General features: G+C 40.8%; 3 protein-coding genes and 1 long non-coding RNA gene across 5 annotated transcripts; 1 reads left to right on the plus strand and 3 right to left on the minus strand.

The window, feature by feature from the left end:
• Positions 1 to 17,213: 17,213 nt before the first annotated feature.
• Positions 17,214 to 19,322, minus strand: LOC136764454 (uncharacterized). The gene is made up of 2 exons (XR_010821197.1): positions 19,239 to 19,322; positions 17,214 to 17,524 (listed from the first exon to the last, which is right to left on the minus strand). It is a non-coding gene; the product is annotated as an uncharacterized LOC136764454 (long non-coding RNA).
• A 23,100-nt stretch (positions 19,323 to 42,422) lies between these two features.
• Positions 42,423 to 51,015, minus strand: ccdc86 (coiled-coil domain containing 86). The gene is made up of 4 exons (XM_066718513.1): positions 50,252 to 51,015; positions 49,242 to 49,371; positions 49,063 to 49,137; positions 42,423 to 42,826 (listed from the first exon to the last, which is right to left on the minus strand). The coding sequence occupies exons 1-4, from the start codon at positions 50,815 to 50,817 to the stop codon at positions 42,605 to 42,607; spliced, it is 993 nt and encodes a 330-aa protein (XP_066574610.1). The 5' UTR covers positions 50,818 to 51,015; the 3' UTR covers positions 42,423 to 42,604.
• A 93-nt stretch (positions 51,016 to 51,108) lies between these two features.
• Positions 51,109 to 54,568, plus strand: LOC136764446 (claudin domain-containing protein 1). The gene is made up of 5 exons (XM_066718514.1): positions 51,109 to 51,318; positions 51,931 to 52,280; positions 52,437 to 52,544; positions 52,691 to 52,828; positions 53,124 to 54,568. The coding sequence occupies exons 1-5, from the start codon at positions 51,185 to 51,187 to the stop codon at positions 53,342 to 53,344; spliced, it is 951 nt and encodes a 316-aa protein (XP_066574611.1). The 5' UTR covers positions 51,109 to 51,184; the 3' UTR covers positions 53,345 to 54,568.
• Positions 54,569 to 54,658: 90 nt separating this feature from the next.
• Positions 54,659 to 59,444, minus strand: LOC136764447 (N-acyl-aromatic-L-amino acid amidohydrolase (carboxylate-forming) A). 2 transcript variants are annotated; one of them, XM_066718516.1, is made up of 8 exons: positions 59,093 to 59,444; positions 58,388 to 58,483; positions 56,476 to 56,722; positions 56,115 to 56,310; positions 55,822 to 55,915; positions 55,552 to 55,659; positions 55,297 to 55,409; positions 54,659 to 55,114 (listed from the first exon to the last, which is right to left on the minus strand). In XM_066718516.1, exons 3-8 carry the CDS (start codon positions 56,709 to 56,711, stop codon positions 54,914 to 54,916), a joined length of 948 nt encoding a protein of 315 aa, XP_066574613.1. In that variant the 5' UTR covers positions 56,712 to 56,722; positions 58,388 to 58,483; positions 59,093 to 59,444; the 3' UTR covers positions 54,659 to 54,913. The 2 variants fall into 2 exon arrangements, with proteins under 2 accessions (XP_066574613.1, XP_066574612.1); XM_066718515.1 differs by lacking the exon at positions 58,388 to 58,483 and having other exon boundaries at positions 59,093 to 59,443.
• Between the last annotated feature and the right edge of the window lie 1,504 nt (positions 59,445 to 60,948).

Genomic DNA, 60,948 nt, shown 5'->3' on the forward strand with positions numbered 1-60,948 from the left:
GACGGACTTTGAAGAGCAGGAGTTCAACACGGTGACTCATAGTGGGAGCCCAGGCAGCAGTCACTGGCGGGTCAGGCACCCACGCCGCTCTCCGCGCTGTCACGCAAGGGACCGCAGCACGGCCCGCCCGCAGCCACGCTGCTCACTCACACAGCCGTCTGCAACCGGGCTACTGCTGTTATACGAGTAGTAGACTCACGCAGCAATTTATGATTCTAATGATGAGGATGTATCTGTATTATTATTATTATTATTATTATTATTATTATTATTATTATTATTATTATTATTAAGCTTGAATAGACATATTCATAAACATTTTGTTAATTCATATAATTGAATTATAATAACGTTATATGAATTAGAAGAAGAAGAAGAAGAAGATGATGATGATGATTACGACTATGGTATGCACGCATCTCTCTACGTCACTGGATTGTAGTGTCATCTGTTGCAGCGCATTGTGTTGCGTCAGTCGGTGTGTGCCAGCTGGGGTCTCCCTCGGTGTGAACTCCTGACACCGGGTCTGAGTGGGCGCCAGACTCTGGCTCTGACTACATACCGTGACAAGAGCTCGCCTAGGGAATTCACCCAATCGCGTTGGTATATGCGTGTGTGTGTGTGTGTGTGTGTTTGTGTGTGTGTGTGTGTCTGAGAGAGAGAGAGAGAGAGAGAGAGAGAGAGAGAGAGAGAGAGAGAGAGAGAGAAATGCGTGCGTTCTTTATTTTTTCTATGTGTCGCTATGTCTTTGTCTCTCCGTCCTTTTCTATCTGGTTGTGTGTGTATGTGTGTTTGTGTGTCTGCCTGCCTCTCTGTTGTACTTAACTATATTAATACGGAAAGGGGAACAATTATACTGTGAATATGTAAAAATATAGTAATGCACAGAATTATGATATCTGAATTCCCCGAAAAGCTACAACAGAAAGTAGGCGAAATACACCCCAGTGTAATGCAAATTCGGAAATAACGCGATAAAGCAAGAATTGAGAAATGGTTTCCAAAGTTAATTCCGAAAGCCGAGTGCATTTACAGCATTTTTAACCTTACGCTTCGATCCTCATTGCATTAAAAATAGTCTTGTCTGCTAGTCTTAGTTAAAGTTTTAGGCTTGACTACTATTACTTTATCTTTTTAGCATAATTTTAGCATAATTCTCATCTCCAAAATGTTTTTAACTATCTTAGTTAGAGTTCATATTACTTAACAATGTACGTATAACATTAGCAAACTGACTAATTAAAAGCGTTTTCTGATATTGTATGTGATTTTTGCATTTTCATAAGCATTACACGCAGACCAAACGACTGATGAGAAACCTTCACATTTACCAGTGTTCCGTAGTTAATACACTGTGTTTTAAGTTTGCTTATACAATAAGTGTTTATAATTAAAGAAAGGAGATGCAATTTAAGCATCGTAGAACAGATTTATGTATTACACACACTGTGTCTAACAAAAATGATTTGCTGACTATTATACCGGAAATGCTCGAGGCCAAAGCGGATTCTGCTGTAAATCGTGTTAGACCTACAAGCACAAAGTCAATACACGAAATCTATTCTAGGCGAAGTGCGCTAAGCCAAATACAAATTGGCAGCCTACTATGTCTAATATGTATACTCACACATTGAAATACAAATAAAGCCCCCGTTTATTGTGACACATAAGCGGAGCGCTCAACTCCTGACCCTGGGGAGCGGCCACGCTGTATTAGTTATATTTATGAACAGACGTACTTTTCCAGAGATAAAACCTTTCCGTGACGTCATCATTTGAACTTTCATTTAATCTACAAATCCACTATCTCTGTGGTTCTTAACCCTGGTCCTGAGAAGCCCCTACCCTGCTGGGTTTTGTTCAGACCGAGCTCTCAATGGCTTAGTTTAACCCTTACATTGAATTAATATTTTCCTAAATCAGAGCCTTTTCATTATTTTAAACAATAAGGGGGTTAATTTAAGTATTAGTACTATTACATTATATAAAGAACATATGATCTTATTAAGCTTTGAATCAGTTACACAGTTTAAAAACATACTTTTACGACACACTTGGTTTAAGATTAAAAATTCAAAACAGCCAATTTAAATAAATAAATATATATATATATATATATATATATAGTTTTATTTTAAGTTTACTTGAACAATTAGCATTTTGCAATGCATCTTTTACCATTGATTAGCCTAGAATGTTACGATTTAAATAAACATTACATGCAGAGTATTCATGTAAGCAAACAGTTCTGAATTACAAAAGTAATTGTAAAAAACATTTTTAAAACAAAGGCATTATCACCGTAATAAACCCGGCATGATCCGTGGTTATATTTCCAGTGATAACTCGTGCATTAGGTTTAAGAAAAGACATTCGCTGCCAGCCTACTGTTAGTCCGTGTACTGTCTGGAAATTGCTCATTATCAAGGGCATTTAAAGAGAATAAAAATACACGAATACATTATAGCGGTCTTTATAGAAATGTTTAATGTAACCATTATGGTGCTAGTTATATAAAAAATAAACTGTTAATTTATATATATATATATATATATATATATATATATATATATATATATATATATATATATATATATATGCTGAACACACTGAACACGCTGTTTCTACTGTGTAGTACACGTGCAGCTGAGTACTGTAGTATTACATGCATTGCAGTGTTGTATGTGTAATAATGTAGGGCCGTATACTGCTGTGCCATCACCGTTTCTGCACACTAATCTACCAGCTTTACCAGCACCGCCACTTACTTACCGTCACACAAGATCACTTGCATGCATAATAGGCTACTACTAACTTAATTTCTACTACTACTTACTATGAAGAATAGTAGCTACTAACATACACAATAATACATGATTTATAATGTATTGTGCAAAAAAGAACTGACAAACAAAGTATCTTCATTTTATATGATATCATATTATATCAATCATATCATATAGTATCATACGATATATAGTATAGTATACTATGTACAAACCTGTTAGGAGGGTTTTGGTGATTGGATGTGAACGTACGTGAGGTGTACCTGTGAAAAGAAGAAATCAGTCAAAAAACATATTATATATAGACAGATAAACTGTGGTATAGCTGTACTAGTAATGAGTATGAACACAAATTTGTACAGCTTGCCTGAGCTTGCCAAGAGACACACAGCCCGTAGACCGCACGGTATATGCACGTATATGTTGTGGCCTGTATTTGCGATGATGATTATATTATTATTATTATTATTATTATTATTAATAATAATAATAATAATAATAATAATAATAATAATAATAATAATAATAATAATAATAATAATCAGCGGGTACAATCCTGTGTGGAAGTGAATGTGTCAGTGTGATGAAAACACTCCAGATGTCGGGCCGAAAGGCGTCAGGCGGTATACTTGCTTCAAAGAGTGTCTGAGTAATATAACACTGTCCGCTTGCTTTCTGGTCCTCTGTGTTTCTCAGTTGATTTATTCCGATCTGAGGTTTGACTCACATAACCACCGCAATCTGCAAGTCTAAGATTGTAGTTTAAATAAACCTAAATATGATGATGATGATGATTATTGTTGTTGTTGGTGGTGGTGGTGGTGGTGGTGGTGGTGGAGGAGGTGTAGTTATTATTTTTTATTATAATCATATGTATTATTAGTAGTAGACGTACTAGTAGTAGTAGTAGTATACTGAAGTTATAGGCGGGGCAGACTCAGAAAACAGCAGTGCCTAAGCGTTAGCCTGTTGACGTTTCTCTGTGAGAGGGGGTGCTTCTCCCCGCGGGGTGGTGGCCCCCACTCGCCCAGTCCGACGGTGAGGAATTGGCCCATAAGCCTGTCCTGTTGTTTTCACGCTGATGTGCGGTTAGACCTCCACCCTGTTTTTATCTGCGGGCTGGTCAACAGAAACAGCAACCACAAGGGCAACTGTGTATTGAGATCCAAGTCACATTATAATGGAGTGCATACTCTGAATATAACCGGTGATATATAGTGTAAAGGGTTATGTATTGAAAAACATAACATTGAACCAAAAACATGAAAAACGTGTAAGATGAAGATTATGATTACACTGCTACTGATGATGATGACGATAATAATAATAATTACAAAGAGATTAATTACGATATTACTACATATTAAATAATATTATACTATTTGAAAATAATATTGACATAATTACAATCATTGTAAAGTATTTATAGTATTCTAATTATTATCCTACTGATTTTAGTGTTATTATTATCATTAAGAAGACGGGTTTTTTAGACCTCAGACTATTTTTCTTTCCGGTATTTGTATTTTAATAGTTTGTCCTATCGATTGATTTGATGTATACCATTGATCTTTTTAATCGATTGACTGATTGATTGGTTATATGGCGGCTACCTTCGCCCGATTGTGTCTTTCTCAGGTATAGGGTAGCGTGGTAGTAGCGTTAGGCACCAGGATCATTATTTACGTGTCGTTCACTACAGTGTGGAGGTGAGAGGAGCCGCCCGTTTAACAGAAAGCGTTGGAAGAGAAACGCGATTCCTCTTCTGCTCCTGTCAAAACTCAAAGCGACACGTATGCAAAACAACACAAATACATAATCACATCGATATTTATGTATCTATGCTTTATTATTGTTGTTGTTGTTATTATTGTTTTTATTTAGATAACGTCCTCGTTTTCATACAGCTACTATACATATATGTTGCAGCTTGAAACTTGAAACTGCTGCAGCTTAAAATAATAAGAATAGTTACTAGTAGTAATGGTATTACTTGCACTCCTCCAGTTGCTGCTGCTCACCTGTATCACTGATCTTCTGTCCACCGACGCAAAATTATGTCACTGACACTTTTTCTTCTCTCTGTGGGTCTCTCTCTCTCTCTCTCTCTCTCTCTCTCTCTCTCTCTCTCTCTCTCTCTCTCTCTCTCTCCCACACACGCACACACACACACGCACACACACACACACACACACACACACACACACACACTCATGTTAGCTTTGTACTGGAAATTGGTTTGAACCGTTACCTTCTTTTTACAGTCTTGTAGAGATAGGGGTGTTGCATGTATACCAGGAAACATTTGATGTTCTTTCTTAATTATTTCTTATTTTTTCGTCTTCTCCGTGGTCAATAAAGGTGATTTGTCTCCGATAGCATTTTAAAGGTGTATACCAGAAATTTATTTTATTGTATTTATTGCAAGCAAAGCTAAATAGATATCTGTGAATGGATCAGGGGCTACAGTCAGAGTGGTTAAGGGGAGATCAGTTTGGAAAAAGGAGAGCGGGGTGCAGAACGGACTCCCAAGGTAGGGTGATAAATTTGATTGTTAAAAGACCTGGCAAGGGAGTCACATGTTGCATTGAGGTGTTCGCTTCCTCTTCTAATTCCCCAGTCTAACTGATTTTATTATCAAGAATCCAATTCTAAAATCTCGGCGTTGTGGAAGATTTGCAGACACTAATCTTTAACTGGCTGGCACTTGTAGCACTATTAACACATTGTTGCTTGTGGATTACTAGAGACACATCCTGTTTGATCGTGTGGAAACCTTTTCTGCTTTCATGTGTGTCTTTGCCCCACCGACTGAGACGGTTTGCATTGCGTGGGGCGAGATACCGTACAGAGCAAGACTGTAGAGGCAGAGTCTGAAAAACTGTGCTACCACTTGGGATGAGCCGATTGAAAACATTAGGAAGCTCACCCTGTCTTACAGAAAGGACCTATCGAAATGGGCTACCCTCTGATTTTCAACACTTATACTATTGTAACCCCTTCAAAATTAGATTCGGAATTAATCGGGTTTCCACTACTTACCGCAAAGTACCCCAAAGTTAAGGTTGCTGCTTATCTGACGCAGTCCATTGATGGTTTCTGTAAATTAAAAGCAAATGCAAGTTATGTGTCTATCCACTGTACACATCAGCCAAATATCTGACATTCTATAGTAATTAAAGAAGAAAATAATTTAAGGATGGTCATAAGTTAATTATGTTATATAAGGAAATACTGTTTTTAAAAAAAGGATTTATAAGCTGGTAAAAACAATGTTAACTCGGATTTAAGAGCGTGTGTGGGGCTACTGCGCATGCGCAATTTTAATACTTGGCTCATTCTGACAGTCAGCTCAGTTTGTTAGGACACACTGAAAAATTGAGCTACCCGCTCAGGATGAACTACTTTGCACATATTGCTTGTTTTGTCGAGCTGTCCTACTTCGTCAGATTATCCTACCGTAGCGTAAACCGACAATTCTCTCTATCGATCAGTGCTACCTTGTCGAAAAATACTACCGCAGTGAGCCTTTGTCGTTTTTTTATTGAGAGAAATCAGTAGTCATTATTGCGGAATTTAGTGGCAGTTAATGGTATAATAACGCATTGTATTATCATTTTATGGTTAAATTAAACCTTGTCAAAACATCCTACTAGCAGGCTTGGGTAGCACAAGTTGATAGGCCAAAACAGCTTGTTCAGGATACTATTGGATAGCACAATGTGGCAGGCCAAAATACTTTGTCAAGACATCATACCTGCAGTATAGGTTTGGGTAGCACAATTTGATAAGCAGACCAACCATAGTCTATGCAAGCTTTGAAATTTATTATTTAGCTTTTTTTTTTAATGTAATAAAAAATCTTAAAATAATAAATAAATAAATAATAAATAAATAAATAAATAAAAATAAAAATAAATAAAAGTGAAAACAACGAGAATTTTAGTTCTCTTAACTTCTTCATTCTGCAACAAGACACAAGAGAGGGCTGGAGGGAGACAGAGAGAGACGCACCGCTTCCTGCCTGACCAGACTGGCCTATAAACTGTACTGTGAGGAGAAAGAAGAAAATGGGTATTATCTGTTTCTTACTGTAATCCAGCAGAAGCTTAATATTACTTATTTTCGGTAATATAATTGAATTATATTAGTTTCCTATTTTTGTCAAAATAAATGATTATTGCACATCTGTGACTTGACCGCATCTTCCCTCTAAAAAGAATCTTAAAAGAGAAACCAATTGACCTGTGAGTTTTCAGTTCAACTATTTATTTAGATTGACTGAAAAACCCAGCATTCCAAACTCTCTTACAGATGCATGTTTGATCAAATAAAAGAACAGCATAGTTAGGTGAAAAACTTTTTTCTAACACATAAATAAAGAACTTTACACAACAGTGTGTAATTTAAATACATTTTGAACAAGTGTATGTTGCCTGGTTGTCATAATGTGCCCATCTGCTGCAAATGTCACATTGTACCTGAAAAAATAAAGTTAACCATTTTTAGTAACCTGAGCCAATACTGTATGTTTTCAGAATGATCTTACTTGACGGATCTGGTTTTGATTATGCCTGTGTGCCCACCAATCGGAGTTGAATGAAACTCATTAAAGAGTTTCCTGGCCTCCTCTCTACTCTTGATAGCCCTCCTGGTTCCAAACAGGAGTTCTCCATCTAAGTGTAAAGTGAAATCCCTTAGGTCAGAAGTACAATAATAGGACTTTGCTAAAAACTTGTATTACTGAAGATCAAATTTTGAATTTAGTGGCGTATCTTCTGAGGTTTTGCCTCTGGGCTTTATCATATCCATCAGGATATGATTCCATAGACAGCAAAGCATAAACCTCATCCCACTTCTTTTCCATAACTATTTCAATTATAGTTTGTAAATCTGGCTCGTTTAACAACGTCAAAAATTAGGACAAATCAATTCTATCATAGACATTACTGCAGCAAGTTATCAGTGTTTATATAGACCTATCGCTAGTGCCTAGCAAATAACGGTATAACTAAGACCTAAACGTGTACTGGTATGACCAAAGTTTGGCTACTTGGACAACCCGAACCAAAACAACTAAATAACAATGACATAAGTTAAATATCATGCTTTTGCAATTATAAATATATGCTTTAAAAATTAAGTTTAAGTATAGTAACCGTTTAATAAAAACAAATGCATGTAATACCTCACGTCAAACTAATGCAGTCCAGGTACCACGGATTTATGGGCGTTCTCCAAAATCCTAACAAAAATGATGCAAAGACCATGTACGCATGAGCAGTAGCATTAAGTAGGACAACTTGACGGGAAGGATGTTTCGACTGAACTCTGTGACTAGTTAAAAATAAACTGAAGGATAATAATCGCATCGTAGCAGCCGATGGAATTAATATTGAATGACAGCTGGCCGGTGTCCAGGCTGTGTGTGTGAATGTGTGCAGGACAATCCGGAGACAGTCAGTGTGAAGGAACACGATTCAGTTAACATGTGCCCATTTACAACATAAATGAATGAATAAATTAATACAGCAGATCTGGGTTTCCTCTAAAACATTAAGGACTGGTTTAATGAATGCGTCCATAAACGCCATGACTGAGACGCGCGCACTTTAGTTCAATTATAACCTGCTATATTGTATCTGGATGATTAATCGTGAAACGTGTGTGTTTTGTTTCAACTGTAACTTGCCCTGGTTTAGGACGTCTGATAAGTACATTATAAATAATACGGCAAATAGTATCGTTTGCAGCTACAAATCTGTAGTAAGAGTAATAAGTGAAGGGAGTCACGCTGTGCCGTTTAAAATACATATATACTAGCACAAATGATGACGATATAATAACTATTTAGTATTATTGTTGCACATGGAAACGTATTCTTATGGGAACATGCTTGTCTGAATATAATGTTGTCTACACTTTAGCTCGTCCTAATATCTCTGAACAGAAACGTGTATTTATTAAGCTGTCTTCAATCATGTAAAGCATAAATAATAAAACAGACACAAAGTCCTCTCCACGTCAGGCTGTCGCTCGTACTGTTGTTCTCTGTCTCTGTTTTTAACACGAACACAAACCAAACCCACAGTCGCTCACAACGGCCTGGTTTTACAATAAAGCTCTGGGACTCCGGCACGCATGGCAGGCACGACGCTTAAGCCAGTGCAACCGAGCCACGAGTGATTTCGCCAGGCGGCTCATCCTGACAGGCAGCTCGGTTTGTCAGGGTAACCTACCCGCTCAGAATGAGCTACCCGCAGATTTTGAATGGGTTCACTGCATACATTCGCTAGGTAGTATCGCAAGCCGTTGTGAAATTTAATCCGTAATAACTGATATCAAAAATACATTTATTGATATCAATAATTGGCAGTTAATTATTGATACCAGCAATTGTATTTCTGATATCAACAATGTATACTAACTAGCATCCACTTAAGTAGTAAATGTCACAACGGTGTGTCATGAATTGCTCATATCACCAAACGTATTTTTGATATCAGAAATTATGGATTAGAAGGCCCCAAAGGTAGTTCTTTCTGACAAGTACCTCAGTTTGTCAGAACAGCGCCGCACGATCCCATAGAGTGGGACACTTTCTCTGCTTCCTCCCCTCCTGCATCCATCTACCCCTCTCTTTGCCGCTATGTCTATTTCATTTTTATTTTCTCTATCTCTGTTAGGAGAACTCGAGACTCAAGCTCCTGGAAAATGAAATTGACCCAATTAGAGGCAACCACTGAATTGACGTCTCCTGGCCAGGAAGGCAGGCGGCAGCTGCAGTGTTTTTCTTTTCTTTTTTCGAATGCATATTGGATTTTAAGATGGAGTTTTAGATTTCTATGTTTGATTTTATTTATTTTTTAGGTATTAAAGGTGATGTTAATTTATTATTGGAAGAATCTTATACTTGGTGCCTGTGGTTACCTAACACAGCCGTCTTGGTGTTTTGGAGGCTTGTGCCAAAAATAAACTTTAACCTCCGTTACCTGCTGGAAAGTCTAGGGTGTGGTAAGATGCCCAGTTTCCACTGGCTGAGCGTCCGGACGCGTCCGTGTTTTGTGGCCGGTTAACAATCTGGTGCTGGACGTGTCCGTAAGCGTCCGTCCCCACACTCTTAGAAGAAATGGTTCAGTATAGATCCCCAAAAGGTTCTATGCGATGATACATATATGGCACCCTAAATGGCTCTATATAGAACCCTTTTTAGGGGTTATTTTAAAAGGACCATTAGGGGTACTTTCCACTGAACCCAAATTGTTCTGTTTGGAACCTTTTGGGATGCTATTTCTGTATCATGGCATAGAACCTTTTGGGGATTTATATCTTTATGATCCCTTTCACATTTCTGTGGTAAACCTTAAACCTTAGTGGAACTTATTTATAGAAGTGTTATAGAAGTGTGCATATGTTAGTTTTTTACATGAAATTGACCAAAACAAAATAAGATGCAAAACCAGAGTTGCCATGATGTCCTGCCCTGTGCGCGAGCTCACCATGACCCTGTATTGGATGAACCGGTTATTGAAAATGGATTACCAGACTTTTATAAACATTCAACATTGTTTTTATTTGTTAAATAGTAGCAAACATACATATATATATTTACTATAAATAAAAACTATATTTCATTACATTAACGAAAATGCTAATAAAAAACATCTGGCTCTTCATATATACATTAACATTGCTTTTATTTAATATTGTAAAAAGTTAACTACTAGCAAACAATTATACATATATTTATTAAAATAATACAAATTAGTAGATGTATTAAACCTATTCTTGAAAGTATTTACATGCATACAAAAAAACAATAAAAAACCTGACTGTTTAAATAAATTAATACATATTTGTTAAATTATATTGTTAAAAAGTTAACTACTAGCAAACAATAATGCATATATATTAAAATACAAATAAGTAGATTTATTAAAACTGCTTGAAACTATTTAATTACATGCAAACAATAACTCTTATAAAAAACACCTGACTGTCAAATAGTTAGTTCATTTTGTTAAAAAGTTAACTACTAGCAAACAATAACTTAGTATATATACACACACACATTAAAAAAAATAAAACATAAAAGTAGAATTATAAAACTATGCTGAAATATATATTACATACAACATAACACAAAAAGCTTATAAAATAAATTTGTTCATATAACACTCAACATGTCTTTAAAGTGTATGGAACCTGGATTTTCTTAAGACAACATATTACACATCCTTAATACTGGTATTGATATTTTCTTTTTGTCCTTATTTAATCTGAACAAAAATGTGTCCATAAAATGTAAAGTGTGTTGAGCCCCTCTTGGGTATTGCACCCCAAACAAATAATACACTGCCATCAAACCCATGGCTATGGAGGCATCCATGTCTGCTGAGGGCCTTATGATGGTTACTCCTTCCATTTTGATGCTAACCGTCTTAGCTTGGAGGGGGTTGTTATTTTGTGACTCAAATATAATTGTTGGCGTTGCTGCTTCTGGTTCCTGAAATACATCAACAAATTACGTATTGCAATGTTATGCATGGATAGTCTCCAGGATTATATTTTGAGGGCAATGGTATATTATATGGGAGGGGGGAACTGTTATCTGAAGGTTGCTGAATTGTGGAACGGGGGGGTGGGGTAGTATAATCATCCCAGCGGGCTCCGGCAAGGGGTGGGGGAGGCTCATGACCAAAGTGTGCCACACCTGTCCCCCCCCCTTCTGCATGTCCTTGTTTGTTTTCTGTGTACACTGTGTGAAAACAAACTCCTCAATTTGCACAACAGGCATTGCATGCTACACAGTAAATGCTCACACAAAATAAAGTCAAGATACTTAAGTTTTTACTTTATCAATTGAGGAAATGCATGTAATCCACAGACAATTACTTTTGAATATGATAGAAACAGAAATGTATTTATTAACTTCAAAAAACTCACAGAATATTAGTTTTTTATTCTCTCTAAATAATGAAGGAATGAACAACACTGCTGCATTGGCTTCTAATTCTAAAAAGACAAAAATTAATCAGATTACTGATTTAACAACAAACCACTTCACCGTGACTATCTTTACTGTAAGTGTATGGGATGGATGTTAAAACCTGCAATCAAACAAAGGGAAAACATTTTCTCTTTAAGAAACACCACAGAATAGTGCTATAAAGCTATTTTGTGGCTTTGTCTGTATAGTTGAACACCAGTTGAATATCTCAGGCCATCCAGGGAGTGAGTTGAGTAAGCTCTGTAAGAACAAGAGTAGTGAAACAAATGGAAGTAACTTGAATACAGACATGATACAAAATAATGTATGCAAAACTATTTAAATTTAAATACATTTTCCTATCATACCTCTTCTTTTGAACTCCTCTACATTATCATGAATATATCCAATCAGGAGTTTTTCAAATGCCCCACACTTTGCATTTGTTATGATTTTGGGAGCAATGGAATGGATGGCAATTTTTAAATTGCTGTTCAGATCTTCTCCAAATCTTTCCTTCACCTCATACAGCAGTTTAAGAGGAAACGCAAGGGTAATGTTAGTTATATACCATGATATATAACGATCCTATAAATCAACACTGTACTCTGCTCATTAAAATTAATTTACGGAAAGTACGGATAGAAAGTAACTTACCAGTTGAGGAATTTGAAGAAATGGAAACAATCCTATGACTTCTGCAGAAGGCCTCTGCATCAATTCTGTCCTTCCACGTACAGTGTGGTGCATTCTGTCTTTGACAGATTCCAGATTTGGCCTACATTTCTCCATCTCTAGGTGCATTGCTTTAATGTGCTCATTGAAGCTATGGTCATCCTCTCCAAAGTCCTCTAACTCTAGCACACTCTGCAGGAAATAACATATGCAGATGTAAACAAAATTCCTATAAATGCAAAGACAACCTTAAACTATTCCAACCAAAACAACTAATTAGTTACATAAGAGCAGGTGGACTAGAATTGCACACATTTTATGTAAATTGTGGTTACAACATAGGTTGAAGTTTTACAACAATTTAAAATTGCCATTTAAAATAAAAAATGCTCTAATCAATAATAAGATCTGCTGTTGTGATGTCCTTGATATTTCAGAATCTGAGACTGTTTCAAGACTTCTTTTTCTTTTGACGCCATATTTTGCCTTCATGTCATTAATGATGTTGAGGTGTAGTAATGGCTTTCTCTCCTTTTTAAATTTATTTCTGAGGCATGGTAGTAAAGTTTCCTTAAATAAAAAATAAAAGGATAATAGCATTTGGATTTAAGGACAATTTAAAATGTAACATAACCACTGTGGCTTCCATCGCCCAGAAATGTAAATTTGGTAATGACACTGCCCAGGACATCTGAATACATTTTGTGACTTGGATACCTGAAATAAAGAATATTAATATAATCGTTACTAAAATAGAATGATCAATGGTGATGAATTGTTCTGATGTCATATACATTAATATATTGCAATGAATACTGGTAAACCTGCATTTAATATCGCCATGCCTGTTCCAATAGAGAATATTTTAAATGTAGGTTACTCATATATTGGTGTATGTTACACACTAACTAATCGAGCAAACGGTTATTATAACAGTGGCCTTAACGATATATTCACTAAAGTAAAGTTAGTCTACTTTTTACTTTGAATAAACTCCTAAAACATAATGGTAATAAACGAGATGTAATACTTGGTTCAGCAATGGACCAGAACACAAACAACATTATATTAAGTACCAATATACACCAGGTGAATTCAAACAAGTGCTACCCGAGCACAAATACAGGGCAAATGTGATTTGGATTTGAAGCTTGAAGTTACTGCCAATGATCAAACTGTCAATATTTAAAAAAAAACAATGACAGCAACGGTAAGAAACCCGCACCGAGAGCACAAACGAACGAGTCAGAAAATGAGTGCGTTGGACGAGATGGGGTAAATGCATGACTGATGTCACAGATCCAGGAGATAATTGTGTTATTTCTATGTAAGTGAATTAGTTAGATTGTTTATTTTAACAGCACAAACCGGCACAAATCGAGCACAAACGAATGACACGGGTTTGGAGCGATTCGGATGACATGGGGCGGAGAGTGACGTCACAGCCCCGAATCATACTTGTTATTTCTAAGGAATGGAAATAGATAAAGTGTTCATTTTAACGGCACAAACCGGCACAAATCGAGCACAAACGAATGGCACCGGTTTGGAGCGATTTGAGCGAGATGGGATGGAGAGTGACGTCACACAGCCCAAAAAAGAATGCTTAATATCTCAAACACCAAACCAGCACAAATGTTCATTTTTGCGGCACAAATCAGCACAAACACAGCACAAATGAATATAATAGTTTTGGTGATTATTTAATTATATGGGGTGCCAACTTCACGGAGGTCTTCACAGCGGCCTGGTTTTGCAGAAAAAGCTCTGGGACGCGTCCGGCAGGGCATGGCACGACACTGACGCTTAAGCCACTGGAACCGAGGCATTAGTTCCCTACCTATTTAAAGTGGTGGGTGGAGGGGTGGTTGTGTTACTACCACCTGTGATAGGCCTATATCACGGGCGCTAGTGACCTTAAACCACAAAATATGCTACTCCATTTTTAAGATGAGGGGAATCGTGTTGAAAAATGTACATAACATGTAATTTGTACAGATGGGTGTATATTATGTGACAGGAGTGATGGTTTTGTGAAGTGAGAGAAGAAATGCAATGCAGTGGTGTGAGTATCGGTTAATGTTGTGACAGGAGGTTAGCAAAAGCAGACGGTTATAGTGGTGAAATTGGGTTTATTGTTATATTAAAATGTGTAGATTGACAAACTTATATTATAAAGGATAGGGTGTAAACAGTAGAAATGTTGTTGGGCTGGTATTGTGTGAAGTTAAAGGAAAATAGTATGTTGTTAAGGAAAGTAATGGGAACATTAAGTTCAACTGTCTATTGTATAAACATACAGGTATTCCAAAATAATAAAGGAACAAAATCTGATTAAACATTCTGAGAAAGCTTGACTGAAATCTGATAAAGCGATGGCTGCTTGCTTGTAGTGCTGCTGTCAGTGTCATGGAGGTCTATTGAATATGGATATGATTGGATATGAGGTAGGCTACTGTTATGAATCATCGTCAATGAGTGCTTCAGTGCAGAAGATATTTAAACAGTGTCATGCAATGTTAGAAAGAAAAAAGTAGGGTATAAATCAATGAAGAGTTTTTAAATATCTCCCAGTATTGAAATAAATGATCTGGTTGCAGTAATGCGTTTCCATTCATAAATGTCATCATTGCAAGAGGTTGCGATGGTATTTGCGATGTATTCCCTATATATGCATACAATTCAAATAGTTAAATCTGTGTTCAATTCGTATTATGGAATGAAAATGACACCGCTACAGAGATATAGCGAAAGTGTTAATTACATTTATATTCACATAGCCGTGAAAATCTCTAAGTTAGCATTAAACCATTATGATATAATAACTGTTACAGTTGACTTATGTAAATAAAAGTGTACAGGGGATTATCATGCTTCCAAAGTCGGTGTAATTCGATGTGTGGGGGCTATACATAAGGGTACAATAATGTAGCTGAAGTTCAAGTTCATGTCATCACAAAGGACGTTTTCAAACAGCTGGTCTAGCGCTTGTTACTGACAGCATATGCTTCTAAAGTCAGTGCACTCCGAAGTGTGAAAATTATCTATGAAAACACTTGCTCAGGCATGATATGTAACCAATTTGAGGTCCGTTGTGTACTATCTATTCAGTTAATCTGCAGACTGACAGCCCCACATTAAACCACATTGGGCCCCGAGGCTATGACGTTTTTCTAGCACCCCCTTCTAACCGCCCCCCAAACCCCGTCCTGACAGGGGCGATTCTCGTCACGCCAATTATCGGGAGAGATAAAAAACAAAAAAGTTTTAGAGCGGAATTACCACGCTTTAATGGTTTAATGTGTGTAGTTTGTATGTGTAGGTTTTAACGCTAAGTGTATAAAAAGTGACACCTCTCTGACAAGTCCACGTCACTCGAAGATGCGGCTAATTTATGCGTGACGTCACACCAGGACAAGCTCGCTCTCTCTCCGGCTGTTTTGCTGCATTAGCGCTAATGAAAACCATCACCAAACAAGAATAATAACGCACCCAGAGGAGAGATACCCTGGCATCCAGGTATGAGGTATGTAACCAAGCATTAAAAAACGAGAGACGAGCTATTTTGTATAGAATCCCGAGCTGGGAGACGCACCTCTCTCTGGGATTTAAAATTAACTGCTGAATTGAAATAAATAAATGTGTTAATTTTAGCAAAGATGTAGGGATAATTAATCCGGTTGCTGAATGACTGTGCAACAAACAAGTCTTTCTGATGATCAGCCTCGAACCGCTGAGCAATGTTACTGATTAGTAGAGAAAATGCACGTTTAATATAGTATTAACAAACAAAGTAAATTACTTTAAGTTATTCATGTCTGCATATTAACACATTAATTATTATTATGATTAATAAATGAAATCATGCAAAGTAATATATTTTATCCAATGTTATTAATCTAATGATACCATTGTTTACCGTGCATGACAGTTATGCACAATTATTAATCTGTCATTGAACGCCAGTGGTTCCTGATGTGAGGAATCAATCAAACAAATGGGCTTTTTCCATTTTATAAGCAACAGTGATGAAATTAAACTTTCCGGAAATATATAGAAAAAGTATAGGTACACCCATAAATGTAAATTATTATTATTATTATTATCATTATTATTATTATTATTATTATTAACAACACTCCGGACTCACTTCACTGTCAATCAGCCGATTAAGCTCAGCCCTGGCGGCAGGATTAACTCGGCAGCGGGGCATCTGAAATGACTAAGGGGGCTACCGTAACACATTTAAACATGAACAATTAATAACCGGATAAAAAACACTGAGGGGGCACAATATTCCAACTGAGGGGGCATTGCCCACCTTTGCCAATGATTAAACTGGATTGCAGATTCAATTCATATTCATATTCAATTCCAGCCCAGTCTGACAAGAGAAAAGTCAACGTTTTGGATTGGAGAAACGTTTTTCTATGAGCCTACCAACAAAGACACCTGATCATGTTTTATAGTGAATCTATACTGTAGCCCAGGGTTCCCCAACTGGCAACCCACAGGCCAAATCTGGCCCGCCAGTATATATATATATACACACTAAAAGTCACAAATGCAATGTCCCAAGAAGGATGTGACCCTACCTACATAATGCAAAACTTACATTTTAACTTAATCAATGATGAGTAAGAATGCAGGAGACAGTCAACTAATCAACAGAGTTGAACAGCACCTGGTTCTGAAAATATAGCTACCTTTTTATGCAAGTGGCGACCAGCAATAGATGGAGAAAAACTACACCAGTCGAGTAATTAATTTCAACAGTAATCTTCATTTTAATTAGACTTTACAAACAACAAGAGGGCTTAATTTGAGTCTATTTCTTCTGAGCCAAGGCCCATAGAACATAACTTAACTGCCTGAGGTAGGATATGTGCCTTAACAGTATCTTTCACAAGAAAATAAAAATGGCCTAATAGAAGGGTGATTTTTTTAAATTAGGCCTAATTACAATTGCAACTGTCCAAAAAGGTAGCATCCTACATAAAACAACAATTAAAAGAAAAAAAAGGCAATGTCTGTGTCTTAATGTCTGTATCTGAAGTCTCGGGATAACCTGCTCCTGTAATGACAAAACAAACAGAAAATACTGTCAGCATGAGACCTAAAATAGCCCTGGATAAGCACTAATATTATTATTATTATTATTATTAATAATCACAATAATGTTAGCAGCCAATATGACTATATATTAAATACTAAATGACTTAGTTAATGGGAAAATTTGCATTTGCCCTCGGACACGATCTTGTGAATGTAGGGTGAGAGGGATGGGCTGAAGTGCAGTAGCCTTCCAGATGACAAGTCCGAATCGAACAACTCAAGCTTCCTATTAAAGGCCTCCATTCTTCCACAATGCCCACCACTGTTCCTCTTCCTTGTAACTGCAGATTTAACCAGTTTAAGTGACAGAATATGTCAGCCAAAAAAGCAACATTAGAGAGGAATTCCTCAATTTCCAAAATAACAAGGTGTTCAGCTGCTGCCCTCCTTTTGCATTTTCTTAGAAAATCCACAACCTGGTCATGCAGCACACACTAGAGCTTTTCCTTTACTCAGCCAGCACACGTTGTTGTGAAACAGCATATCTTCGTGGGTGGCCTCCTCTGATTCTGTCACAAGCTTTCTGTGTTGGGTGCTTCATGTCCCCCTGACAAAGTTGTTTATTCACATTATTTTATCCATTACATCTTTAGCTCACCGTTTAGTCTAGCACACAGCACACTCTGATGGATGAGACAGTGCAAGCCATTAAATTTAAATAGAATTATAACATTTATGATTATTCAAAACATACATCTGAACTAATTGCTAATTGATGTTCTGAGGAGGTTCATTTATTGAGGAGACATGACACCTTTTTCGTGAGACTAGCTTGTCAATGTCCGGTGTAATGTGTTGTGCTGAAGCGATCTTCAGTATGGACATTCAGTCGTGATGTCTTCATCAGTGACACAGCTGTCCGCACAGGTCTGCGCTTCACACACTGAGGACTGTGCAGCCTGGAGGCGGTCTCTGGAACCGGCGCTGTAATAAGGGCTTAACCTCATCTTTAAGCGTGTCATTGATGCAGGACTGTATCAATTAAAAACCACTTGCACACTGCGTCCATCTCCAAAGATCTTGTTAAGAGTAAGCAAGTTCTCCTCTTGTAATTGTGCAGCGAGCAGCAATCTTAATCAAACCAAAAGAATAATCGAAAATAGGAGTTTAAACAGAACAAACTAATCACAATAAAGACCGTAAAATATAACCATAGGTGAAACCAAACACCAGTACAAATACAAGATAACGAACCAAATAGTGCAAACTAAAAAACCAATAATAAAAACAACCCAATATTGTGAAAAGAGCGATTGATGCACTCTAGAATAAAAACACATGCAATTAATAATTCAGATCTCACATGCAACTACTTAACATCACTAACACTGCTACAATGGCCACATGTCTGTGAAATATCGTCTCTCGCTTAAAATAACAGCAAGTTTAAATAGCAATAACTTGACAATAGTCAGTTAGGACACCGTTTGGAATTAGGGAACAATGCAGCCACCTGGTACACATGGTTTGCTGTAGTTTATTTCTTTAATTCAGCAACTTTGTGCAGCCCCTGCTCTCTCTTCAGACACCCAGTACTTCACTTTGTGTTTAGTCTCGTAGTGCCGATTGAATTATCTCATCCCGGCTAAACTCTCCTTACAAACGAGGCATACAGGTTTTAAACTGCTGCACAAACAGTAATTCCCACTCCCAACTTTCCTGAAATACTCTACCTTTCTTGTCGATTTTTCTTTTCTTGGACATTTTGAGGTGAGTTTATTGCAGATGACTGAAATAACAGGATAGCGGACAGTAACTCAGCCTGTGATTGGCTATTAAAACCCGACCTCGTTCGCAGTGGCTGATGGGAATTGTAGTTTTCACACGCCATTTCTGCATTCACAAGCTGTCGCCGGCCTAATTACTTAATGATAAACCACCTTTGCAGGGGCCGGATTAAAACCATTGGAGGGCGTATTTGAGTTTGACACCGCTGAATAAATGCATTACCCTGCAGAAGGAACCTACTGGAACTGCTTAATGTATACTAAACTCATGTGAATCACTACAATTTAACACCACTGAACTTGGTGTAAGATTGTGAAGGCAATTGCTGGCACCTGAGCAACTTCTGGAAACTAGGAACCAGGGGGGCAGGGAGCTCTGACAATGGGAGATGTTCCACTAAGGAAAGAAAACCAAGGGAAACTGCCAGTAGGAAAGTCCTGAAATGTTTGTACCTCAATGCCAGGAGTATAAGGAACAAGATGTTAGACTTGGAAGCCACAGTGCTAGCATGTGACAATGATGTTGTAGGACTGACAGAAACATGGCTTACAGAAAATGATGGGGATGAATACAAGTTGGAAGGATACACACAGTTTAGGAGAGACAGGCAAAATCAAAGAGGGGGTGGGGTAGCATTATATGTGAAAAATGACAATGAGGCAGAAGAACTTGTATTAGATCCCAGTAAAGGAACAGAATCTTTGTGGTTGAAACTTTTGAACAAGAGATCTGGAGGATTAGCGGTAGGAGTGTGTTACAGGCCACCAAACTCAGATATTCATAAAGATGCTGCATTTTACAGTGTAATCAGGACTGCATGTAGCAAGGATGTGGCTGTTATAATGGGGGATTTCAATTTCCCAAACTTAGACTGGGAAAGCCCAGTGGGGACTACGGAAGCAGAAATGGAAATGGTTGAGATGGTAAATGACTGCTTTCTAACTCAATTTGTCAGGGAACCGACCAGAGAGAGCGCATGTATTGACTTGATCTTTTCAAATGACCAAGATAAAGTCAGGGGGACAGTAGTTAGAGAACCAATGGCAAATTGTGATCACAATATGGTTAGCTTTAAGGCATTCTTTCAAAAAACAAGGTCCAAGTCTAAAACAATGGTCTACAATTTTAGAAAAGCAAACCTTGAAGGTATGAGACGGCACTTAGAAGAGGTAGACTGGAGCACACTGGATACAGAGTCCGTCGAAAATGGATGGGTATATTTTAAGAATATACTACTTGAGGCTCAGGAGCAATTTGTACCAAAACTTAGCAAACTGAGGAACAAAAAACACTGGCCAAAATGGTTTAATAGAGGTATGCAAAAAAATACAAAGAGGAAGAAAATGTTGAATAGCGCATACAAAAGGGATGGTGATGAAACAAAATACATAGAATATGTTGAGCTGCAAAGAGATCTTAAGAAAGGGATCAGGAAAGCAAAGAGGGAAATAGAAAGAAACATAGCTCTTGGAGCTAAAACCAATGCAAAGAGCTTTTTTCAATATTACAACAGCAAGCGGTCAATAAAGGAGGAGGTGAAACAGATAAATGGCAAAAATGAAGGTATCTTGGAAAACGAACAAGATGTGGCAAATATTCTAAATGAGTATTTCACAGAGGTTTCGACAAATAAAAAAACAGATAACATGCCACAGGTTGACAATCAGTCCAGTCAAACCCTAAGAGAGATCAGGATAAATGAGGAGGAGGTACTAAAGGGACTAGCAGAATTAAAAACAGACAAATCACCTGGGCCAGATGGGATATTTCCAACAGTACTTAAAGAAATGAGGGAAATTATTTATAGGCCGCTAACTCAATTATTCCAAATGACACTTAGAACAGGGGATGTGTCAACTGACTGGAAGACAGCAAATGTCATACCAATCCACAAGAAAGGGGACAAAACTGATCCAGGAAATTACAGACCAATCAGTCTCACCTGCATCACTTGTAAAATGTAGGAAAAAATGATTAGACAGAAAATAGAGGAGCATCTCAATGAAAACCATATTCTTGGAGATAGTCAACATGGGTTTAGACGAGGCAGATCATGTCTTACTAATTTATTTAAAAAATTTGAACATGCAACTGCAGCTGTAGATCATGTGAAAGCATATGATATGATATACTTAAATTTTCAAAAAGCTTTTGATAAGGTTCCACACCAAAGACTGATCCTGAGATTGGAAGCTGTAGGCATTCAGGGTAATGTAAGTAGATGGATTATGAACTGGTTGATGTATAGGAAACAGAGGGTGTCGATTAGAGGAGTCGCTTCTAACTGGAGTGAGGTTGTTAGTGGAGTTCCACAGGGATCAGTACTAGGGCCTTTGCTTTTTCTAATCTATATTAATCATCTGGACTCTGGGATAGTTAGCAAACTTGTCAAATTTGCAGATGATACTAAAATAGGTGGCTCAGCAGATACAATCTTGGCAGCACAGGCTATTCAGAAGGACTTAGATAATATTCAGTTGTGGGCCAACACCTGGCAAATGAAATTCAATGTGGACAAGAGCAAGGTAATACACGCAGGTAACAAAAATGTCCACTATAATTACACTATAGGAGGTACAGATCTAGATGAAGTAACACATGAGAAAGACATAGGAGTCTATGTGGACTCCTCACTTTCTCCATTCAAGCAATGTGGGGAAGCAATAAAAAAGGCAAACAGAATGTTAGGGTATATTGTCAAAAGTGTAGAATTGAGAACAAGGGCAGTGATGTTCAGACTGTACAATGCACTAGTTAGAGCTCATCTGGATACTGTGTACAGTTCTGGGCTCCAAGAAGGATATCGCTGCTCTAGAGGCAGTTCAGAGGAGAGCAACCAGACTTATTCCAGGTCTTAAGGGAAAGTCCTACTGAGAGACTGAGGAACTGAACCTTTTCACCCTGGAACAGAGGAGACTACATGGGGACTTGATCCAAGTCTTCAAAATCATGAAAGGCATCGACTACATCAAACCAGAGGAGCTTTTATAGATCAGCAGGGACACACGCACCCGGGGACACAAATGGAAATTGGGCTTCAAGGCATTCAAAACGGAAAACAGGAGACACTTCTTTACACAGAGAGTCGTCACAATCTGGAATAAACTACCCAGCGATGTGGTTGAAGCTGAAAGTTTGGGAACATTTAAAAATAGTCTGGATATTAATGAACACCAAACGAGCATGATGAGTCGAATGGCCCCCTCTCATTTGTAAACTTTCTTATGTTCTTATGTTCTTATGTTCCGGATTGCTGTTACAAGGGGGCTGGACACTTATCTGATCAAGCCATTTCAATATTTTTTATACATTTTCTACAAATTTCAAGAATGTTGCACTAGGATGTGTAGTTGAATGGAGGGAAAAAAATGTGGAATGGACAAAAATGTGAAATGGGGTGTAGTCTCTCTTCCCCCCTCCCCTAAAAAACAAAACCCTTTGCCAGGTCCACTCTGTTACACACCCTTTGTTACGTCCACTACTTGAAAGTTCCCAAGACCACCACCAGAGGCCGCCCTTGCCACAGTGTTTTCCCAGGCTCTATGCCTCCATTCACTCATTACTGATGCATTAGTCCCTGTCTCACTCTTTCCCTACTCATTATCCCCTTGTGTATACATTGCCCTTTGTTTCCAGCCTTTATTGCAAAGTCTTTTTGTCTTTCTTGGTCACAATTCTTAGCATTATTTATGCTAGTATTGTCTTTTCATGTACCAATCCCCTGCTTTTGTCCTTTGATCTCTGACCCTTGGATTCTCCAAACCAGCCTGTTCACCCAGTCTCTTGACCACCCACTAGTTCCCTTGACCTCAAGTTCTGTTTTGCCCTTATTGTTCCCATTTGCTGGCCGACGGCCACTCACTCAACCTGATTTGTCTCTTGTGCTCTGCATCTGGGTCCACCACACCTGGCGATCCCATTACACCGCTACTCACCAGCAGAAATAAGGGATCCAACTCTGACCAGGAACATGACCAACCACACTGAAAGAGGAGCTGACAAGCAGGACCGCAGGTAAGTAGCTTGCCGAGGATAAATCTCACTCTCCACAACATCAGCAGCTACAGCTAAAACAAAACAAACACACACAGAGGAGACGGCAGCCAAACCTCCAGCTAGTGTACTTTGCATTGAGTTTTATATGTGGTTTCCTCCTCCTCCCTCCCCCCACTTTTATAGAAAGGTTACACTGTTCACAGCAACTATCCTACTCAGCTCTTCTTCCATATCACAACAGCATCTCTTAGTCACAGTCCAGCAAAAGGAAAGAAAAGCCTCTCAATTTGTGCTTGAGAGAGTCCTACAAACCCTTCTCATTGTCAGGGGGACCCTGAATTCACTATCAAGCCAATACTCATGTCCCAGCTTCCTACTTTGTTCTCCTCCTGAGGCTTTTAAAGGTTGGCAGCTCATTGAACCAGAGAGAATTAAGTGCAGGTGTGTCCAAGGAGGACCCAAATACATTTGATTAAACATCAAATAAACAAACAAACTCCTAAAAGCGATGATGATGCAGAACAACCCTAACCAACCAGTATGCAATCATCAAATGCAATCTTCCCCGGTCACCTCCCCAGACAGGAACACCCTTGTTTATTGAGACAGCGTATGCTTTTGCAAAGAAAGGCATTTCATTGTTTTTTATTGTTTTTTTTTATTTTTTTATTTATTTTTTTACAGAAAGCAAATGGAAAGGCACAATATAGTATTTCAAGCAGTACACTTTTTTCTCTGATTGATGCTTTAAAAGTGTGTTGTGCGAGGTGTGTCCTGCAGGTGGTTTGTGTTGCCATTATAGCAGGATTGTAGCAGAGCAGAGGTGGCTGGTGAGATTCAGGGCCAGTGAGCAGATCACGTGGGCTGTAATGCAGAGAGACTGAGCTGCGAGCAATTGTGTTTGTCTCTTTTGCATATGACTGTTTGACTCTCTTCCTCTCTACCCCCCGTGGCAGCGCTGGTAGGTGATGAAGGTGGCGCAGTTTTTGACCCCCAGATCTCTCAGGCTCTTTTTCAGGTCCACTGACTTCCCCTGCAGCGCCAGTGCCAGCTCAGCACCCCCTGCTCCTGCCCCGCCACGGCCCCAGCCCTGCTTCTCCCGCAGCCGCCAGCACAGCTCCCCTGCGGTGTCCGAGCGCTGCATCACCAGGCTCTCCCTGCGCCCTGAGCTCCCATCTATCACCACCACTGTCACCTCAGAGCTCTCGGGCTCCGGCAGGGACACCCGCAGAGAGGTGTGGGAGAGGTTGGGGAGCAGCTGGGGGGAGGGGCTGGGGCTGGGGCTGGGGCAGGGGCAGGGGCAGGGGCAGGGGCAGGGGCAGGGGCAGGGGCAGGGGGGGCAAAGACTTGGGCGGACATCTTTCATTGACTTCATCAGGAGCTGTAAATGAGTGAAAGATGAATATTAAATTTAGTAATAGCAGTAGTTGTTGAAGCAGTAAAATGTGGTTTTGAAGTAGTAGAAGTAGGATCAGTAGTTGATGCTAGTAGTTCCAGCAGTAACAATAGTAGCAACATTCGGTTATTCAACATTTGATTTGATTGTGGAATATCAGGGTATAGTAGTAACAGTAGTAACTGCTGTATTTGCAGTATTTCAGAGATCAGACTCCGAGAACCTGAATAACTAGAGCCAAGAACATAAGAACAAAAGAAAGTTTACAAACAAGAGGAGGTCATTCAACCCATCGTGCTCGTTTGGTGTCCATTAATAACTAAGTGATCCAAGGATACTATCCATCCACTATGTCTATTTTTAATTGTTCCCAAATTTTCAGCTTCAACCACATAGCTGGGGAGTTTGTTCCAGATTGCAGGTGAAAGAAGGTTTAAGAATAACTGCTCTGTCTGTCTCTGTCCGTTTAATTCAGTTGTGGTTAGATTGGCCTTTATAAATGTTTTACTTTCATTTTTGCTTCAGATGATTCTCTGAATAAATTATTGTCAGCCACCATCCCCACCCCCGCACCATGTTTCAAATTTCGGAGCTATGTTCTGTTTTACTAATCATCTGCTTATTCTTTTTCTTCTTATTTATTATTATTATTATAAGTATCACTAATTTGATTATCATTATATAATGGTGGACTTTTACATTGGCTCAACGGGTTTACCGGAAAAAGGCACAGACAGTCAGGGAGAGCGAGAGAGACCATGGTGTGAGAGACAGACAAAGAGACAGACAGACAGACCTGAGAGACAGAGACTGATGAGAGAAGAGTTAAAGATAGAGATGCAGATTAGAAGTATAGATAGAAACTGACATAAATATTTTGAGAAACAGACGAGAGACAGACTGATGGAGACAGGCAGGCAGGATAAAGGGAGAGAAATGTGTTTTTACCCCAGGTGTAATTGCCAGTGTTGCCATTGCTGTCGGTCTTGGTTGAGTCGATTACTGCTGTCCGTATATCTCTCTCTCTCTCTAATTCAAATTGCTTTCAAATTGCTCTCCCTCTATCTCTGGGTCTGTGTTTGCCTGTGTCTGATGTTTTCTCTTTGTGTCTCTCACACTCTCTGTCTCTCAGGTCTTATACTGCTCTGTATGGAAAGCCCCTGATTGGTTATGGTAGATCAGATGCCAAAACCTCACTCTTTCTCTCTTTCTCTTTCTCTTTCAAAAAATACTGCGCCACAGTTTTACAGACTGTTCCCCAGCTCTTCCTTTCTGTCTCTTTCTTCCCCCTCTCTCACCATTCTTTTACCTGTCTCCTCTCCAACTACCTCCATCTCTCTCCTCACTTTGTCTCTGTCTCTCTCCCCCTCCCTAGCTCTTCCTTCCTCTCTTTCTCCCCTGTCTCTCTCCTCCTTTCCACTAAACACCTCAATACCACAAAACCTTAGAAAACACTCAATATCCCTCTATGATCACCAACAGAATCTTAAAGCTTGTTGCCTGGAATGTATGTTTGTCTTTCAGTATAGTGGTTGATGGGGGCAGCAGTGATACTTTCTCTCTGTGCCTATAGGAAGAATTCACCTCCTTGGACTTCACATATGGTTCTGTTACAGCCCCATACGTCAGCAATTTGAGCTACAGTAGCTCATCTGTTGAATCAGAGCACACAGGCCAGCCTTCGCTCCCCACGTGCATCGATGAGCCTTGGCCGCCCATGACCCTGTCACTGGTTCACTGCTTTTCCTTCCTTGGACCACTTTTGATAGGTACTGACCACTGCAGACTGGGAACACCCCACAAGAGCTGCAGTTTTGGAAATGCTCTGACCCAGTCATCTAGCCATCACAATTTGGCCCTTGTCAAAGTCGCTCAAATCCTTACGCTTGTCCATTTTTCCTGCTTCTAACACATCAACTTTGAGGACAAAATGTTCACTTCCTGCCAAATATATCCCACCCACTGACAGGTGCCATGATAACGAGATTATCAGTGTTATTCACTTCACCTGTCTGGTCATAATGTTATGGCTGATCGGTATATACACTCACCTAAAGGATTATTAGGAACACCATACTAATACTGTGTTTGACCCCCTTTCGCCTTCAGAACTGCCTTAATTCTACGTGGCATTGATTCAACAAGGTGCTGAAAGCATTCTTTAGAAATGTTGGCCCATATTGATAGGATAGCATCTTGCAGTTGATGGAGATTTGTGGGATGCACATCCAGGGCACGAAGCTCCCGTTCCACCACATCCCAAAGATGCTCTATTGGGTTGAGATCTGGTGACTGTGGGGGCCAGTTTAGTACAGTGAACTCATTGTCATGTTCAAGAAACCAATTTGAAATGATTCGACCTTTGTGACATGGTGCATTATCCTGCTGGAAGTAGCCATCAGAGGATGGGTACATGGTGGTCATAAAGGGATGGACATGGTCAGAAACAATGCTCAGGTAGGCCGTGGCATTTAAACGATGCCCAATTGGCACTAAGGGGCCTAAAGTGTGCCAAGAAAACATCCCCCACACCATTACACCACCACCACCAGCCTGCACAGTGGTAACAAGGCATGATGGATCCATGTTCTCATTCTGTTTACGCCAAATTCTGACTCTACCATCTGAATGTCTCAACAGAAATGGAGACTCATCAGACCAGGCAACATTTTTCCAGTCTTCAACTGTCCAATTTTGGTGAGCTTGTGCAAATTGTAGCCTCTTTTTCCTATTTGTAGTGGAGATGAGTGGTACCCGGTGGGGTCTTCTGCTGTTGTAGCCCATCCGCCTCAAGGTTGTACGTGTTGTGGCTTCACAAATGCTTTGCTGCATACCTCGGTTGTAACGAGTGGTTATTTCAGTCAAAGTTGCTCTTCTATCAGCTTGAATCAGTCGGCCCATTCTCCTCTGACCTCTAGCATCAACAAGGCATTTTCGCCCACAGGACTGCCGCATACTGGATGTTTTTCCCTTTTCACACCATTCTTTGTAAACCCTAGAAATGGTTGTGCGTGAAAATCCCAGTAACTGAGCAGATTGTGAAATACTCAGACCGGCCCGTCTGGCACCAACAACCATGCCACGCTCAAAATTGCTTAAATCACCTTTCTTTCCCATTCAGACATTGAGTTTGGAGTTCAGGAGATTGTCTTGACCAGGACCACACCCCTAAATGCATTGAAGCAACTGCCATGTGATTGGTTGGTTAGATAATTGCATTAATGAGAAATTGAACAGGTGTTCCTAATAATCCTTTAGGTGAGTGTATATACACACACAAACACACTACACGACTGGCCTCCCATGATGCAATGGCCTGCCCTTCCCTCCACATAAATTCTAAAGAAAAGTGTTGCTAATTGTGTGGAGCGAATAAATGGAATCTATTAAATCTGTTTAACTGTCATCACAATCTCAATTATGAGGTTTACACCCCCTGCTCCTCTCACTGCTTGACTGCGGTCGCGTTGGTGTAGCGCAGATTTCCGCAGTTCTGCGCGGATCTGCGCTGTTCCACCAAAGTGATCAGTGGGATTCTGCAGATCTGCGGAAAGCTTAGAAAAATTGCGGCGACAACATTCGAGAAACAAAGTTGAATGCAATACACTAATAATAACTGTAAGTGTTGTAAAGTAGGTTTAAAAGTGTTGTCACTAGTGAGAAAATATATTGGTTTAATAACTGCTAATTTAAAATCTATATTTCTTAAGTGAAACTGAAAACTGAATTACACTAACAGTATGTTTACAGATGCCGTTTATTAACAATGGTGATGTTGCTAAGTAAAATACGTTACATTTTTACATTTAACAATGTTGTAAGTAGTCAAATGTATATTCAAAGTTTTAATAGCTGCTAATATAAATTCTGTATTTCTGAAGTGAAACTGAAAATTGCACCGTTACTAACGAAAACAACCTGGCTCCCTGCCAACAACATACATGGTACAATATGAAATCATTGAGAGTATCAGTCGTGACTTTCTGGAATTGTGATTGTTTCATAGAATTACTTTGAATAATTAAACTAATTTTTAAATTTCAACATGAGTTTTGCAACTTCAAGACATGCATTAAAAAAAATATTTTAAATATACATAGAACAGCCTTATCGATGTTTTTCATTATTACAAACATGGTGAAATCATTTAGAATTTATTGAAGGCTGTACTGGAATTATTATTATTATTTGATATATCACAGCTCCGACAACATTAGGTTTGGTTTTCATAGTATGAACATTTAATTTGATGAAAATTGTGTTTTAATTATGCATTTAATGAATGTTAACTTTAGTAACGACAACGACAAAATAAGATGTTTCTTTTTTAACTTAAGAGTTTTCATAGAAAACATTCTTATAGAAAACCCTTTGTCTAGGGGGAAAAAACTTCAGAATGGTTTTTACTTTGAAAAAAGAAAAGAAAAACAAGACATGCATAGGTTATTTACTTTGAAGTATAACGACAAATATGAATTAATTTCGTATATCCTGAGTTTAAAAAAATATTTAATTGCAATGTAATTAAAAGTGACCTGTAGACTCTGTCCCACCATGTGTAATATATTACAGACGTTATATTCAAGAAGACTATTGTTACACTTGAGAACAGGATTATGACACGTAAAAACTTAATGAAGAATGCAGTGTTACATCCCAGAAATTATAAGAAACTTGTGGAGACAGGTTTTGTATTTCAGCCTGACATTCTGGAAAGTATTGCCACCATAACTAATGTTGATGTCCACGATTTGAGGAATTATTTCTGTGCAGTGAAACATATTTTAACTTTGTTATTCACCCAAGTTTCTTGTGAATGCAGCTTTTCAATTCTGAAATGAATTAAAACCAGACTGAACTCTGTGTTGAGGGGTGACCATCTTGATGCTCTTATGCTTCTGAAAGTTGACAAATATATGTTCATCATCACTCATCTGATGATTGAAATATTCATAGTCTGACTCCTAAAAGGCAGCCGTAGCAGTCATAGTCAACTCAACTCAGGATCAGGCACCTGAATTCATCAGCAGTCAGTTTAATGCAGCAGTAGCATCAGTCGGAGAAGTGAGTACTGTATTTATTATTATTATTATTATTATTATTATTATTATTATTATTATTATTATTATTATTATTGAATATTTACACTTTCAAACATGACAGAAAAAATGTTTCTGTTGACAGACAGTATGGTATATTGTGTAATACCTAAGCAAAACATTTTCTATAAAAGGCATTCTTATGTGTTTTGTTTTATGGTTGTTAAATGTCCAATAGTCTAGAGCAGGGGTAGTCAATAGGCGGACGCTTTTGACTGGACGGGAGAATATTTATTATTATTATTATTATTATTATTATTATTATTATTATTATTATTTCTTGGCAGACGCCCTTATCCAGGGCGACTTACAACATAAGTGTAAACAAAGTGAAAAAAAAACTGTGTACAAGGCATCAATTAATACAAATTTAATTTAACTAAAACATAGCAATTCAAAATAATAAATTTTACAAATTCCAATTTACAATTAAGTTTAATCATAACTTTTATGATGAAAGTAATGTTACGGAGGTTTGTTGTACTCAGTGCTGGTTATAGTGTGGAACCTAGTCGCAGCAATTCCTGGTTATTATCCAATAGGATGTTACGTATTAATATGGGATGTCCTGTATAGAGTAGCGTTCCCTTTACTTCAGGGATGTCAATGATATCCGGCCTGAGATGTGTTGGATAAAAAAACAATCAAAAAACGTTTGCTTACAGTTATTATCAACTATGTGTAATAAGAAAAGTAACAGGTTTCTATGATATGATACATTAATTAACACTAGAAGCGCAGACATTTCGTACAAGCGCCAATGGCGGTCTCTTTAACAGCTGTGGTATGATAAAGCAAACCATCGTATAAAAACTATATCAAATCCAACATTTACTTTTACATAGCACAAATGTAGTATTTAAAATGAAATATGACTATAAAACATTAATATTATTGCTATAAATAACATCAATACACTTGTTTTCGAAACGGCACACTGCAGTCAAAACATGAATAACTATATAGCCTACAATAAGCAAAAAAGATCAAAAACGTCATATATTAAGGGAATGAAAAAAAGTGCAAACGTAAATATTGGAATAATGATCAAGCAGTATTTTATAGTTCAAAAATAACTATTGCATTTATCAAACATTGTACACTAAACATTTTCAACACCGTGTAAATAATAATAATAATAATAATAATAATAATAATAATAATAATAATAATGTTTACTGTTATTATCCCGTGCAATAACGGGAAGGCATTAAGTATGTTAACCACTAAGTAACCGATATAGTTATGCCTTTAAAAACTAGAAACAAAATAACAAAGTGTTCATATGCACAATCCATGTTTATTTGCGGGTAATCACTGTATCCACTCAATCTGAGCTCAAACCAGCAAATTAAAATGTCACAGCCTCCCTATAGCGCACTACAGTGAGGGAAAAAAGTATTTGATCCCCTGCTGATTTTGTACGTTTGCCCACTGACAAAGAAATGATCAGTCTATAATTTTAATGGTAGGTGTATTTTAACAGTGAGAGACAGAATAACAACAAAAAAATCCAGAAAAATGCATTTAAAAAAAGTTATAAATTGATTTGCATGTTAATGAGGGAAATAAGTATTTGACCCCTTCGACTTAGTACTTGGTGGCAAAACCCTTGTTGGCAATCACACAGGTCAGACGTTTCTTGTAGTTGGCCACCAGGTTTGCACACATCTCAGGAGGGATTTTGTCCCACTCCTCTTTGCAGTAATTAAGGTTTCGAGGCTGATGTTTGGCAACTCGAACCTTCAGCTCCCTCCACAGATTTTCTATGGGATTAAGGTCTGGAGACTGGCTAGGCCACTCCAGGACCTTAATGTGCTTCTTCTTGAGGCACTCCTTTGTTGCTTTGGCTGTGTGTTTTGGGTCATTGTCATGCTGGAATACCCATCCACGACCCATTTTCAATGCCCTGTCTGAGGGAAGGAGGTTCTCACCCAAGATTTGATGGTACATGGCCCCGTCCATCGTCCCTTTGATACGGTGCAGTTGTCCTGTCCCCTTAGCAGATGTTCATTGGCAAACTTCAGACGGGCCTGTACATGTGCTTTCTTGAGCAGGGGGACCTTGCGGGCACTGCAGGATTTCAGTCTTTCACGGCATAGTGTGTTACCAATTGTTTTCTTGGTGACTGTGGTCCCAGCTGCCTTGAGATCATTAACAAGATCCTCCCGTGTAGTTCTGGGCTGATTCCTCACCGTTCTCATGATCATTGAAACTCCACGAGGTGAGATCTTGCATGGAGCCCCAGACCGAGGGAGACTGACAGTTATTTTGTGTTTCTTCCATTTGCGAATAATCGCACCAACTGTTGTCACCTTCTCACCAAGCTGCTTGGCGATGGTCTTGTAGCCCATTCCAGCCTTGTGTAGGTCTACAATCTTGTCCCTGACATCCTTGGACAGCTCTTTGGTCTTGACCATGGTGGAGAGTTTGGAATCTGATTGATTGATTGCTTCTGTGGACAGGTGTCTTTTATACAGGTAACGAGCTGAGATTAGGAGCACTCCCTTTAAGAGAGTGCTCCTAATCTCAGCTCGTTACCTGTATAAAAGACACCTGGGAGCCAGAAATCTTGCTGATTGATACGGGATCAAATACTTATTTCCCTCATTAACATGCAAATAAATTCATAACTTTTTTGAAATGCGTTTTTCTGGATTTTTTTGTTGTTATTCTGTCTCTCACTGTTAAAATACACCTACCATTAAAATTATAGACTGATCATTTCTTTGTCAGTGGGCAAACTTTCAAAATCAGCAGGGGATCAAATACTTTTTTCCCTCACTGTATACTAGCATCCTGGCCTGTGTCCCAGACAGTCTGCCCCTGATGACACTCCTAAATAAGCTCAGGTGCCACCAATTGCCTTCAACAATAAGTTGAATGGAGTCTATTTTGCTTCGTTTACAATAGTGTACCTGTACCGTGAGGGCTCCAGGTACAGTTTCCTTTTCCAAATATCCAAGTCCAGCCGGAAACCAAAGAGTGAAACTCCGGGACTACTCAAATACTAGTTAAAATCTATAGTGTCAATTCAAGCCCAACGTGCCGAACCATAGAAAATGCATCACAATCACAAATGCATCACAATTAATCTCTGGTTCAGCTGGGCAGTTCTATGAAGGGGCGAGAGACAGACAGACTGGATTGCAGATATATATTCCTCGTGTCCCCATTACTGTCAATCTTGGTAGAGTCAATAGTTTTCTGTGCTCAGTATGTGTCTCTCTTTCTCTGGGTCTGTTTGTGTCTGTGTCTGTAATTCTCCCTTTGCTCCTTGCGTCTCTCAGGTCTTTTTGTGGAAAGTCCCCACTGTTTACTGCTTACTGTATATCAGCTGAAAGTACAGAACTGCACTCTCCCTCCTCTCTCTCTCTCTTTCTCTTTCACTTTTGAAAACCTAAAAACAACATTGCCACATTGTCACACCCAAAATGCTACCCTCACCCCCCACCCCTTTCAATTTGACATCAGTGTTTCCAAAGCATTGACAGACATGTCCAGTGCTCAAGAATTCAAGAGGGCCATAAGAACAATCTCTCTCCTTCTCTTTCCTTCTCTCCCCTTCTCTCTCCGTATCTACCTCTCTTCGCCTTCCACTCCCACTCAGTCACTTGCACAGATTACTTACTCAAACAATCTGCAACATTTATATGTGTTTGATATATTTACTTCTTTGACGTGACATGTGCAGGTGTGTGGTGCTGGGATGTGGAACGTGGGTGTCGGAGTGACAGAGCGCTGTGACGAGTTGGATTAGGGCCTGGCAGCAGGGCCTGGTTAATCAAAGCCTAGCCTGGGCAGGGGGCCCTGACACTCAGCACACTCTCCAGTCCCCGAGGTGGGGCTGTGGTCGTTGTCCATGCTCTGGTGTTGGAGGCCAGTAGGGAATCCGATCCTGGGTTCCCAGACAATTTTCTAGTCCCGAAATACCGGGATTGAAAGTGTGAAATACCTGGGATCACGGGAATGACGGCACAGTAATTCTTGTACTGTGTGCTGTAAGCTATTTATTAAAGAAAATGTGCAAGAATGAGTAAAGAGGTTAGTCATCTGTTCAAAATGTGAATCTGAAGTTTAGCCCGAGTTCAGCCGAGCAGCAGAGGAGGCACTGCTGAGTAGTGATGGGTCGTTCGCGTTGAGTGGCTCTAGAGCGGCTCTCGTAGGTGAACATTGGGAGTCGGCTCGCATATCAGAACAGCCGGATCTATTGATAAAAATATAAAAAAACAATTAAGATATTAATAATCAAAAGATTTAAATGAATAGAATTGACTAATTAAAAGAACGAAAAAATAAATAAAATAATATAGGCCTAAATGCTCAAGCACACACATTCGTTGTTCCTATCAATCTGACACACAGCGTCAACCAATGAACCAAAGAGGCGCGAGGGAGGGCGGGGCCAACTTGCTCACAGACACTTAGCAGCACTTTGATATATACATTCAAAAAGTTATACTTTAAATGCATGTGTAATAGCATCCTTCATTTTTACATTTATTTCAATTTTTGGGATGGTGCAGTTTGCAAATTGTTATTTATTTTTCTTTAATATGGTGCAATATTCTATTATGTTATTCAGATTGTATTTGTTTTGAATAGGTAGATTTATATGCGGTTTGTTTATATACATTAAATTTCAGTACTTTAAATGCAAATGTTTAATAGCAATCTGTTTCATAACAAACCAATGTAGTTGTAGTTAAGGTAGAGTATGATTTCATTCAATAATTTAATTAGAATTGCTTTAACACCAGTCATAGTCAAACTGTCACAAACTGCTTGACTTGAAAAAATACAAAAAAATTCATGCCTTAACTATGTTTTCTCGATTGTTACATAAAAAGCATGGCTTATTCTATTACACGATGGCTTTTTATGTATCAGTGTAGTATATAGCTTACATTACAGTCCACTAATGCATTCATTTCATCTTTGAGACTCTAGGCTACTAGTAGTACAAAATATGTTTAACAATCAATGCGATGCATGACATGATACATAAATAAAAACGTTAACGCATTTAAGAAAACAATAGGCTATTAGTTTTGTTGTTTTCGTTGATTCTATTGGTTGAATTATAATTATTACTACATTTAAAAATGACCCAGCTAATACACAACGTAGCAGCAACGTAATAATGTGTGTGTTAGCTGGGAAGCTCTTTTTGATCCCACGATTGAAAAAACGCTGAGGGTCATGGTCCAGCCCACAGTCAGTGACCAGGCAGGCACTCCAATGAAGGGGGTTGTTATCCTGTGAAGCACTGTCTGGTAACACAAGTTCATAAGCGTTTCCCTGTTATTGGGTTCTTTTGATAACTGGCGACTGGTGCCAACATTCACACTGGCACTGAAGGGAATTAAGCCACGCTGGATGCCTTAACACTGTGCATTGTGGGGGATTCCAGCCCCGCCTCCCATATCATCCTGGACTATGCCCTGCAGTGTGTCACAATATCTACTCACTTTATGCCCTGCAGTGTGTCACAATATCTACTCACTTTATGCCCTGCAGTGTGTCATAATATCTACTCACTTTATGCCCTGCAGTGTGTCACAATATCTACTTACTTTAAAATGTATTTATTCAGTCAATTATTTGCAGGCTAGATGCTTTCTCTCACCCAGTGGAACAGGCAACATCCAGTGTATGTATTGAAGCAATGTGATTGGCTGGAAATAATTCATATTGTGCACTAAGCTGCTGCTGATTGGTGGGCTTTGTTCTTCAGTCTGTGGGGCGAGACTAGTGATGGGGGGGGGGATTGGGTTCAGAATCTCTGTCTGATTTAAAGATAATGTGATGTAATCAGTTTGATAAAGTGTGTCAATCATTAGTGTCACACTGAGCAATCTGGTGCTCTGATGTTGCAGGTGCTGCAGGGTCACAGTCAAGCCTCTGTCTTCAGTCTGAAATCTGAAGCAAAGCCAATAACCCAGCCACAGTGTGTGTTAATATAGCTGGTCTGTGTGTGTTCAGTGCCCTGTGTGTGTGTTGAGTACCCTGTGTGTGTTAAGTACCCTGTGTGCATAACGCTTAAAGTGAGACTAAACTGGAAAATGTTACCCCTCCTCCCAAAACAACATCCTGTCTACAGTGCTGATTGAGATGCTGCTTCAGCCCCAGAGAGGCACCAAACTGAGAGGCACAAGTTGACAAATTTAATCTGTCACTCCATAGAAATCAATGGACAGTCTCCAGTACCCTAGAGCAGAGGTTCCCAAACTGGGGTCCTGAGGGAGTGCTAGGGGGTCCGAGGCCAAATCCTCCCCCCTTACCCCCCGCAATCCTCTGGCAATCAACCCCCTGCTTTCGCATGTTGTTGTAGTCCCCAACCCCCCCCCCCCCCCGCTATCACACGTTTTTACCGCCAGCCTCCGCCCCGCAATCCTTTGGTAGGAGGGGGTCCTCGTCGAAAATCTAGGCATCAAAGGGGTCCCTGGGTCAAAAAAGTTTGTGAACCCCTGCCCTAGAGCATGAGTGTGGTGGTGTGGTGACAACAGAGAGCTTTTCATTTTCTGTGAAAGGACACAAGACAGACACACACACACACAGTCACACACTCACACATCTGCACACTGCTGCTCAGATTCGAGTCTCTGGACAAACTTGTACAGAACTGGAGAGAGAGAGAGAAAGAAAGCACAAAATAATAGGTTTGTCTGATTGAGACTAAACACACAGGTAAAACAATATATTTTAATGTATATATTTTTTTACAGAAAGGAAATTTGAATACAGTACTTTTTTGCTTATTTTATGATACAGCAAAAAAAAAATCATTGTGTGTAGCAGACAGTAGAGGAGTGGTGATCAGACCAGTGATTTACAGAGCCACGCAGCAGATATGACAGAACGGATTGATGGTGAGAGACTGAGAGAGACAGAGCTGTGAGTGGGAGGTATTGTGTTTGATGTATATAGTTGTCTGTCCCCCCCTCTCTCCCTCTCTACCCCCCATGGCAGCGCTGGTAGGTGATGAAGGTGGCGCAGTTTTTGACCCCCAGATCTCTCAGGCTCTTTTTCAGGTCCACTGACTTCCCCCGCAGCGCCAGTGCCAGCTCAGCGCCCCCTGCTCCTGCCCCGCCACTGCCCCAGCCCTGCTCCTCCCGCAGCCGCCGGCACAGCTCCCCTGCAGTGTCCGAGCGCTGCATCACCAGGCTCTTCGTGCGCCCTGAGCTCCCATCCATCACCACCACTGTCACCTCAGAGCTCTCGGGCTCTGGCCTGGACACTCGCAGGCTGGTGTGTGACAGGCTCTGGTAGGGGGCGGCGGGGCTGCAGAATGCTGGTCGGACATCTTTCTGTGACAGACTAGAGGGCGGTTTTATCGCGGGCGGGGTCTGTGGAGAAGAAATAGTTACATTGTTTACAGTTCATAGCGGCCTGAAGACAAAGGGCACTGTACTGCCGGATACATTTATTGAAGCATTTTAAAAAACGAACGGTATTTAGACCAGAAAGTTAAATGCATCTTTCTTTCAAATTCGAATTCTTTGGCGTGACTGAGCGACATCAATGTTGCCCCAGCAATGACACAGAGCACCAGTCTTAACAGACGTATACACACAGATTTACAGTCAGAATAATGAGAGACAGTCAAAATCACCATGAAGTAAGTCAAAACAACCAAGTGCCAAGTAGAAAATATTGAAATAGGATGTGGACCCTGTTGTGCTTTATTTTTTCTGGAGAGACAGACAGACACTCAGGGTTGAGAGAGACAAGCCGACAGACAGACAGATACACAAAGAAAGACACAGACACTGAGAGATTGAGAGACTGTGAGAGAGACACTCGATCAGACAGACAGGCAGGCAGACACAGAGCTGTACTGTACCCAGCGATAGTAGACTTGGTTGGCCGTCATTGTGTGTTGATGTGTTCTTGGTGTCTTCTGTTCTTCTTTCTTTTTCTGTTTCGCTCTATCTGTTATAACTCCTGTTTGTGGAAAGTCCCAGACTGTTTATCAGTTGGACCAACTGCAGAGAGCCTCTGCCTCTTTCCTGCTCCTCCTCTCTTCTCTATTTTTAAAAATCAAAAGTAATTATGGTACGCTGTCACACTGGTCTCTCCTCACTCCTCTCTCCTCTCCCTCACCTGTCAGTGTTAATGTCCTGTAGTGTCCAGTCAGTGTTAATGCACTGTAGTGTTCAGTCAATCAGTGTTCAGGTACTGTAGTGTCCAGTCAGTCAGTCAGTGTTAATGTGCTGCATTGTCCAGTCAGTCAGTATTAATGTACTTTAATGTACAGTCAGTCAGTGTTAATATGTGCAGTCAGATGGTTAGTGTAAATATAAGATACGCCTAATCCAACCCTTCCTCACTAACTACTCGACTCAGGTGCTCGTCCAGTCACTGGTCCTCTCCCGCCTGTACTACTGCAACTCCCTCCTGGCCGGCCTGCCTGCATCTACTACACGCTGCTCCAGCTCATCCAGAACTCTGCGGCTCGTCTGGTATTCTCTCTGCCCCGATTCGCACACGCTACTCCACTGCTCCGCTCCCTCCACTGGCTCCCGATACCGGCACGCATTCAGTTCAAGACACTGACCCTCACCTACTGCCGTCTCGACCACACTGTACTGAGTTACCTTCAGACCCTGACCTCTCCGTACATCCCGTCCAGACCTCTCCTGTCTTCCTGTGCCAGATGATTAACTCTGCTTCCTCTCCACTGCCCTTGCTCCAGAGCTCCTTTTCATCCCTGGCCCCTAAGTGTAGGAACGACCTTCCCACTGAAGTCAGGGCAGCAGAGTCTCTGACCTCCTTCCGGTGATAACTCAAGACACATCTTTTCAGACTGTAACTGTAATTTACTGTAACTGTAATTGTGTGGCTCAGCTCTCCTGTAAAATTGCACTTTTTGTAACGTTTTCCTCATACTGCTTGCTTTTACATTGTTAGTACTTGTGTTATTGGATTTCCACTATACCCCCTTCCCCTTAGCTCTTAACTATGACTGTACAACTTGTCTGTACTTACTAGCTATTACAATCTAGGACGTAGGACTTATTTTGATGTATTTTGTATGAACTGTATACACCGATCAGCCATAACATTATGACCACTGACAGGTGAAGTGAATAACACTGATAATCTCGTTATCATGGCACCTGTCAGTGGGTGGGATATATTAGGCAGCAAGTGAACATTTTGTCCTCAAAGTTGATGTGTTAGAAGCAGGAAAAATGGGCAAGCATAAGGATCTGAGGGACTTTGATAAGGGCCAAATTGTAATGTCTAGACGACTGGGTCAGAGCATCTCTTAAACTGCAGCTCTTGTGGGGTGTTCCTGGTCTGCAGTGGTCAGTACCTATCAAAAGTGGTCCAAGGAAGGAAAAACAGTGAACCAGCGACAGGGTCATGGGCGGCCAAGGCTCATTGATGCACGTGGGGAGCGAAGGCTGGCCCGTGTGGTTCGATCCAATAGACAAGCTACTGGAGTTCAAATTGCTGAAAAAGTTAATGCTGGTTCTGATAGAAAGGTGTCAGAACACACAGTGCATCGCAGTTTGTTGCGTATGGGGCTGCGTAGCCGCAGACCAGTCAGGGTGCCCATGCTGACCCCTGTCCACTGCCGAAAGCGCCTACAATGGGCACGTGAGCATCAGAACTGGACCACGGAGCAATGGAAGAAGGTGGCCTGGTCTAATTAATCACGAGTTCAAGGTCTTGACTTGGCCTCCAAATTCCCCAGATCTCAATCCAATCGAGCATCTGTGGGATGTGCTGGACAAACAAGTCCGATCCATGGAGGCCCCACCTCGCAACTTACAGGATTTAAAGGAACTGCTGCTAACGTCTTGGTGCCAGATACCACAGCACACCTTCAGAGGTCTAGTGGAGTCCATGCCTCGAAGGGTCAGGGCTGTTTTGGCAGCAATATTAGGCAGGTGGTCGTAATGTTATGGCTGATCGGTGTATTTTCCTATGCACTTTTTTGAACTTGTAACTGTATTATATTATGAACTGTACTGTATTACTGCACTTTTGTAATGCTCTTATATTTTGTAAGTCATTGAGGATAAGGGCATCTCCTATTAAACAATCAAATAAATAAATAATCATGCTGCTTGCTTTTACATTGCTAGTATTTTGTTGTTTATTGTAATTTCCCCTCTGCCCCCTTTCCTTTAGCTCTTACCTGACTTCAGCATATCTTGTACTTATTGGCTATTAAAATCTCGGATGTAGGACTTTTATTTTGTATTAAACTATATTTTCCCAATGCACTTCTGAAACCTGTAATTGTATTATGTCTGATCTGTAATTTTATACTGTATTATTGCACTTTTGTTTCGCCTTGAATAAGGGTGTCTGCCAAGAAATAATAATAATAATAATAATAATAATAATAATAATAATAATAATAATAATAATCATCTGATATTAGCTCTCCCCTCACCGTCCTCATCTCCCATCTCAATCTAAAAAAACCATCTTATTGCCGGGATCTCTGGTGGTTTCCTGCAAGTCACCTGCCTTCGCTGGCACTACACCAGACTGGCACAAAGCCACTGGCAACCTGAGGCACACCTGTACTGTGCTGTATCCCTCACGGGCACACTTGGCCAAATCTGTACTGGACTGAGAAATTGTGATATTTTTACATTTAAATAATAAACTGTAAGTTTTGTTAGTAGTTAACCTTACTTTTCATCATAAATAACACCAACAAATCAAACACTGCAAAAACAGAATATGGGAGAATAAAGGAAAAAATAAAAATATGCATGTTCTATGCATGGTATATTAACAATTTCACACACAAATAGAAAAATGTGCATGTTCTGTACATTAGAAAAAATTATAAGATAGTGTTAAGTGGTGACCTAGCTAATATTATCATGCTACACACGTTTGGTACTGTCAGGCTCACAAGCAGCAGGTTATAGTGCAAGAAGCTCAGTTTTTTTTTTAAATACATTTAAAAATGCCCTCAAAAGTGTAACTAATTTACTGCGTCTGTTTAAAGTATTGCATTACGGATTATAGCCAAACACAATGTTGGATTTTGAATAGTTTTATAAATACTATGTATAGTTTCAACCAACATTGTTATTTATCCTTAACATTTACCCAAGGTGCGTTTTTCACTGTGATCTGAGCTTGATCGTCATTTGCAGACATTTGCTTGCTGATATCCAGTCAACATCTTCAGCAAATATTTAATGTTTTTATTTTATTTTAATTGTGATTGTGAATTTTGAAAAGCAATTTCATTCACTTTTCAGTAAAAATGCACCATAGTACACTGTAATCTTCAGTCATGATAAGAATAATCACTAACCAAAACCATGGATACTCAAATGCTGCACAGCTTTCAAAAACACTGTGATTCAGGGTTTTAGTAAAACACACTTGTGTTGGTTTATAAGCCCTATGTTTCTCAATGGGTGAGTTTTTCTTTCACCACGGTGCTCAGTAGTGTGCGCACTGCACCGCTTCACATGACAATGACAGTGGAGTCCGAAGCTTCCAGCGGAAAACTAAACACGATAACTGTTAAAAAAGTATGGCAAATAAATATATAATGACTGTAAAACCAAATAAACATGCATTTATTTTTTGTCAGATGTCTTGACGAAGGATTTTATGGTAATTTGAAAAAAATATTTAGCCAATAGTTTGAGAAAATGCATTATAAAAGCTTACCAATATTTCTGTAAAAGGCCAATATCAGACAATATCAGTGCGCTGATATATCTGGATCCATTACAGTGGATCAGTATAACTTCTAAACAGACTCATGAGAGGGGATTATCTCAATTTAAAAATATTTTCAGGGAGATTCGTAAACAGGATTCGGTGGTTTTGACGGCCTGGGCTGTGTTTATTGTTACTTTCAGTTTCTCTTTAATTTAAGCTGTGGTTGTTTATCTGCAGCAGTGGTTTTGTTAGGTTGTTTTACACTGTTGTAAACAAACACACACATACGGATAGGCATAAGCACACATTCATAGTCACATGCACATACAGTCATACATGGAAGTCCCAAAAACTTATGATTAACGGGGGCGTTAATTTGTCAACCAGGGGAACAAACAATTCAGTAGAGGAGGGCACTTTCTGTGAGGCAGGGACCTTCGCCCTTTTCACACCCCCAATGCATGTTCCTGTTCATATATTCAAAAACAAATTCATACTCTCCCACACAAAAATATACTAACACCATACTCACACTAAGTTAGATGTACAAAAAGACAAATACTCGGTCACAGACTCGTCAGGCCAAGGAGAAAGAGACGCACACATACACACATTTCCCAGTGTTGTACATCTTGGGGGGGGGGCAAGGGGAAGAGTCCACCTGTATCATACATGCTTTTGCAATACTTATATAAACTTCATTCCAATAAAGATGGTTTTGAATTTACAATTTCAGTGCCTGTGAGTTGTCCTCAACTGAAAAGTCTGAGGTTGTTTGTCTAGGAGTAAAATCCCTTTATCACACTGCCAGAGAGAGGTGGAGAGAGAGGGGGACATGGCTTTGAGCTATTTAAAGAAATTAAAGCTATTCTGTACATTGAAAAGATCTATTCAATCAAACCTGAAATTAAGGGTGAGAAAGACTTGGCACTCCACACTGTAAACACATTCCCCAAAAACAATAACAATTCCACAGAACACCATCTACAAAGACACATTTTAATTGTGATAGTCATCTTCCCTTCCACTGCTGCCAGGGGTGACAAGTCTGTGTCAAAGGAAACCACCCCTAAAAATGGAGCAAGGAATGAGGAAGGGGTTAAAAAAAAACCAATCCTTGCAAAAAAAAAACAACACATGACAATATTTGTAGTCCTACAGCTCAGGCCACTTCCTGTGCAGCAGTAGTGGGGGGCGGTGGGGGGGCTGTGGTGGTGTGCTGCATCGTGATCTGCTCCGGTCCCCCTGTGCCCCTCTTCCGTGGGCGTTTGGGTTCCCCCCGGGCCAATGGTGTGCCCCTCTGGGGGAGGTTGAGGGTGTCCCTCTTCTCCACACGCCTGAGCTGCTTCTTCTTCATTCGCTTGATCTTCGCTGGGTTCCGGATCTGACGGAGAGAGAGGGTGGGAAAGAGCAAGAGTATTAGAAAAAACAGGCAGAACAGTGAAATAGAAGACGCTGACTTTGATACACAGCCAGTCAAATACAGACAGACAGACACTAATAGTCAGCAGAAGACACAGACAGATAAGAGAATATTATTCAGATACAGACTGACCGACACACACAAATTGATTCACAAACACTCAGTTAAAATTAAGGCATTCCAATTGTTTAATATAAGGCTGGGCGATATGACTTAAAAATAATATCTCAATATTTTTAGAAGTTTGGGCGATACACTGTATATCTCGATATTTCTTGTTCTTATCCAATCAAGCTACAAAATAAGACCAAAGACATTCAAACAAAAAGTATTTCGTTAATCATTAAATATGCAAAACTAACAAATACTACATGCAGGCTGTCATGGTAAATATATGCAGAATGCAACACATTACAGCGCAAGTGGTGTGTAATTACTATTACGTGTGCTATGTTATGGGATTATATATATATATATATATATATATATATATATATATGACACACATACATACATATACACATGATTTACTGTCACATAACAACAATAACACAAGTAATAGTAATCCTGCAACACATGCGCTGTAAAGGGTACAGATTCAGGTACAGTGAGGGAAAAAAGTATTTGATCCCCTGCTGATTTTGTACGTTTGCCCACTGACAAAGAAATGATCAGTCTATAATTTTAATGGTAGGTGTATTTTAACAGTGAGAGACAGAATAACAACAAAAAAATCCAGAAAAACACATTTCAAAAAAGTTATAAATTGATTTGCATGTTAATGAGGGAAATAAGTATTTGATCCCCTATCAATCAGCAAGATTTCTGGCTCCCAGGTGTCTTTTATACAGGTAACGAGCTGAGATTAGGAGCACTCTCTTAAAGGGAGTGCTCCTAATCTCAGCTCGTTACCTGTATAAAAGACACCTGTCCACAGAAGCAATCAATCAATCAGATTCCAAACTCTCCACCATGGCCAAGACCAAAGAGCTGTCCAAGGATGTCAGGGACAAGATTGTAGACCTACACAAGGCTGGAATGGGCTACAAGACCATCGCCAAGCAGCTTGGTGAAAAGGTGACAACAGTTGGTGTGATTATTCGCAAATGGAAGAAACACAAAATAACTGTCAGTCTCCCTCGGTCTGGGGCTCCATGCAAGATCTCACCTCGTGGAGTTTCAATGATCATGAGAACGGTGAGGAATCAGCCCAGAACTACATGGGAGGATCTTGTTAATGATCTCAAGGCAGCTGGGACCATAGTCACCAAGAAAACAATTGGTAACACACTACGCCGTGAAGGCCTGAAATCCTGCAGCGCCCGCAAGGTCCCCCTGCTCAAGAAAGCACATGTACAGGCCCGTCTGAAGTTTGCCAATGAACATCTGAATGATTCAGAGGAGAACTGGGTGAAAGTGGTCTCAGATGAGACCAAAATCGAGCTCTTTGGCATCAACTCAACTCGCCGTGTTTGGAGGAGGAGGAATGACCCCAAGAAAACCATCCCCACCGTCAAACATGGAGGTGGAAACATTATGGTTTGGGGGTGTTTTTCTGCTAAGGGGACAGGACAACTGCACCGCATCAAAGGGATGATGGACGGGGCCATGTACCGTCAAATCTTGGGTGAGAACCTCCTTCCCTCAGCCAGGGCATTGAAAATGGGTCGTGGATGGGTATTCCAGCATGACAATGACCCAAAACACACAGCCAAGGCAACAAAGGAGTGGCTCAAGAAGAAGCACATTAAGGTCCTGGAGTGGCCTAGCCAGTCTCCAGACCTTAATCCCATAGAAAATCTGTGGAGGGAGCTGAAGGTTCGAGTTGCCAAACTCAAAGAGGAGTGGGACAAAATCCCTCCTGACATGTGTGCAAACCTGGTGGCCAACTACAAGAAACATCTGACCTCTGTGATTGCCAACAAGGGTTTTGCCACCAAGTACTAAGTCGAAGGGGTCAAATACTTATTTCCCTCATTAACATGCAAATCAATTTATAACTTTTTTGAAATGCATTTTTCTGGATTATTTTGTTGTTATTCTGTCTCTCACTGTTAAAATACACCTACCATTAAAATTATAGACTGATCATTTCTTTGTCAGTGTGCAAACGTACAAAATCAGCAGGGGATCAAATACTTTTTTCCCTCACTGTAGCTTTACCACATCCAGGTTTATAGTGGCGCGTTAACATCTGCTAGAGAGAGACATTACTGACTGTCGCGTTTCGATTCTACTTACAAGTACAGCACGTTGTTAATACAAAATAGTTATATTATTATTATTATTATTATTATTATTAATAATAATAATAATAATAATAATAATAATAATACTAAAAACTGTTGTACCACTTCAACATCTAAGGAAACTTTCTGCATCTGTTTGCATTGCTTTGCAATTAATTAAAATGCAAACAAACTAGTATTCTTTAATTTTTATACAAATTATATCCGTCTAAATTAGCTGGGGTTGGGCGTGCGATCGCGTATTGTCGGGTTTTGAGGGTGATCAGTGCCAAAATTAAGATGAACGTGATTATGAACATGAAGATGATGATGAACATGAAGATGATTATTACTATGATTATGAAGATGATTATGAAGACGAACATGAAGAGGATTATGAACGTGAACATGAAGATGATTATGAGCTCTGGATAGGACGATACGCGCACTGGTCCCGCCCACCAGCTCTGATTGACAGAGTTCAATCTTTTGTCACATCGAAAAAAGAAATACAAGAGACGCTACGAAATGTAGAAGCGCATTGAGAAATGTGAATAGCAAAGAGACAAACGGGAAATAAATATATACATGTTGAAATAAATCAACAAATAAATAGACAAATAAAATATACCTAAAAAACATCATCCATACATCATAATTTGGACCCAACAAATACCACTGATGAAGATGCAGATGCAGACTGTCCGCTTTTACAATGTTGCCATAGAAAGTAGTCGGCAGTCAGACGCAGAGCGATGGCGGACAGACGTGTTTCAATGGAAGTTAAAACTGAATAGTTTCCATATTGTGTTTCGTTTGTTTTTATTCGGGAAAATTTACAGAGACACATCTACTCGCTCACACGGTATCTATACATAAAGGGAGATGTTAGATTAAGTCCTAGATTTTACTCTATTGCAATAATTTTAGGCTTTATACAATGTATTGTGGAGCTATAGTACACATACATAAAGATATAGGAAGGCTATATTCATAACGTAAGGACACAGCGGGGACTCGAACCCCGGTCTCCCGCGTCACAATGCAGATTCACCGCAGCGCCATAGCGAGGCTCCAGAGTACTGGTTAAACCGCACGACTGTGAGACTGGAATTTTTTGGGTCCGAATTATGATGTATGGATGATGTTTAGGTATATTTATTTATTTATTCGTCTATTTATTTGTTGATTTATTTCAACATGTATTTATACATTCATTAGTTTCAACATGTATATATTTATTTCCCGTTTGTCTCTTTGCTATTCACATTTCTCAATGCGCTTCTACATTTCGTAGCGTCTCTTGTATTTTTTTTTTTTCGATGTGACAAAAGATTGAACTCTGTCAATCAGAGCTGGTGGGCGGGACCAGTGCGCGTATCGTCCTATCCAGAGCTCATAATCATCTTCATGTTCACGTTCATAATCCTCTTCATGTTCGTCTTCGTAATCATGTTAATAATCATCTTCATGTTCATAATCACGTTCATCTTAATTTTGGCACTGATCACCCTCCATAGTCGGAGGTGCTGCTTGCAGTTCGAGTTCAGCCCGGCAAAAAGAGCGGGCGGACCATGTGCGCTTGCGCATTAAAGTATATCTTGGTTACTGTGGTTATTGTGTGTCAGGTCACTCTCTCCATGTCTGTTTGCGTTTCTGACGGACATTTCTTGCCGCATCCGACACGTGTGGAAGAACGCAAACCGTCCAAATGACGAAAAATACTGCCGTAAAGAGTGGGATTTGCGACACCACGATGTAAACGATAGAGCATAATATGAAACGATAGACGTTTTTCTATCATACGATATATATCGTCATATCGCGCAGTCCTAGTTTAATATAAGGGGGGTTATGGGATGTATTAAGCCCAAATCACTGGAGAAAACTGGTTCTTATCAGACCCCGTTCTTCTGATTATGTGTTGAACTGTAGCACAGTAAAGCCTGATTTATGCTTCTGCAACAATACGCATAAACATCTTTGCATAGTGACAGAGAGAGCAGGTTTCTGGGCCGACTCACAGACCTCCAAAATCTAAAAACCGTACATATCTGCGGTCCTGTATGCCAAACAAACGCTGATTGTTTGAGCAGGGAGATTCTGAGAGCCACTACCAATCACTCAGCTGTGCTTATTGGCGAGTTGTGGGTCGACTGGTGTACAATGTATGGCTGTAGGCACTGCAGCAGGTCAGAAAAAGTATGTGGTGACATAAAAAAAGTATTTAAAATACATCTCCTCTTCCACGAAACACATTTGTTGCACTAACAAACTGTACTCCCTCTCATCTGGCCTAGCCACGTGCAGAGATCTCACAAAACTATGGGGCAGTTTGGGTCATGCATAATTTTGTGCACACAATTTTGTCCTACGAAATGCCCATTTTGTGCATACAATTAGTATTTTGTTGTACAAATTATTTCGTACTTAGTAATTTTGTAGATGAAATGTAAAACGTACTTTGCCTTCTGTGGATGGAATGAACAGCTGAGTATGCATTATGTCCATGAAATGATGTAAGGAAAAATACATTTTGTGCACAAAATATAAAAGTTGCATTAAATGTTGTGGTCGAAATGAAAACCCTCTTTCACCATTTCATACACTAAATTAATTACAGATAATATATATACAGAATACAATTATGTATGACACACCAGAGAAAACGGGTTTATGTTTCTGTGTTTCTTCTACGTTTTCTGTAGATTCTGAGTTGGTAAAAGCGACACTGCCCACTATGCACGAGTTAACATTATGTGCATGTATGTTGGCAGACACCTATGCGAACATCTGCATATGACAACCACACATGTTCGCAGAGACACAGACACAGAAGCATAAAGGGGCTTTCACACTGGGCACAGTGTGGCAGCACAGCATGGCAGACCCCTTTGATTGCAATGGAGATGGGATAGCGCCCTGGCAGAGGGGCGGAGTCAAGAAGCAGCAAAGCGGAGAGGTGCACAAGAGAAACAATTTTCAACTTTTGTCACACTGCACAGTGACGTAGACAGCCATCAGCCAATTGGAGAAAAGTACGAAGCTCAGTGGAGATACAGAAATTAAAATGGAGGAGAAACAGATCAGCGATTATTTTAATATTTATACGATAACTGTCAATACAATGAAAGAAGCCAATATAGTCTAAAAAGTGATGGGATGTTGAGCAGCAGGTTGATAAGGAAGCTTTTCAGGATCGCAGTTTGCCTCCATTATGAAAGAGTTCAAAAACTTTAGCTTGATATTATAATGTAGGCAATATATTAAAATAACAAAAGTATGATGTAGCCGCAAATGTTTTGTTATAAGAGACAGAGCTGTGGCTAAATTGTACACATCATTAACTTCAATCATTTCTGGTTGTAATTTGTAGTGCATCCTTCTGTGGATTGTGCAACAGCACTGCTGTGGTCCAGCTAAGATGTGTGTGATATGCAATAGATTGTGGACTGGCAGATTAAAGCTAAATTAATATAAACAGCATAATATCAATATTAATGTATGACGATTACTTATTTGACCATATCCAGCAAATTACACAAAATTCGCATATATATTAATGATGTCTATAAATATCTATTATAAACACACATTAGCATGGTTATATTGAGTAATTTTAGGTTACTGTGCGAGGGATTATGATAGTGGTATTGGAGATGGAGTTTAAAAATATTGATGTAGGTCTGTGTATTTATTTTGTGTGAAATAAAGGTTAAGCTCTTCTCCCTGATGTAATTGAATGGTAAATGCTTGGCAATCAAATGTCATAAAGCTTTTGATATAACAAGAGCCCACTGACTGCCCTGCTGCGTCCACTGCGCGTTCAGTGTGAAAGGGGCTCCGCAAGTGAGTGACATGCTCCGCACAAAGACCGTGAGACAGTGACCTTGTTTACACAGATAGACAGAAAAGATGGAAAGATGTACAGTTCTTCACACACAAAGACAGACAAACACACAGACTCACCACTTGCACTATCTCAGCTTTCCTCTCATTCTCCAGCCTTCGCTTCAGAGTCTCTTCTCTTCTCATCCTCTTCTCCTGAGAAAGGGAGACAAATCAGTAATGATATGGCATTAGTGTACTGTAGTCAGTCAGCATATATAAACAGTATTAGACCACTGTCTCCCTCCCCGCCTTCGTACTTCTCTCTCTCTCTTCTTGTCATCCTGTAGCTGTCTGGCCAGCCCCTTCACCCTCTCCTTCTCTCTCCTCCCTTCCATCTTCCTCTCCCATGAAGAACACAAGGGCTTGTCTCTGAGGAGAGCGGAGAACCTGAGAGAGAGGGATAGAGAGAAATATATAAATACTAATGATAATAACAAGAATAAATAATAACAGGGTCTATGTCCTTGGTGTGACCACGTTAAAAGTGTGCCAGAAGAAGTTGTGCAGCAGTATAATTACTTTTTTTATCTTTCTTTATGAAAAATAAACATTTGAGGCTGATACTGATATTTATAAGAAGGGTAACCAATGACTGATCTTTTTAAGGAAATTAAGACATGAATATTAGTTATTCTTCCCATATCAAGTCTGACCTCAATGATTTGCTGGTTTGGGAAGTTAAATGTCTAGAACAAAAATAAGATTGAGAACAGATTACTGGTGTCTCTTTGCACAATCTTTCACATTAGAAGACTCGGGCTATTTTACCAGCCTGTCCATGCAGAGATGCAGCTGATCCCATCAGGGCGCAGGTTTAGCTTTCCTCGGTGTGGGACTATAGGTTCAGGAAATTTGTCCTTTCAGCTGATAAATAAATTATGAATAATACCTGAGCACATGTATTGCGTGTGCTCGGTTATCTGTATCGATTGTGAACCTTTTTCAATCGCATTTAGGATGCATGATGCTCGTGTTGATGGTGATGCGTGTTATTTATCGGCCGTATTTGTTGAATTGTACTGTTATGTTTTAAGCGATTGAACTTGTATGGGCTCTTCTGTTTTTAATGTTCTTAATGTTTTTGTATTGCTAATGTCTGCAACACAATTTCCCCCTTCGGTCATTCAATCTGTCCGTCACTGTTCATATATCAGTCGGCCTGTCCTTTCTGGTCCTAGCTCGTTATGCTTCAAACTTCAGCCTATCTATCCATCCGTCCGTCCAACCGTGTATTCATGTCTGTAACAGCTGTCTCTCGGTCTCTCACCTCTGTTTGTTACGGTCCTTCCACACCCGTCCGGATTTGGGTTTCCCCAGCGGCACCACTGCAGTCCGGTTGGGCTCCTGCCTTGATGTTGTGTCCGTCTTCTTCTTCTTCTTCATCTTCGATCCCGGGATACTTTGACCAACCTCTGCCGCCGCATCCTCCTCCTCCGAAGCGGCCAGATTCTCCTTCTCGCTGAGCCCGTCCGCACCCGAACCGGAGTCCCCCGCCGGGACAGAAGGCAGAGCTTCGGCCGGATCCGTGTTCCGGGTCTCCCCTGCTCCTGGCCTCTCTCCCGAGATGGAGCCCTCCTCTCCCCCTCGCTCCGGGCTCGGTTCGCCTCTGTTCTCCTTCGCCGAGGGCGCACTCTCTGCTGCCCCAGCCACCCTTACCGACCTCCGGGGGGCACGACTGGGTGTCCTGCCCGGCGTGGAACTTTGAGAAGAGGCAGGGGGTACTACTCGAGCCCGCAGGCTTCTCCCCATCCAGGCCCCAACCGCCGCGTCCACCTCTACTGATACCGCAGGGTCTTGCGGTTCGGCCCTAGTACTTGGCCGGCGCCGAGACATTGTTCGGCCCAAAAGAGTCCGGTGGTGGTAGTGTGTTTCGGTGAGTCAGTGTTATGTATACGAACAGAACCGAGCAGGCTGCTTCTCTACACCGACTCTGATCTAGATTTCAATCCGCTGCCCCTCAGTGCATCACACACGTGTTTGTGAAACTCGCTTCCTGCTTCCACGCGTGTGGACCAGCGATATGTGTGGACCCGTGAGGAGCGCACAGCGCGATGGCGACCCCTCCTGGCGGGAGTTGGACTACACTGGACTGTGGTGGGCTGTGGTATCCTAGACCTTCTTACATCCTCTTTTCTTTTTGCTGAAGATTGATAGATATATGTCGATCTAGTAGAAAAGACAGTATGTTGTGTTCCTCTTGATGTTTTACAAAACAGAACTACAACTCCCACAATACCCCGCGACGGGCCCATATTCCTTCCAGGTGTCGTATTCTTTCCGTGGCAACCGGAAGAGGGGTTTATCTGGGGATTTAAAACTAGACGGGCGGATCGGGTAAGATCATAACAACAATAGCGCACAAATAAAGACGAAAATGAACATAATCTCGACTAAGCGACTGCAAGACACAAGTCATAGCGCGGCCGGTGGGGTGGGGTTGCGTCCTGATTGGTTGATTCTGATGATCTGTAAAGCTGATTTGCCGGTCAAATAGACACTATCTGTATGTGACCGCCGCACGCCAATAACGACCCATTAACTGCTGTTGTTATTTTGTTACTATTGATGTTAACGAGCGCACAGACTCCGTGTAACTAGACGTTACTAATGCGGTACTAATGGTAGCAAGAGTCATCGCATTAGTGCTGTGCTAATCTGCCGTGACTTGCTATTGTACTATACCATGTATGTAGTCCCCGACCCCAAATCAGTGTTAATGCGCTGTAGTGTCCAGTCACTCAGTCAGTGTTAATGCGCTGTAGTGTCCAGTCAGTCAGTGTTAATATACTACAGTGTCCAGTCAGTCAGTGAGTGTTAATGTACTGTAGTGTCCAGTCAGTCAGTCAGTGTTAATGTACTGTAGTGTCCAGTCAGTCAGTGTTAATGTACTGTAGTGTCCAGTCAGTCAGTGTGTACTATACAGTATTAACCCTCTCTCTCTCTCAGGTCAGTGATGGTGGACAACCGCTTCGCCACAGCCCTGGTCATCGGCTCGGTCCTCAGCCTGCTCTCCAGCGTCTATCTGTCCGTCGCCGTGGGAACCGATGCCTGGTACGAGTACCGCAGCCCTCCTGCCTTCCCCTCCACAGATGGCACCGGGGTCGCCAATGGCAATGGCAATGGCAATGGCAATGGCAACGCCTCGGAACTCCGCACGCTGCGGGACGACTTCCTGGGAGGGGGCGAGTTCGACGAGAAGATGGACAGCGATGCTCTCTACCGGCTAAACGGCACGCTGGGACTGTGGAGGAGGTGTATCGTTGTTCCGACGGACCAGCACTGGTACAGAGCGCCAGGTGAGAGAGAGAGGGGGTTAATACAGTACAGTACATTAACACTGATTGACTGGACACTACAGTACTTTTACACTGCACCGAGACCGAGAACACAGTTTGTCTTTTTATGTACAATGGATTAACCTCATCCCTCTCTCTCCCCCGTCTCTCTCTCAGATCCTAAGCTGGTGACAGAGTGTGTGAGTTTCTCTCTGCAGAATCAGTTCACTCCTCGGTACAGAGAACCAGGCAACCACAATAGTGAGGAGGACATACTGAGGACCTGTGAGTGAGAGACAGAGACAGCGTGTGTGTGAGTGAGTTTGAGTGTGAGTCAGAGTGTGGGTCTCCACACTATATAAACCCTTTTCTCCTCTCCATCTCCTTCCCCCTCTTGCTCCACCCCCCCCCCCCCTCTCTCTCTCTCTCAGACCTGTGGCGCTGTCAATTCTTGCTGCCCCTGGTCAGTCTGTGCCTGGTGCTGCTGGGTGCAGTGATCGGGCTGTGTGCGTGTGCCTGCCACAACCTATACCCCACTGTTGCCACCGGGGCCCTACACCTACTGGCAGGTATGTTTCTCTGCCTCTCTATTTCTCTGAGTGTGTCTCTGTCTCTCTGAGTGTGTCTCTATCTGTGTCTCCGTCTGTCTCTGTCTCTCTGAGTGCGCCACTATCTGTATCTGTCTCACTGTTTGTGTCTCTCTATGTCTCTTTGAGTGTGTCTCTGTGTCTCTGTCTCTGTGTACTGTACTGTAATAGTGGTTTAACAATTAACAGTGTAAAATGTCCAGTCTGCACAACACTAACTCCCTTCTCTCCTCTTCCCATCTGCCCTCACCCCCTCTCTCACTCCTCCCCACCCCAGCGGTGTGTACTCTGGGCAGTGTGTGCTGCTTCGTGCTGGGGGTGTGGCGTCTGCAGGACCTGTCACCCCTCCCTCACGGAGTGGGGGGTGCGGTGGGCTGGTCGCTGTGCCTGGCAGCTGTATCCTGCCCCCTGCAGGCCATGGCAGGGGCCCTGCTGGTGTGGGCAGCCCGGACCAACCGCAAGGAGTACTGCAGAATGAGGGCCTACAGAGTGGCATAGAGAGAGGGAGAGGGAGAGGGGGGGAGAGGAGGGTGGATGCAGGAGAGAGGGAAGGAGAGAAAGGTGAGAGCAGGAGAGAGAGAGGTGGGGGGCAGGGAAGGGATGAGGGGGAGAGAGAAGGCAGTAAAGAGAGGAGGAGAGAGAAGGAGAGAGGGGACGTAGTGACTTGATTAATCAATCTATAATTTCAATATCAGCAGCACTGTCATTGTTAATATTATTATTATTATTATAGATTGTTGTTATTGTTTTTGTTCTGATGTCATTTCCGATCAAGTTGTGAACAAGAGCGCTTTTAAACCTGTGTGCTTTGGCTAATTTATGCCTGTTTTATTTTTAGTTTTTATTATTATTATTGTGTTAAATATGGTTTCTTTGGAACATTTGTTTTAGGTATTTGTTGTGTTTTATCATTTGTATGATTGTTATTATTATGGCCAGATGGTCTGTTTGCTGGTAGGGGAGGTGTGGGGTCTCTTGGCTCAGTTCAGACAGGGCAGGAAACTGTGCCCAATTCCTTCCCTGCTTGGCCTGGGGCCTATGATGTCATCAGAGCTTGCGCAGGAGATGCTCATTGAGTGTTTCTAGTGTCGAGTTGCGCATTGATCCGCTGCCCTGTCGTTTCAATAGCCCTGTCTGTCCAACAGGAGACCTTGCAGAACCACATCTCTCCTCTTTAAACAGCATGTTCTTTTGTAAAAACCACAGCAAGGGTTCCCTGGGGCTGCTGCCACTTTGCACAGCGCAGCTTTATAGGGGGCGCTGCTGGCTTTCTGATGTCTGATCTCTTATTTTTTAGTGCTCCTCTGTCCTCCAATCCGCTCATTGTACAACCTGTTTTATACTGGTATTAACCTGGAACTGTGAGCGTGTGTGTATTTGACAGACATAGAGAGATAGCATCAGCATGAGTGTGTGCGTGTGTGTGTGTGAGATAATCTCTTGCATGCTCTCTGTGTGTTAGAGAGAGCATGACTGTGCAAGTGATTGTTGTGTGTGTGTGTGTGTGTGTGTGACAGAGAGAGAGAGATAGCGTGCAAGAGATTGTGTGTGTGAGAGAGAGTCTGTGTTCATCTTCACACTAAACCACACATGCTCTGTGTCTGTCTTTCAACTATAAACCACTACTTTTATTTTTTTACTGTTATTATTTGTACAATGACAGTGGAGTACAGTGCCAATATCTGTATTCACATATTAATAAATACATATAAAATTCTGCAATACTGTATTATATAAATTAATGTATTTACTTCTACTATATATTGTGAGTATGTGTTAGAGAGTCTGTGAAAGACAGCAGAGAGAAACTAATAAATTAGACTTGTTTAATTATATTATTAATTTTTCTAAATTTCTTAGCAGACACCCTTAGCCAGGGTGACTTACAATTGTTACATTATATCACATTATGTTTTACCCATTTATACAGCTGGGCATTTACTGGAGCAATCTAGGTCCAGTCCCTTGCTCAAGAGTACAACAGCAGTAACCACAACTCCACACTGCTGCCCCATACAGTTATAGTCTCCATTTATCCTCCTCTCTGTTTCCCACCATTTCCCTTTCTCACTCCCTCTGTACAGACATAGGGGGCAGCAGCACAGTCTCTTTCTGTGCCAGTGTGACTGCAATGTTTTTCTCGTAGTATGCTCCCTCGTTCACAAACACTGGGTACAGCGGTGTCTCCCCCTCATAAGGCAATGTCTCGCCCCCAGCCAGAGTCAGGAAGAGGGGATCTCCCGGGGAAAGGAGGCAGAAGTCACGATCCTGCAGAGAGAGGGGTAGGGGATTAGGGGAGGTGAGCCAGAGTGCAGTAGTGTCTAGTCACTGTGTACTTTAGTCAGTTGATCTGTTTCTCTGTTAACTATTGACTGACATATGTATTCCTCTCTTCCTCTCCCTCCTACCTCCTCTCGCTCCAACATTCTCTTGCTCTCTCTGTTACTCACCTGTAGCTGGGGATGTACTGCTGCAGTGATTTGGTGGGTGTGGGGGTCACGGGGGTAATCCAAAGTGCACACTTTTCTGTACACCTCGACCCCCCCGCCCCTGAACACTGTGCCTGAGGAAGAGGGAGGGAGAGAGAAAGACAGTAGTTGAATATGTTAATATGTATTACACTATGAGTGATTAACTAGTGAACTGACTGATACACTGTCACTGATTGACTAATACACTGACTGCCTCTCTCTGCCTCTCTGTACCTGTGTTGAAGAGCTCTATGTAGTCCAGTGTGTGGGTTACTGCCTGCTTCATCTGGAAGAACAGATCAGCTCTCAGAACTCCCTGTGGCTGAGGACCCATCTCCATTGCTGAGAGAGACATTGAGAGAGACGTAAATACAAATGCATGGACTGCCTGACTGGAAGCTGCAGTACATTAGCACTGCACTGAGAGAGACTGACTGGACACTACAGTACAGATGGAGAGTGGGACACAAACACGCAGAGAGACACAGACAGTACTGCTCTTACCAAAGCCATGCTTAGCCATAGACTCCAGAGAGTAGGACCCTTCCTCTCCCTCCTCAAACACCAGGTACCGCACTGACGCTGACGGCATCTGTTCCTGAAAGGTCACGGAGGGTAGAGAAGGGACAGAGAGAGGGGTGTTAATAACAGGGACCTGAGGGGTGGAAAATAATTGTTTTTATTATTATGGAGAGAGAGATTGAAAAGGGGAATAAAGGGAGAGGGGGTGGAGAGGCAGGAAAGATGGAGAGAGAGACAGGTTTGGATGGGGCAGCTTGGCGTGTGATTGCTCGTGCCTGTAGGTAACGGTACAGGTGCAGGCAGATCCAGTCCCTGGTCGAGTAGCCGATCAAGCACAGCCCCATGTTGGTTGTTGTGTTGTGCAGATCACAGATAACATCCACCGCCCCTGGGCCCCCCTTCGGACCCAGGGCCCGGTTCAGCTCCTGAGCCCGACGCAATTCATATGGGCTGTCTGCAGAGAGAGGGGTGCTGAGAGAGGCAGAGAGAGGAAGAGAGAGACTGATTGATACACTGATTGATTTACTCTGACTATATCAGTGAGTGACCCACACACTGGAAAACACAGAGCACCGGTAAAGAGAGAGACTGTCCGTTATCTGTGTCTCTCCGTCTTCATGCAGTGCAGTCTCTGACCTGAGGGAGGCACTGGTGAAGCAGCGGTTGAGGTCAGCTTCTGTGTAGCGTCTTCGTGCCTCTGTGGCACGCGGGTTCGAGAGAATCGTCTGTGCTGTGAACGTGGTCCTCTTCAGACAAGGCGCCCCACCCTGCACCAGATACACCCCCCCCATCTCATCACCATGTGTGCCCCCAGAAACTACCACCCTGGAGAGGGGGGGCAGGAGGACTTGGGAGGATGAGGAGGTGTCCATGGCAACAGTGGCTGAAAGGGATGGAGTGGTAAGGGGAGAGAGAGAGGGTCACATTGGTGCTGTGTTGTGCTGTCTCTGTAGTGTGGTGCTGTGCAGGGGTGGAAAGTAACGAATTACAACTACTCTCATTCCTGTAATTGAGTAGCTTTTTCTTGTACTTGTTCTTTTTTGAGTATTTTTCAAATTTGGTAATTTTACTTTTACTTAAGTATGTTTTGAATGAAGTATTGTACTGAAGGCATTCGTTACAGAGTACAAATTTTGTAGGCTGTCATGGAAAAAAAGTGTGTGATAGACAGACAAATGGACCAATAACTGAAGAAACAATGCATTCAATGCATTCAAATTTGCCCACAGCACTCAACAGGCCAATCACAGTGTGTGTCTGATGGTTATGGCTTGTCAGTTAATTAATCAAAGTTTTAAGTCAGTCCTCCAGTCCAGCAGCAGTGATTTCTACCGATTTCTACAGCAGTTTACACAATTTATTATGCAAAAATAATTGTATTATTGTTTTTCTTGTTTATGTATATGCTCTCGTTTTGATACACAATTGAAGAATCGCAGGTGATGTAGTTCGTCTGTTTGACCTCTGACCGGCTCAGCGAGTTTCTAATTGTCCTTTTGAATCATGACAACTCCAGAACTGTTCATGCAAATCTACAACTACCAAAGTCCATTAAAGTGTGTTGCATAAGCCGTTACTGTTAATTTACTGATAATACACTGTTATTGTTGACCTCCTGGCTGGCAGTGTTAAAATAATTGTTCGATTTTTAAAGAAAAAGGTTATTAATTTGGAGACAAGTGTGTGAAGAAAAATAAGAAATAAAATCTAAAATTTAACTGAATCGAAAATGTGTGGAATCGTTACACCATATTAGTGAGCAAATATTTGAAGAGCTTTGTGGCAAAATGTGATGAAAGTCAATTTCACACATAATTAAAGATATTGCTATGGATATACTCCTAGAGGGTACCCTTTTCACATAGTATACACAGTTTAATCTAAAATGAGTTATGTCTTGTAATCCCAATGCTAAAAACTGTTTTATTTTATTTTTCAAAACGCAACATTTGACATTCCTGATTTATATAAAAACGCAATATATCCATTTTAGCCAATCAGCATCACCCTCGTTTTCAAAATAGCACTGATCTCTGAAACAGTGACCTTCACACGATCACAATGAATACATCAATCAGCAATGTTGACAAAATATCAGACAATATCACACATTATAAACCCGTACTTAATAGCAATATGCTCTTTGGAAAGAGATGTTTCCGTAAAATACAGCCTACTATCCTGACAAGTGATGTCCGTCACAATTAACTAACAATAAATTTATATCAACATTTGTTAGTGTTCTAGGTAAGTTAGCAAGATGGCAAGAGGAAAGGCAACCTAAGTGACTGTGAAAGAGGGTTCATTATTGGGGCACGAATGGCAGCAGCTTCAGTCACAGACACTCAACTGGCTCGTGTTCTCGACAAGTGGGTGAGTGCATGTGTGGGACACCAGGAGAACGGTACAGGCCTGACTGCTTGACCCCTACAGTGAGGGGGTCCGGAGGTTCTGTTATGCTGTGGAGGGCATTTTCCAGGCATGTTTTTGGTCCACTTGTCCTCTTAGAGGGAAGGGTCACTGCAAATCATTACAAAGTTATGATCACCTTTATCCTATGGTGAAACATTTCTATCTTGATGGGAGTGGTCTCTTCCTGGATGACAATTCCCCATCCACAGGGCACGAGGGCTCACTGAAGGGTCTGATGAGTATGAAAATGATGTGAATCATATGCTATGGCCTTCACAGACACCAGATCTCAACCCAGTTGAACATCTATGGGAGATTTTGGACCGATGTGTTAGATGCCACCATCGTCAAAACCCCAATTGAGGGACTATCTTTTGGAAGAATGGTGTTCATCCCTCCAGTAGAGTTCAGAGACTCGTAGAATCTGTGCCAAGAGCATTGAAGTTGTTCTGGCCGCTCGTGGTGCCCAACACCTTACTGACACACTGCATGTTGGTTTTTATATATTTTAGAGTTAGTGTTTGCTTGGAGATCATGTGACAATGCTTTGATAAAATTAACTAAGTAACTTGTACTCTGAGTACTTTTTAAATTAGCTGCTTTTTAGTTTTACTTGAGTTGTTTTTTATACCAGTACTTTTACTTCTACTTGATTAAAATGTTATCAAAGTAACAGTACTTCTACTTGAATAGGATTTTTCAGTATTCTTTCCACCTCTGGTGCTGTGTTGTCTCTGTAGTGCGGTGTTGTGCTGTGTTTTGCTGTGTTGTCTCTAGTGTTGTGTCTATAGTATGGTGTTGCTTTGTAGTTTTAATATGTAATTGAACGTTAAAGTCTTACCTGTCCTGAAGTCGGGTGCAGTTGTCTCTCTGGCTCACTCACTTTTCTTGTTTCTCTCGCAGTCTCTGTCGCTGTCCCCTTCACTCTGTCTCCTGCATAATTGTGTCTCCCTGTCCCCTCCTCTCTCTCCTATCTATCTCTCTTCTTCCCTTCCTACTTTTCCCTGACACCTCCCCCTTGCTTTCTCCCTCTTTCTTTCTCTTCGTCATTCACTAGAGCTCTAATTCTAGTTTGCATGCAGCTATGCATAGAAAACAGCACACCATCTCTCTCTCGATCTCTCATAAACAAGTTTAACTACCTTCTTATAATTCACCACACCCCTAGCCCTTTCCTCCCTCCTTCACTCTCTCTGTCTGTGACCCCTGCCCTCCTTAGCTATTTCTATCCCTCCCTCTGTGTGTGTCTGTGTGTATGCCGTGATAATGCCCTGCTAGATTCTGACAGCCAGTCAGTAACTCAGTACATATGTTTTGACTGCCCCTCCCTCCCCCTCTCTTTTATCTAGCACCTCCCCCTCAGTACTTCCTTCCTCCTCGGGATTTCATTCACTCAGCACTTTCTTTTCTCTCTCTCTCAGTACAGTGTTACTTTACTGCAATATCCATTCAATCACTGTCTCTGCACTGTACTGTATTGACCCGCAGTGTAAATGTACTGCGGTTTCCAGTAACTCAGTAGTATTTCCTGCATTAACTCCACCCCACCCCTCCCTCTCTCTGTACAGTAGAGGAGTGTGCGTGTGATCTCTCACCCAGGGGATCAATACAGTGCTTCCATTAAGCCAATTAGGAAATGTAGAAGATCCTGATCCTGCTAATAGACCTGAGACTCTTGGAGATAAAGTATGATATGTATAGTACACACCCTACTTAGGCACACACACACTCACACAGATACCTCACACGTAGGTACTCTCACACTGTCATAGACAGTCACATAAAAACTCCCAGATAGACAGCCAAACACATGCACACACAAAATAAAGCAACACTGCAGCTGTTGCCTGGGGTGGTGTATATCTGGGTCCGTTTATGTTTCGTGAATTCAGCTGCTGTGCACCATCTCTGCCTGCATACCCAGCTCTTTTAGATTGACGATGTTGTGAGGAATCCACAGTACCGCAGTGAATCAATAAGATGTTTATTAGATAATGGTAATAAAATAATCTAGAGAAACACATGACAAAAATAGCCCTAAGCAACAATATATAGTTATATATAGGTTATATAGGAATTCTTGTATAAAGAAAAAGTCCATATATGTGAATAACTGGAAGAGTTGATGAATATGTATTAAATGCAGATTCATATAAAGGTCTAACATTATATTGGCTACCGAATTATCAAAAATATTATTAATGAGTAAATGTCAAACCCCTTTGGTACGTACAACTCCACCTCACCTCTTCTGTGACCTTGTGGACGACTTTCAAAAACAGGAAGGTTTGTTATCAATACAGCCATGTTTACCTCATCCCTGAAAGTGTCTAGGCAAGGTGAATCAGATGTTTTGGGAACCGAGTGTGTCTGCTACAGACTTCTGTAAGGAACACTGAGATACACTGCTGGAGTTCACATCACATGCGTGTTTTAACCTTACTCGTACACTTGAGTTACAGATTAAATTACTCTCTCCCTCTTGAGGTTTTCATGATTAGCTTATTGCACTCATGACAATGGGCAATTATTAACGTTAATGCAAATTAAAGATAAAGTTAAGTACAAAGAGCACTCATACTGTTTGTGCAGGAACATCACAGAAAGGGTGGTTTACACATACACAGACACACATGGTTTTACGATACTGAGACACTCACGAAGTCCATGGCTGTCATGTGACAATTTGTTTTGTGT

Source organism: Amia ocellicauda, chromosome 12 (genome assembly GCF_036373705.1).
Source record: "Amia ocellicauda isolate fAmiCal2 chromosome 12, fAmiCal2.hap1, whole genome shotgun sequence".
NCBI classification, from domain to species: domain Eukaryota; kingdom Metazoa; phylum Chordata; class Actinopteri; order Amiiformes; family Amiidae; genus Amia; species Amia ocellicauda.

Bases quoted from the DNA above. Each gene is read 5' to 3' on its own strand.
- LOC136764447 (XM_066718516.1), bottom strand. From the start codon at position 56,711: ATGGACACCTCCTCATCCTCCCAAGTCCTCCTGCCCCCCCTCTCCAGG. The intron at 56,311-56,475 runs GTCAGAGACTGC...TGCCTCTCTCAG, and splicing joins TTCACCAGTGCCTCCCTCAG to CACCCCTCTCTCTGCAGACA. The intron at 55,115-55,296 runs GTGAGTAACAGA...CTCTCTCTGCAG, and splicing joins CAGTACATCCCCAGCTACAG to GATCGTGACTTCTGCCTCCT.
- LOC136764446 (XM_066718514.1), top strand. From the start codon at position 51,185: ATGTTTTACAAAACAGAACTACAACTCCCACAATACCCCGCGACGGGC. The intron at 51,319-51,930 runs GTAAGATCATAA...TCTCTCTCTCAG, and splicing joins AAACTAGACGGGCGGATCGG to GTCAGTGATGGTGGACAACC. The intron at 52,281-52,436 runs GTGAGAGAGAGA...TCTCTCTCTCAG, and splicing joins GCACTGGTACAGAGCGCCAG to ATCCTAAGCTGGTGACAGAG.
- ccdc86 (XM_066718513.1), bottom strand. From the start codon at position 50,817: ATGTCTCGGCGCCGGCCAAGTACTAGGGCCGAACCGCAAGACCCTGCG. The intron at 49,372-50,251 runs GTGAGAGACCGA...CCTCTCTCTCAG, and splicing joins AAGGACCGTAACAAACAGAG to GTTCTCCGCTCTCCTCAGAG. The intron at 42,827-49,062 runs GTGAGTCTGTGT...TCTCTCCGTCAG, and splicing joins AAGCTGAGATAGTGCAAGTG to ATCCGGAACCCAGCGAAGAT.